Source organism: Theropithecus gelada, chromosome 7b, assembly GCF_003255815.1.
Source record: "Theropithecus gelada isolate Dixy chromosome 7b, Tgel_1.0, whole genome shotgun sequence".
In the NCBI taxonomy this organism is placed as follows: domain Eukaryota; kingdom Metazoa; phylum Chordata; class Mammalia; order Primates; family Cercopithecidae; genus Theropithecus; species Theropithecus gelada.
This window is the reverse complement of record NC_037675.1, coordinates 34,925,884-34,997,972: the sequence shown is the minus strand read 5'-3', so window position 1 is coordinate 34,997,972 and position 72,089 is coordinate 34,925,884. Positions and strand designations below refer to the sequence as shown.

The 72,089-nt window shown below is 41.5% G+C and overlaps 1 protein-coding gene across 2 annotated transcripts; it reads left to right on the top strand.

The window, feature by feature from the left end:
• Window positions 1-25,969: 25,969 nt before the first annotated feature.
• EGLN3 (egl-9 family hypoxia inducible factor 3) lies at window positions 25,970-53,157 on the top strand. Of its 2 annotated transcripts, none has more exons than XM_025392938.1 (5): window positions 25,970-26,657; window positions 45,811-45,930; window positions 47,855-47,991; window positions 50,281-50,354; window positions 51,474-53,157. In XM_025392938.1, the coding sequence occupies exons 1-5, from the start codon at window positions 26,301-26,303 to the stop codon at window positions 51,503-51,505; spliced, it is 720 nt and encodes a 239-aa protein (XP_025248723.1). In that variant the 5' UTR covers window positions 25,970-26,300; the 3' UTR covers window positions 51,506-53,157. The 2 variants fall into 2 exon arrangements, with proteins under 2 accessions (XP_025248723.1, XP_025248724.1); XM_025392939.1 differs by having other exon boundaries at window positions 26,233-26,375.
• Window positions 53,158-72,089: the final 18,932 nt, after the last annotated feature.

The following is a 72,089-nucleotide window of genomic DNA, read 5'->3' as shown; positions in this document are numbered from 1 at the left end:
TTTAAAAGTTAACAGCAAATACCACAAACATCACAAAATCTAGAAAATCACATTAATTTAAAAAACTATCCTTAAAGTACTTTTTCCCCTAAATTTTTGACTTCATAGTCGTTAATCACTTCTTCATATGACAATGATTTTATAATATTTTTCATAGAATAAACAAAAGGGTGATTTAGTATTTTCTCCCATATGGTTATTTAAACTTAAAAATGGATAATTAAGAAGTTTCTTTCAGCATCACAATTATTGGTAGTGCCATGAAATTTGTTTAAGATTGTTGTCAAATCTGGGGAAGCAATTGTTGTCAAAGCTGGGAAAGCTATGAGGTTTCTTTCTACATGAGTTGTAAAATTCTGAAGAGTTTTCCATAAACTAGCTTTTGGCTTCATACATTTCAAATCTCTTTCTCCTCCACTAAAGACATGTATTCAGTGCCGAGTTCTATAGGATCTATTCATACTGCAATACAGCCTCTGGCTGTGCACTTTTGTGTCAGGACATCTAATGCAGGAGATGGGCAGGGAGTGGGTGGTCCTGAACAGGCCAGTAACTAGAGTGGGAGAGGGACAGATGAAGATATGTCTTCAGGTAGGTAAAGTTGTAGAGGAGATGGCAGGAAGATGAGGAAGTTCCAGGTAATGACTTCAAATTTTACTACAAGATAAAGTTAGTTAGGAGAGGAAGAGAGATTAGAGGTAGAGTTGCCAGATATAGCAAATATAAATACAGGACATGGTCAATATTGCATAGGACATACTTACACTAAAGATTATTTATTACTTATCTGAAATTCACATTTAACTGGGTGTCCCATATTTTGTTTCACAATTGTAGATGGGACCTTGAAGAGAAAACAGAAGCTCTGGCATAGTCATTGAGAGAATAAAAGAGCTAATCAAAGATTAGTATCATGAAGGCCTACGTAAGAGTAGAAATCAGAAAACTCAGGGCAGGTGGGAGTGTTTCTCCAATGAAGCTTAGATGTTCAGGTGGCTTGACATTAACATAGCCTGTGATTACAGAAACAAGATTTAAAATATATGATCAGGCTGGGCGTAGTAGCTTACACTTGTAATTCCAACACTTTGGAAAGCTGAGGCGGGAGGATTGCTTGAGTCCAGGAGTTTGAGACCAGCCTGGACAATATAGTGAGAATCTATCTCTACAAAAATTTTCAAAAATAGCCAAGTGTGGTAGTGTGTGCCTGTAGTCCCGAGGTGGGAGGATCGCTTGAGCCTGGGAGGTGGAGGTTGTAGTGAGCTGAGGTCGAGCCACTGCGTTCCAGCCTGCCCTGTTTTAAAACAACAACAACAACCACAGCAATATAAATAAATAAGAAAACAAATAAAATAAATGATTGAAGATATGATTCAACTACGTTTCTCTTCTTTTTATTCTTACCATTTATTCTTACAATTTGACTTTCAAGAAAACCAAGGCAGAAATTTTAAAAAGAAAGATGTACTGATTATGGATTGGAATCCAAATCACAGAATATGTTAACATAAGAATATTTTATTCTACACTATTCAAATATGCCATAATATATTCACCCAAAGCAATAAATCCCATGCTGCACAAGCAAATTATAAACAAATGATAGAAGCTGAAGTTTTCTCTCAAAAGAGGCTAAAGAACAGATAATTTAGAAAGAACAGATTTTATTGGAACGTCAATAGTTTTCATGACACAGATACTTAAACTACTCATTTCAACATACCCATATGAAGAAAATTATGAAAAGGTTTTTTTTTTTTAAGAAAAGATAATTTGACAGATGGAGTCTTTTTATGGGATCAGTAGAAGTGATAAAATTGAATAAATTACCAAGATTTTATCTCCATTTCTGTAATTCTCCCTAAAGATTTAGAGATGGCAGATTGAATCAACTGGAAAATAAATTTGCAAGTTTATAACATTTCTAAAACAGGAATTAGACACAAACTTCTGACTTTTTTCATGAGTGGTTTGCCTTGAGGAAACCTGCTCTTACGGGATTCCACATTTCCTAACTAAGTATCAAGGTTCATCAAATGGGCATGCACCACATAAGTTACACAAATATAGGTTCTGTGAATGGTTTACTGTTTATTATTACCATTAGTGTCAAAGAACACATAAAAATAATTGTGAGCTAAAAAACATTTGGAGCAACTCAAAATCTACTTGCTCCAAATGATTCGTTTATGATCAGGCTAGATTAGATTGCAAATAAAATCAAGCCATGGCCTTTTGGTTCACAACATAAATGACTTTTACGCTTCTTAAGTTGTGTGATCTTATCACAGAGATAGCAGTTGTGCCTACTTCTAGGAGAAGGTGCAGAAAGACATCGCTTGGGTACTGCTGGGATGTTTTATGGACAGAACATATGTATATTACTTTAGGAGAAGCACCAGCAGACCAGATGTATCTCCTTCTACAGAATCTTAGCATTGCTTGAAAATTCAGCAGCTCTTTCCTAAGCCATAAAATGAATGGAAAAAGGCAGTGGAAAGTAAAGTTTTCATAGAACCATAGGAGACAGGGTCTGGGAGAATCCGTCAAGTCCTGTGTCCCTCAATAGGAGAAGATCCTGAGACCCAGAGAGGGGAAGTGATTTGCTCCAAGTCTCGCATACTCACCAACTGAGAGTCAGAACTGGGGTCATGTTGGCAAATAGTGAATAAAAGAAGTCTTAAATTCAAAGCCTTAGAAAGTAGAAACTTTTGGCCGGGTATGGTGGCTCATGCCTGTAATCCCAGCACTTTTGGAGGCTGAGGCGGGTGGATCACCTAAGGTCAGGAGTTCGAGACCAGCCTGACCAACATGGAGAAACCCTGTCTCTACCAAAAATACAAAAAAAAAAAAAAAAAAAAAAAAATTAGCCGGGTGTGGTGGTGCATCCCTGTAATCCCAGCTACTTGGGAGGCTGAGGCAGGAGAATCACTTGAACCCGGGAGGCAGAGGCTGCAGTGAGCCGAGATCATGCCATTGCACTCGAGCCTGGGCAACAAGAGCAAAAGTCTGTCTCAAAAAGAAAAAAAAAGAAAGTAGAAACTTTTTCAAGGCCCTAGCGTAGGTCAGATCTCGACTGGGTTTTGGTACTCTAAATTCAGGATTTTCATAGGAAATATTCATTATGTTCTGTATTTTTTTCTTTTTGTTTGACCTTGTTCTGTAATAACAATTTTGTACTTGTTTTTTAATGTACCCATTAATAAGAAGAATAGATGGTAAGCAAGGAGTAAAATGAATTAACTGTCATGTGGAACGAATTTTCAGATTTTTTTTAAAAGCAGAAAATCAACTCCTGTTTGTTGATATTTTGGGCTGCTTACCCCTCCTCCCCATTTGCTAATGTTTTCCTTTGCTCGTGTATGCAAAAAATTGTAAAACATAAACAGTGAGCAAATCATAAAACGTAGGATTCCTTATGCTTGTGTATCTAATTGTACTAAATGTGTCATAGGCAGGACAACTCCCATCTCCCACAAAATCCAGGGTGGATTATTTATTTATTTATTTATTTATTTATTTATTTATTTATTTATTTATTTTTTGAGACAGAGTCTCGCTCAGTCGCCCAGGCTGGAGTGAGTGGCTCAATCTCGGCTCACTGCAAGCTCCGTGTCCCGGGTTCCCGCCATTCTCCTACCTCAGCCTCCCAAGCAGCTGGGACTACAGGCACTGCCACCGCGCTCGGGTAATTTTTGTGTTTTTAGCAGAGACGGGGTTTCACCGTGTTAGCCAGGATGGTCTCGATCTCCTGACCTCGTGATCCGCCCGCCTCAGCCTCCCAAAGTGCTGGGATTACAGGCGTGAGCCACCGCGCCCGGCCTGGGGTGGATGTTTAAAAAGCATTTTAGGACTTGTTTTCTTATTGGGCATCTCCCAGTTTTTAAGGTGTTCCTGTGCTAGAGATCTCGTGGATGTTTTCTTTATTTTTATGCCTCCTTGTACCCACTCTATTGCATCCTGCCTTAGTGATTCCATCCATAATTGTGACTTTAACTTATCTGTAGGGAAGGCTTCCAAATCAGTTTCCTATCCTGATTCCTTAGGGCATTCTTTACCCTCACCGTACCTAGATCTCAACTGTTAAGAGGAAACCATACTGTCTGTAATTAGCAATTTTGCAAAAACAGCCTGTAAATGCATATTAGCATCACCTGATTATTGAGCGCCTAGTGGATCCATATCTCTGCACCTGGATACAACACAGGAGGGAAATGATGTGGTTCCTGTCCTCAGAAACTCCTGGTCAAAGAAGGTTCCTGTGTCAGATATGTGCAAGATGTGAAAGCCATAGATATAAACAGGTGTCACTGAAAATAGAAAGATATTTCCATGTAAACAGTATACAAACTTGGCCTTCAGTGGTATCGGTGGAGCCAAGAATAAACCATTGGCAGTACTATCACATGGGGGAGGATAATGGAAAGAAAGAAAGTATATTTAAGAAGAGAAAATGAGGGAAACCACAAGGAAAGACGAATGCAGGGGCATACACATCACAGAAAATCTCGGAATCTTGGTAAGCTTAGACTGGAAATAGATGTCAACTAGTCAAACCCCCAAGTAATGCTTGAGTTCCTCTACAGTGTTTCCACACAGGTGTGTTTTACACTGCTGCCTGACAAGTTTCAGGGACAGGAAATAAGCTGACAAATACACCTGGAGCCCACTCCACACTGGACTGTGATAATTATTGGAATGTTCATCTAAAAGTTACATAGAACCTAAAATTGCCTTAACGTCATTTTTTCCCCCCCATTGATTTTGGTTTCTCTCTGGGGTCCAAAAGCTAGCTCATGTCTGTCCCTGGCTTTCAAACCTCCCAGCTTGGGCCTGGTGTGACTCGCTGCTTCATTGTGTATTGTGCTCTCCAGGGCTCCTTCAGTTCCCCAAACACACCCAGCACATTCTTGCCCCAGAGCCTCCTGACTAGAGCACTTGTCTCCTGCCTGTGGCGTGAAATTTAGGTTTTCACTCAAATGCTACCTTTTCAGAGGAGCCTTCATTGACCACCAAAGCTAAAATAAGCCCACTCCTGGAATGCTAAATTTAATGACATTAAAAAAAATATATGTATGGCAAACGCCCTATAAGCCAACTCAAAAGACCAGTGAAAGTCTAGGGAAAATACTTCAAACTCACATAATAGGCAAAGGACTAAATTCCCTAAAATATAAAGGATTTCTGCAAATCAGTAAGAAAAAAATTAAATAACCCAATAGAGAAAAACCCGGCAAAGGGTATGAATGGATCATCAAAACAAGAACATCAAGAAGAACCTTACATATGCGGCTCAGACATAAGGAAAAGTGCTCAGACTCACTGATGGTGAAAAACAAAGGGGAGAGAAATAATTTTTTTAACCTGTCGAAGTGACAAAGATAAAACAACATTGATAATAACGTTGTATCAACAAGGGTGTGGGAAACAGCTTCCCTCATATTATGCTGATGGGACTATAAACTGGAACAATTTCTTTTCTTTTTTTCGAGACGGAGTCTCACTCTGTCTCCCAGGCTGGAGTGCAGTGGGGCGATCTGGGCTCACTGCAAGCTCTGCCTCCCGAGTTCACGCCAGTCTCCTGCCTCAGCCTCCCGAGTAGCTGGGACTACAGGCGCCCGCCACCACAACTGGCTAATTTTTTTTTGTATTTTTAGTAGAGACGGGGTTTTACCGTGTTAGTCAGGATGGTGTCAATCTCCTGACCTCGTGATCCACCGGCCTTGACCTCCCAAAGTGCTTGGGATTACAGGCGTGAGCCACCGCGCCCGGCCTTAAACTGGAACAATTTCTATAGAGAGTGATTTAGTAATATTTACCAAAATTAGAAATACACAAACCCTTTAACGCAGTGATTTCACTTCTAAAATTTGCCTTTCAGATATGCTTCTAAGTATGGGAATTGATGTATGTACCAAAGTACTCATGGCAGCCTTGGATGTACAGTAATAGCAAGAAACTGGAAACAATATACAGATCTATCAGTGGGGGTGGGCAAGTAAATTATAGTGTATTTACATGATTAAACATCATGCCATTACTAAAACGAATGATGCAGATCTGTATGTGGCCCTGAAGTGCTCTGAATGAGTTTTATGTCGACTATAGGCATTTATTGTATTTATCTTCTTTTTAATTTTTAATTAAGTTTTTTTTTTTTTTTTTTAACTTTTGTGGGTAAATAGTACACAGTGGAGTACTATTCAGCCATAAACAAGAATGAGATCCTGTCATTTGCAACACCATGGATGGAACTGGACGTCATTAAGTATGTAGGTGTATATATTTACAGGGTACATAAGATATTTTGATGTAGTCATACAATGTATAATAATAAACATAACATAAGGGTAAATGGGGTATCCATCACCCCAAGCATTTATACTTTCTTTGTGTTACAAACAATTATAGTCTTTTAGCTATTTTAAAATCTACAATAAGCTATTGTTGACTGCAGTCACCCTGTTGTGCTATGAAATTACTAGCTCTTGTTCGTTCTTCTAACTATATTTTTGTACTCACTAACCATTCTGACTCTCCCTACCCCACTCTACTCTCTATCTCCATGAGTTCAATTGTTTTTTAATTTTTTTTGTTTAGTTCCCACGAATAAGTGAGAACATAAAAAGTTTGTTATTCTGTGCCTGGCTTATTTCACTTAACATAAGGAGTTCCAGTTCCATACATGTTGTCGAAAATGATGGGCTCTCATTCTTTATGACTGAATAGTACTCCATTATGTACCACATTTACTTTATCCATTCAACCGTAGGCAACACTTAGGTTGCTTCCAAACCCGGCTATTGTGAATAGTGCTTCAATAAATTTGGGGGTGTAGATATCCCTTAATATACTGATTTCCTTTCTTTTGGGTATATACCTAACAATGAGATTGCTGGATCCTATAGTAGTTCTATTTTTAGTTTTCTGAGGAAAATTAAACTGTTTAACTAAAACTAAAAAGAAAACTGAACTGTTTCAAACTGTTCTCCATAGTGGTTATTCTAATTTACATTCCCACCAACAGTGTACAAGGTTTCCTTTTACTCCACATCTTCACCAGCATTCATCATTGTCTACCTTTTGCATGAAAGCCATTCTAACTGGGGTGAGATGATATCTCATTGTAGTTTGGATTTGCATTTCTCTGATGGTCAGTGATGTTGAGCACCTTTTCATATACCTGTTTGGCATTTGTAAATCTTCTTTTGACAAATGTCTATTCAGATATTTTCCCCATTTTTAAATCTGATTTTTGGTTTTTCCCTATAGAGTTATTTGAGAGCCTTATATATTCCAGTTATTAATCCCTTGTCAAATGGATACTTTGCAAATGTTTTCTCCCATTCTGTGGGTTGTCTCTTTGCTTTGTTGATTGTTTCCTTTGCTGTGCAGAAGTTTTTTAACTTGGTGTAATCCCATTTGTCCAGTTTTGCTTTGTTTGCCTGTGCTTGTGGGGTATTACTTAAGAAATCTTCACTCAGTCCAATGTCTTGGAGAGTTTCCCCAATGTTGTTTTGAATAGTTTCATAGTTTAAAGTCTTAGATTTAATTATTTAATCCATTTTGATTTGATTTTGGATATGGCAAAAGATGGGGGCTAGCTTTATTCTTCAGCATATGGATATCCAGTTTTTCAGCACTGCTGATTGAGAGACTGTCTTTTCCCTGATGTATGTTCTTGGCACCTTTGTTGAAAATGAGTTCACGGTAGATGTGTGAATTTGTTTCTGTGTTCTATATTGTGTTCCATTGGTCAGTGTCTGTTTTTATGCCAGTACCATGCTGTTTTGGTTACTATAGTTCTGTACTATAATTTGAAATCAGATAACGTGATTCCTCCAGTTTTGTTCTTTTTGCTTAGGATAGTTTTGGCTATTTTGGATCTTTTGTGGTTCCATATCAAGTTCAGGATTTTTTTTTTTCTATTTCTGTGAAGAATGTCATTTGCATTTAGATAGGGATTGTAATGTCTAGATTGCTTTGGTAGTATGAACATTTTAATAATATTGATTCTTCCAATCCATGAACATGAAATTTCTTCATTTCTGTGTGTCCTCTTTAATTTCTCACATCAATGTTTTATAATTTTTATAGAAATTGTATTTATTTTCTTAAAGTGGCTCCCTAAAATTGTATCAGTTTCAGGACCCACAAAGCTTGGATACACTCCTAACCTTAACACAACTGGGAGATAGATAATCTCCTATGAGTAACAGAGGCTCCATTGCACAGTGATAGGAGGGGGATATGGTAGTACTATTTTTAGTTTTCTAAGGAAAATTGATCTGTTTAACTAAAAAAGAGAACATGGGCAGTGGGGTGCAATAGAGAACAGGAATGGAACAAAACTGAGAGTTTGAAAAACGTACCACAGGTGATTATGATATGCTCCACCACTTTGAAATCCACTACTACTCTGTTCAATGCATGAGTCCCCAATCCTGCATAGCCCTCCACCCCATTCTCCTTAAGGCTTCAAAACCACTCTCACTTTCACATGAAGACTAAACGCTGCAGGTAAAGTTCAGGTGTCCTTCATCCATTTAATCACAACTCCCTGCCTTTATCAGCCTAGTTCTTCCAGCCCTTGAAGTGCCCCTAAGGAGCTCAGACTAGTGGATCCTAATTCCAGAGTCGTTTCCTCTCCCTGGGTTTTCTGATCTCTAATTTGAAATGCAGCTACTCTTCTTCATCTCATGTTTATCAAGAAGATAGCAATACGCTGAAGACATTCCCAGATCATTCTCTAAGCTCCTCAGTCTTCTTGGAGGCAAGCAGCCTCTAAACAGTTCTTATCTTTTAAAAATGGCGTGAGTATTCACTTTTTATGTGTTTCCTTTTTGCCAGTTGTCTGACAAAACTGATGCTGCTGCTGGGAAGGTTTGGAGAAATTTTGAGGAGGCCAAATGAGTAGTAAGCAGGCTAGCAGGAAGCGTCACAGTCACGTAAATCAAGAAGTGAAGTTATGCGGGGTTTTTTCAACCACAATTTTTTTAAAAAGCAAGGGAGGTGAGGCATGGAACATTTGAAAAATGGAGAGGCAGGCTTAAGAGTAGTGCCACTGTGTTTAGTAAGACATGATTCCATTTACTTTTCTAATTTTCCTTCTTTCCTTCTTTCCTTCCTTCTGATGAAACAAAAACTTCAACTCAGCTTGCCCAGGTGTGGTGGCTTACTCCTGTAATCCCAGCACTTTGGGGGGCCAAGGCGGTGGATCACCTGAAGCCAGGAGTTCCAGACCAGCCTGGCCTACATGGTGAAACCCCATCTCTACTAAAAATACAAAAATCAGCTGGGTGTGGTGGCACGTGCCTGTAATTCCAGCTACTTGGGAGGCTGAGGCAAGATAATTGCTTGAACCCGGGAGGTGGAGGTTGTGGTGAGCCAAGATCATGCCACTGCACTCCGGCCTGGGCAACAGAGCAAGACTCCGTCTCAAAACAAAACAAGACAAAACAAACTTCAGCCAAATGCAATTTAAAGACGTTTAATTGAGCAATGAACGATTTGCAAATCGGGAAGCCTTCCAAGCCAGAATAGACTCAGAGACTCCAGCACAGCCACGTGGTGGAAGAAGATTTGTGGACAAAAAAAGGAAAGTGACATACAGAAAATGGAAGTGAGGTACAGAAACAGCTGAATTGGTTACAGCTCAGTGTTTGCCTTCTTTGAACACAGTCAGAGCAGTTGGCTACATTTGATTGGCCAAAACTCAGTGATTGGCACAAGTGTAGGCTACAGTCTGTTTACACCTCTTCTTGTTAGATTATGATATACAGAAAAACCTTTAGGCCGAACTTAAATATGTAAGGAGACAGCTTTAGGCTAAATTTGTTTTAGTCCTTCCTTCCTTCCTCCCCGGCTCCCTTCCTTCTTTCCTTCCTTCCTGCCTGCTTGCTTTCCTTCCTTCCTTCCCCTTCCTGACTTACCTTTAATGAATAAAAATACCTAAAAATATTTTATACAAGTTTCTTTTGTTATTAATATGATTTTGTGGTGTTTCTGAGGCTCTGCCTTCATCTGATTTGCCTTCAGACTTATAAAATGAAGGCACCTTCAGGGGGTGCCCACACTAAAGATTCCAATTCAAATCCACAATGATTTGGGAGAAAGTGGTTTATTCCTTTAAAATTGAATTCCACCTTGAATATAGTTATATTGAGCGTGAACAAAAGAAATATGGCAGAAACCAGCCACTCCTGATCAGTCAAAGAATTTTGTCAGACCCGTCAACCTCCATCACCCTCTGCAGCCCCCTCCACTTTTTTTCCCAATCGTCTTCCCTCTTCATCTGTGGGGTGTTGGTTCCAGGACCCCTGCAGATACCAAACTCTGAGGATGCTCAGGTCCCTGTGATATGGTTTGGCTGTGTCCCCACTCAAATTTCATCTTGAATTGTAATCCCCATTATCTTCACATAATGTGGGAGGGACACAGTGGAAGGTAAGTGATTCATGGGGGCAGTTTTCCCCATGCTGGTCTTGTGATAGTGAGTGATTTCTCATGAGATCCGATGGTTTTAGAAAGGTCTGGCATTTCCCCTGCTGGCACTCATTTTGTCTCCTGCTGCCCTGTGAAGGGGTGTCTTCTGCCATGATTTTAAATGTCTTGATCCCTCCCCAGGCGTGTGGAACTGTGAGTCAATTAAACCTCTTTTCTTTTTCTTTCTTTCTTTTTTTTTTTTGAGATGGAGTCTCAGTCTATCGCCCAGGCCAGAGTGCAGGGGCACGATTTCAACTCACTGCAACCTCCGCCTGCCCTGTTCAAGCAATTCTCGTGCCTCAGCCTCCCTAGTAGCTGGGACTACAGGCACATGCTACCATACCTGGCTAATTTTTGTATTTTTAGTAGAGACGAGGTTTCACTATGTTGGCCGGGCTCTTGAACTCCTGACCTCAGGTGATATGCCGTCCTCGGCCTCCCAAAGTGCTGGGATTACAGGTGTGAGCCATCACGCCTGGCTAAACTTCTTTTCTTTACAAATTATGCAGACTCGGGTATTTATTCATAGCAGCATGAGAATAGACTAATACACCCTGTTATAAAATCATGTAGGATTTGCATATAATTGTGAAAGGAAAATATATCTCAGGACTCCAAAATCACTAAGCCAAATGAAGTCAGGCAAACCTGCCTCTCATTTTATTCCTAAATAAGATAGCTACAAAGATAAAAAAGCTACACACCTCCCTCACAATTTCTTCACAAGGAAATTCCTTGTGGGCGTCAAGTTCTTTTCCCTAAAATGGTTCTGTTGAATTTTACCCTGGCAATATAAATTGATAATTTATCTTAACAGGCACAGACAAAGGATAGAACTAAAAAGTCATTTCTCTGCTCACCCAATATCTGCATATCTGATTGATTCCTCCTCCCTATTGTTTATGTAAAAATGCAGATTCACTGAGCCAGACTAAGGCATAAGTGACTATTCTGCCACCCCCCTCTCAAATGTAAATTGCATATTCAGTGCAAGGCTGACCAAAGACTCAAAAGACTGCAACCATTTGTCCCTTATCTACCTATGACCTAGAAGCCCTCACTTTGAGATGTCCCGTCTTTTTAGACCGGACCAATATACATCTCACACATGCTGATTGATGGCTCATGTCTTCCTAAAATGTATACAACCAAGCTGTGTCCCCACCACCTTGGGCACATGTCCTCAGGACCTCCTGAGGCTGTCACGGGCATGTCTTTAACCTTGGCAGAGTAAATTTTCTAAATTGATTGAGACCTGTCTCAGATACTTTTGGGTTCACATAACCTACGCACATCCTGCTGTACACTTTAAGTCACCTCTAGCTTACTTATAACACCTAATATAAAGTGAATGCTATGTATATAGTTGTTGTGTTGTTTTGGGAATGATGACAAGAAAAAAGCCTGCATATGTTCAGGACAGTAGCAACCATCGCAGGTGTAACTACATTTTTGACCTGTGATCAGTCGAATCTGAGGATGTGGAACCCACAGGTATGGAGGGCCAACTGTACTGGCAGAAAAAAGTAGAGGCAGAATGGGGTGCCAGCTACCAGAAAGGCGGTCGACTCAAGTTAGAGAAAAGAGGCTGCGTTGCTGGGGATCACACTAAAGGGGCACGGGCCTGCCTCCCATCAGGACTCAGTGCTCGAGCAGGGAAGCCCACACAGGTAGGTGCATCCGCCAAGCCCAGAAGGCTGTGCGCTCTGCCATGAGGACCTTGGAACAGGGGCATAGTGTGGGTTGGGGTGGGGTTGGGGTGGCAAGGAGTAGTCTCAGCACCAGCCCCCAGGGTTTTCACGAGCTTGTCACCATGAGGAGCTGAAGAACGAGTACCAGCAGCCACGGTGTGTTCCTTGTGGCTCTGAGGGCTTACAGAGGCTCTAGGGGGCTTTTCAAGACATCTGGTACCTGAATGGGATACCAAAGTTTCAGAGGCTTTTCCTAAGGCCTAAAGTCAGCAGAAACACTGTCAAAGGCCTCTAAAATAAGAGGGCTAATCAATGGGAAGACTCAAAAGGTATTTGTGGCATAATAAGAAATAAATTCTTATAGAACGCCAAAAAAAAGTTGCTTAGTTATATCAAGTAAAAAGAAAAAATATGTATATTTGATCCTTGTCCTCAGTACCTATCATAGGCTCCTAAAACCCTTGGAATTTCCTGATAAGAGCATCTTTTGTTATTCATAAGAAGCCCCTTTGATCATACCTGAGATGAGATAAGTCAGGGTGGGGCCAGTCACCAGAAAGACCAAGTGTGGAGAGGATTAGAGAGTAGGATATTTCAGCCCCACCCTCCAGCTTCCTGGAAGGGGAGAGGGGCGATGGAGATTAAGCTCTGTAGAAACGCTTGAACAATCCTCAATGAGCTTCCGGGTCACTGAACATGCATAGGTGCTGGGAGGGTGGTGTTCCTGGAGAGCACTTGGGAACTCGGTAGCACCTCCCCCATACCCTGCCCCCTCCACCTCTTCCTCTGGCTATTCACAAAGTGTGCTTCATTGAGTTCTGTGAGCCATCCTAGCAAATTAGTCAAACCGGAGGAGTGGCTGGTGGGAACCCCGATTTATAGCCAGTTGATCAGAAGTATAGGTGACAACCAATTGCTTGCAAAGTGGGAGCAGTCCTGTGGGACTGCGCCCTATACTGAGAAGGGCTGGACACTGTGTGAAGGACTCTGAGAGCTCTTTCAAGAGAAAAATGAGCCCATGTTGTAGCTACATGAGGGTTGATCCCTTCAGGAGATTTGATGCTTATAGCTCTCACCCAACTCCAAGCCCCAGCAGCTAGCACCAAACCTTCATCCTGTTCTCTTTGCCTCTGTGGTGCCTGCCCCCAAATCCATTCTCTACACCGCGACCAATGCCACTTTTTAAACAATAAAAATGAAGTCCTGCATCCTCCACAACTGAAAAGTCTCCAACAGCTCCTAATCTCACTTCAGAAATAAATAAATAAGCAAGCCCAGGGCTCAGCAAATATTTTCTGTAATGGACCACATATTTTAGGTTTAGCCCGATACCGTGTCTACTGTACTGTTGTGCTGCAGCGATTGACTACACGAGAGTGAGGCCATAAAAGAAACAAAGTTTGAGGCAATCACTCTCAGGGTCATGCAAGTGAGAAAGTAGCCACAGACAACATGTGAAAGAACAGGCAAGGCTATTTCAAGGAAACTTTATTTGGCCCATGGCTGTATGCACCAAGCTCTCACGTCCATCTTTGCATTTGCTCTTCCCTCTTCCTGGATGCCCTTCTACAGATTTTTGCATGGATGACTCCAAGTGCTAGGTAACTCAGTAAACAGATTAGACATATATTTGGAGAATCAGCAGGGTCCTAAAACAAGAAAATAATTTTAAAAGAGTTTTTAGATATTACCATAGAAGTATTCAAGTAGTTGCCATTGGGAAGAAAGCAGAACTGTGTTGACCTTGTTTGCAACTTTTTTTTTTTTGAAATAGGGTCTCACTCTGTCACCCAGACTAGAGTGCAGTGGCGCGATTTTGGCTCACCACAACCTCTGCCTCCCAGACTCAAGTGATTCTCCTGCCTCAGCCTCCTGAGTAATTGGGATTACAGGGGCACGCCGCTATGCCTGGCTAATTTTTGTATTTTTGGTAGAGATGGGGTTTCTCTACCATGTTGGCCAGGCTGGTCTTAAACTCCTGAACTCAAATGATCCACCAGCCTTGGCCTCCCGAAGTTCTGGGATTACAGGTATGAGCCACCACGCACGGCTGTTTGCATTTATTTTAAGGCTTGGTTGATTATTTTTATTTTGAATTACTTGGGGTAGAAGAGAGAGAAGACCCTATAATATCATCATGTTTAAGACATCGAAAGTCTCTCTTTAAAAATAATTGTTTTAAACTTTTATTTTAGGTTTAGAGGTACATGTGAAAGTTTTTTTTACTTAGGTAAACACATGTCACAGGAATTTGTTGTACGTATTATGTCCTCACCCAGGTATTAAGCCCAGTACCCAGTAGTTGTCTTTTCTCCTCCTCTCCCTTCTCCCACACTCCCCCATCAAGTAGACCCCAGTGTCTGTTGTTTCCTTCTTGTGTTCATAAGTTCTTATCATTTAGCTCTCACATACAAGTGAGAACATGTGGTATTTGGTTTGCTGTTGCTGCATTAGTTTGCTAGGGATAATAGCCTTCAGCTCCAACCATGTTCCCACAAAAGACATTATCATGGTATATATGTATTCCATGGTATATACGTACCACACTTTCTTTATCCAATCTGTCATTGACGGGCAATTAGGTTGATTCCATGTCCTTGCTATTGTGAATAGTGTTGCAATGAACATTTGTGTGCATGTAAGACCTCTAAAGTCTCAATGTGGCCCTGCTGGCTCCTTCTGGTAACTCTGGCCTCACGGTAAGTGTTGCCTTCTCAGGCAAAGTTTTTCCCACTACAGACTTGGTGGTATCCCTCCACACCTATTGCATTTAGCTGTTTCACTTTCTCACAGCATTCAATCAAACTTGAAATTGTTGTGTTCATTCATGTACTTTCTTGTTTATTTATTTGTTTATTTGAGACGGAGTTTTGGTCTTGTTGCCCAGGCTGGAGTGCAATGTCACGATCTTGGCTTACTGCAACCTCCGCCTCCCAGGTTCAAGTGATTCTCCTGCCTTAGTCTCCCGAGTAGCTGGGATGACAGGCATGTGCCACCACGCCCGGCTAATTTTGTATTTTTAGTAGAGATGGGGTTTCTCCATGTTGGTAATTCTGGTCTCAAACTCCTGACCTCAGATAATCTGCCAGCCTTGGCCTCCCGAAGTGCTGGGATTATAGGCGTGAGCCACCATGCCCGGCCCCTTCCTTGTTTATTGTCTTTCTTTTGCATGTGGTTCTCAGAAGCACAGGGATCTTGTCTGTCTTCTTTGTGTGTGCATCTGGCACTGAGTACGGTGCCTGGCACATGGAAAGAATGAAAGAAAACATTTGTTGACTGAATGAATGGGACAGATGCCTAACTGAAGAACGCAACAGCTAAAACTGCTTCTAGAACTTGATCTGATTATAAGTGAAAATCTCTGGTTGTCCTTCACAGAGCCTTAAAAGTGACTTAGAAACTAGTTTAGAGAACTGCATCAACTTTACCTAATAGAGTTAAATCAATTTAGGTCAAAGCAAATTTGTCAACCGAAGAATTTGGATTTAGGCCAAATTACACTTGGTAGAAAATTTTGCTATGACATCTTCAGAAAATGCTTTCAGCTCTTTATTTATCTTTTATCCACTTGGTCTATTTTCCAAAAATGTTTATTTTCTAAATTCCTGCTTTTTAAGATTTTAATTAACTTGTGGCTTATTCTCTAGAGAAACAGCAATCGAAGCATCTAACAAATACAGAATGTACTGAAATTAAATCACATTTTCTTCATTTCCAGGCATGAATATGTAAAGAAATATGCAGAGCATTCATTCAGCATATAGTGAACAGCTGATTTGTGTCAGGCACTGTGTTGGGCACTGGAAATACTGTGGTGAACAGGTCCCTGCCCTCATACTCCTGTGGGAGAGAAACATAAAAAGATCCATTTAACCAAACAGACAAACAAAAATGTCATGTTTTAGTAGGGACTACATAGGAAATAAACAAGGAGCTGAGATGGACAATGCTGACATCCTATTAGGTTGGTGCAAAAGTAGTTGCTGTTTTAGCCATTACTTTCTTTTTTCTTTCCTTTTTTTTTTTTTTTTTTTTTTTTTTGAGACGGAGTCTTGCTCTGTCACCCAGGCTGGAGTGCTTGGCTCACTGCAACCTCTGCCTCCCGGGTGCACGCCATTCTCCTGTCTCAGCCTCCCAAGTACCTGGGACTACGGGCGCCTGCCATCAAGCCTGGCTAATTTTTTTGTATTTTTAGTAGAGACGGGGTTTCACCGTGTTAGCCAGGATGGTCTCAATCTCCTGACCTCGTGATCCACCTGCCTGGGCCTCCCAAAGTGCTGGGATTACAGGCGGGAGCCACCAAGCCCAGCTTCATTCTAGTATTTTTAAATAGAAGGAATTTAACATAAGAAATCAGTCTTAGAAGTGTTGGGAAGTTTGGAGGAACCAAAAGGGGAAGATGTGTTAACCTACAGATAAGTATCTGCAGAAAATCACTGCCACTTGAAAGGCAGGAGGAATACCAGGGAGGGGGTGATGTTATCAGAGCCCAGGAGTGTCTGGCATCTGACAGTGCAGGAAGCTACCGATGCTGCTGGAGCTGGCCACTGCCTGACACCTATGCGGCTGCTGGAACTGCTAAAGGCTACTGGAGCCCCTGCAGCTGCCAGTCACCGTGGCACCCCTTTCCAGAAGAGCCTAAAAACAAACAACAACAACAAGAAAAATGGGTCTCTCATTTCATGCATCTTCTCACCAGTGCTTCCCATTGGAGCATCTAACTGGGCCGGCTGGCAAGGGAATCTGGGAAATGTAGTTCACAGGATTTCAGCCACCTCCAGCAAAGCAGTGCACAGGATGCTGGGAATGGTACTTAGCTCAAATAAGCCAATGACCCATGGAGGAATGAAAGATTTGTTTTTAAGTAGCAAAACAATCCCATATCCTTAAAAAAGTTCTTTTTCTTTCTTTCTACAAAAGCAATATGTGCCCATTAGAAAAATATTAGAAAACATAAACAACAGAACATAAGAAGGTCCATATTCCCACTTACTCAGAAACAATCATTAATAACATCTTGGCACCTCTCTCTGTCTCACACACACGGACTCTTACCTTATATTCCATCTTATAACCCATTATACTAGATACATTCAATAAAACATTGGCTTTGTTTCATCTAGCTTCCAGTGTTATTTATGTTCTACCAACATTTTCCTATTATAAATTATAAATATTTTCCTATTAAAAATATATTTTATAAATATAAAAATTTCCTATCTAAATATATATATTAAGAAAGGAATTGTCGGGAAACAAATTTGCTATTTAAGGAAGCCATTTGTGAATGATACAATTGTAACCTCCAATTTGACTATTATGTGATTGTTTGCTTAGGTAAAAGACAAAAAACTATTTATTTTAACTATAAGGTAAAACGTCAGGTCTTATCCTGTTCATTTCCTTTTTGAGGAAGAAAAAACGCCATTAGCAGAATTTCTGAGCTGGAAATGAGCAGGCTAGAGGTGGAGAGGAGCTGCAGCTACAGTCTGCACTAGAACCACCCCGTTGCCCCATCTGGTTTCCATGGAGTCAGACTTCTGATGGGGAAGCTGGTCCTCTGGAATGTGCAGAATGCAAGACACCCGGGCAAAGTGTCTTTAAGGGCAGGGACTGTTTATTATGGCTATGGGGTGACCACAGATTTCTTTGGTGTTATCTGTTAGAATGCTTTTGAGTGCTAGTAGCTGAAAGCCACAACTTAATTTGGCTTTACAAATAAGGAAATGTATTATCTCACATAACTGGAAGTCCAGAGGTAGGAGAGGCTCCAGGGACAGTAAGATAGGCAGCTCAGTGATGTCACCTAGGTCCCAATTTCTTTCAGTACTCTGCTCTGCCTTCCTCCATGTTGGCTGCATCCTGAGACTGACTCCCTTCACGGGGATGTGATGGCTGCCAGAGGCCACTGGGCTGTCTGTTTCCCTTCTTCATGTGCAGCAAGAAAGAGAAAGAAAGGGAGAGACCTCTCCCTTTGTATCAATTCTCTTCAGTTCAAGCAGGCCAGTAGTTCTCAGCACTGTTGCACATTGAAGTCACCAAAGTGCTAAAGCTGTATTCATTACAGTCATGCTCTGCAAAATAACATTTTGGTCAACGACAAACCACATGTAGGATGGTGGTCCCATAAGATTATAATATAGTACTGTATTGTTACTCTACCTTTTCTCTGTTTAGATATATTTAGATACACAAGTACTATTGTGTTACAGTTGCCTACAGTATTCAGTACAGTAACATGCTGTACAGGTTGGTAGCCTAGGAGCATTAGGCCATACCACAGAGCCTGGGATATAGTGCGCTATGCCATCTAGGTTTGTGTAAGTGCACTCTATGATGTTCTCAACAACGAAATTGCTTAGTGATGCATTTCTCCAAACGTATCTCCTTTGTTAAGTAATGCATGACTGCACTTGTTTATTGCTATTATTTTATTTTTATTTTGTTTATTTAATAACGTAGTATGTAGCATTATTTATTTATTTGTTCTTTTCAAACTGCAGATACCTAAAGCTTTATCTTCAAAAACATTAATTTATTAATCTGGGGTGGGGTCCAGCTGAGAGTCATTTTTCAGAAGCTCCCAAGTGATTCTAGGGTACAACCAGGGTTTTCAATCACTGGATTTGGCTGGTGCAGGTCACCTGCCCACCTCTAGACCACTAACAGTTACCAGGGTAATGACATAAACTGATTGGCTTGGAATGGTGGGTCTCAAAATATGGTCTCAGGCCAGCGGAAGTAGCTCCTGGAAACTTGTCAGAAATGCAAATTATCAGGCCCCATCCCAGATCTACTGAATCAGACACTAGGGGTAAGGCATAGCACTTTGTGGTTTAACAAGCTGGCCAGGTGATTCTAACGGCCACTAGAGTTTGAGACCCACTGCCTTAGAGCAATCAGGCTCTTTCTCTGGAGGGAGGGAGAAGGTAAATATATGGCCAAAAGCAGAGAGGTCTGTCGGAACTGGGAAGTCCAGGGCCAGTGGAGCTTAGCACTGCCTACTCCCACTTCCAGGCCAGGAGCAGGAAAGGGCGGGATCAGCTACCTGAACCCCAGAGACCCCTGGCTGTAGAAAGAGGGCCCCACAGCAATGGTGCTACTGACCTTCAGCCACTGATATGAACTGTTAGGAAAGGAAGGAGGCACATTCTGTAGGTAACCACTCATTTTGACCCTGGGGATTTTGGGAACCGTTTCTGTAGGGCTAAAGGGCTACAAAGAATTTAGTATCACTTCCCTAAAAACCCTATAAACTTATTTCTACCTCTGCAAACTTCAACAGGATCTGGGAAAAGAAAAAGGCCACTACGTAAAAAACAAAGAAATCTGAACAAAATCAGGACTTTGGTTAACGATGTATCAGTATGGGTTCATAAAATATGACACATGTACTATACTAATGTCAGATGGTAACAACAGGGGAAGTGGGGTAGACAGGCACTCTGTGTATCAACCTTCCTGACTTGACTGTAAGTCTAAAAGTGTTCTAAAATAAAAAGTTTACTCCAAAAAAGATACAATGAACACTGTACAAAGACACAATTTGACAGTATTTTAATGATCTATGCAAAGACTTTTTAGACACTTTCAGCTTAAATGAGAGCTGAGTTGGAAAACATTAATGAACATTTCTGATACTGTCACACTTCCCAGAATCTGCACACGGCCAGAATGATCAAAGAGCAGATGAGAGAGGCTGAAACTTGTCTATGTGCTGAGAAACAAGAACTGATAGAGAAAGTAACTTTCTTTGCCATCCTCTTAGACCTGGGAAAGGGTAGGATAGCTCAACTCCTCAGAGAGAAAGGGACATAATCAGATCCTTCCTTCTCTAAACCCACTTTATACCAGTGAGCTCCAGACCATAAATTTACTACAGGCACTTTCTTCTTATTTCATCAGCTCCACTAAAATAAATTCACTCCTGCGTCCTGAGGGGTGGACCACACACTCCACCACACTGAGGGGCAGCTCATTACCAACTGTTCTCCACAGACCTGCGCATCACTAAATCTATGTTGATTCCTGGAAATCCTGGGCCATAATTGGAATGGAGCAGGGAGCAAAACCTAATTTGTAGTTTGGAAAATGACTCTTAACGTAGTGTACTATATAATTTACGGGAAGTTTTGCTTATCTCCCTTCTGCACCAAATATCAGTAAAGAAACCAATAATTAAACTAGTCATACAGGTGAAAGTGTTCTTTTTTTTTTTTTTTTTTTTTTTTTTGAGACGGAGTCTCGCTCTGTAGCCCAGGCTGGAGTGCAGTGGCCGGATCTCAGCTCACTGCAAGCTCCGCCTCCTGGGTTCAAGCCATTCTCCGGCCTCAGCCTCCCGAGTAGCTGGGACTATAGGCGCCCGCCACCTCGCCCGGCTAGTTTTTTGTATTTCTTAGTAGAGACGGGGTTTCACCGTGTTAGCCAGGATGGTCTCGATCTCCTGACCTCGTGATCCGCCCGTCTCGGCCTCCCAAAGTGCTGGGATTACAGGCTTGAGCCACCGCGCCCGGCCAAGTGTTCTAACTGGAGTTACAACAAGAAAGAGAGTACTTAAGGGCAGAAACATTTTTATGCCAGACAGGTGGCTCAAGATGATTCTCCCTCCGCACCCCCATGTTACTACCTTGGAATCTCTCAAATTTTGTCCTACATTGTTATACTCTTGCAGTGTGACCTTGGGCAAGTTCCTTAGCCTCTTTATTTCCCATTTTTGTCATCTTCACAATGGGGAAGAATAATAGTACCGATTTCTTGGTGGTGCTATAAGAATTAATTGAAGTAATGTTTGTAAACTTTTAGCACAGTACCAAGTGTTGCAAAAATGTTTAATGGATCAATAAATAAGATTGCCTTTGCTCACAATGAAGTCATGCAAAATAATGATAAACCTTCTGATGATATAGGATGGCAAAAACACACACAAAAAATATTCAGGTACCAGCTAGGAGGAAGAGAACCTCAGGTATGGCAGTACTTTGATGGAAAAGAAGATACGTAGACAGTTTTCATTAGAAATAAAAAACGACATGATGGAACCTTCCCATATTTCCGTTGGAAATGTAAAATGGTACACCTATTGTGAAAAACAGTTTGGTGGTTCCTAAAAAGTTAAACATTGGCCGGGTGCAGTAGCTCATGCCTGTAATCCCAGCACTTTGAGAGCCCAAGGTGGGTGGATCACTTGAGGTCAGGAGTTTGAGACCAGCCTAGCCAACAAGGTGAAAGTTCGTCTCTACTAAAAATACAAAAATTAGGTGGGCATGGTGGCAGGCACCTACCACCCAGCTACTTGGGAGGCTGAGGCAGGAGAATTGCTTGAACTCAGGAGGTGGAGGTTGCAGTAAACTGAGATGGCACCATTGCACTCGAGCCTGGGCAACAGGAGTGAAACTCTGTCTCAAAACAAACAACAAACAAACAAACAAACAAACAAACAATTGGCTGGGTGTGGTGGTAGGTGCCTGTAATCCCAGCTACTTGGGAGGCTGAGGCAGGAGAATCGCTTGAATCCAGGAGGTGGAGGTTGCAGTGAGCCGAGATTGCACCATTGCACTGTAGCCTGGGCGACAAGAGCAAACCTCCATTTCAAAAAAAAACAAAAAACAAAAAACAAAAAAAAGTTATAAAATTACCGTATGCCCCCAAAACTGTATGCCTAGTTATATTCCCCAAAGAATTGAAAACAGGTACTCAAAATACTTATGCATGCCTGTTAATAACAGCACTATTATAATAGCCAAAAAGTGGCAACAACCCAAATACTCATCAGTGGATGAGTGGATAAACAAATTGTGTTCTATCTACACAACGGAATTATCACTCAGCCATAAAAAGAAAGAAAGTCCTGGTAAATGGTACAAAACATCATGCTAAGTGAAAGAAGCCAGTCACAAAAGGTTGCAGATTATATGATTCCATAATTAGGAAATATCTAGAATGGGCAAATCCATAGAGAAAGCAGATTGGTGGTTGCTAGGGGCTTGGGAGAGGAGGCAATGGGGGAATAACTGCTTAATAGGTACAGTTTTCTTTTGGGGTGGTGAAAATGTTTTGGAATTAGAGAGAGGTGGTGGTTGCATAACATTGTGAATGTACTAAATGCTAATGAATTGTTCATTAAAACATCATAAATTTTATGCTTTGTGAATTTTACCTCATTAAAGTAAGAATACATACATACATACATAGGACAGTGTTATAGTTGAGAAGGCAGAAGCGTCCTATGCTTCCTCTTCCACTCAACTGAGACTCTTTGGTTTCCTCATCTGTAGGAAAATGAAGTCGAATTAGGTGACCACTAATATCCCTTCCAGTTCAAATTCAAAGGTAAGGAAACTCAACATTTTTCTTTCTCCTCTACTCCTCCACATGCTTGAAAATGACTGCATCTGTACTGCAGATGCACACTGGAAGACAATGTTGCTATAATTAAATTACAGGGAAATTAATTTGTTTTAGTTATTATGGAAAGGTATTTTAATATTCATTATTATGACACAAATTAGTGGACAAATAACTAAAGCAAATGCACTTTAACAATTAGCTTGGGTTTTCCCTCTCTGATGCTCAGATCCAGAGCCTGTGCCTGGCTCCAGCCTGTCTGTGTTCCTCCGTGCAATCACACACTATGATTTTTGCCAGTCACAGTATCTCTGATTCCTCTGCCAAATGCAGTGCTGGCAGCCCTGAGCTGATCGGGAGGTCCTTGATTGATTAATGAGTGCCCTTGCCAAGCAGGGATGGTGCCAAGGGACTGAATTCCTCTCTAAACTGCCCATGCTTTACAACCAATGTAATCTAGAACGGTTGTCACTAGAACTCGCTTAGACTATTGCTCTAGTTATAACTAGTTACAATTTTACTTTGAAGTCTTGGGTCAACATGTTCATTCTGGAAGGTGGGTGTATAATTTTCTGTATTTTATTGACCACCACCCCTCTACCAGTGATTGTAAGCTTCCATTCCTTTGTAAATTCCCTCCTTCTCATTCCTAGGAATATAAGATGTATCTACAAAAAACCTTCAGCTAGAAACATTTTAGCCAGTTACTAAGGATTATCTGTCACCTTCCCCCTTTTTGATTCTGTCCCTCTTCAGGGATATCTACTTCTGAGATTTACACAGTCCCCAAAGCTGCAAAACGCACAACCCAATGCCAACCAGGGTCTACATTCAGGCTGCCTTAGACCAGGTTTCTCCTGGTCACCCTGTTATCCAGAGTGCCCCTGGAGGAGATCACTGCAGGAGGCCAATCTGTTCCTTCTGTGCAGGGTTCAAGCAGAAGTGGAGACGAGGGCTTGCCTCCTTTTTGGTACTGCACTCCATTTCACTCCTTGCTGCAATTTTTTTTTTTTTTTTTTTTTTGAGGCCAATTTCACTTTTGTTGCCCAGGCTGGAGTGCAGTGCCATAATCTCAGCTCACTGCAAGCTCCACCTCCCGCGTTCAAGTGATTCTCCTGCCTCAGCCTCCTGAGTAGCTGGGAGTACAGATGCCTGCCACCACGCGTGGCTAATTTTTGTATTTTTAGTAGAGGCGGGGTTTCACCACGCTGGCTAGGCTGGTCTCCGACTCCTGACCTCAGGCGATCTGCCCGCCTCGGCCTCCCAAAGTGCTGGGATTACAGGCGTGAGCCACTGCGCCTGGCCTCTTGCTGCAATTTAACAGTCCTCCAGCTTTCACTTTACGTCTCTGGCTCCCACCACTCAAATGTCCACCGCTCAGACAGACAAAGCCGAGAGACAAATGCCCTGTAGAACTCCTAACTGCTCCCTCCACTGGCCTCTGTTTTGTGCTGGGTCAGGCTAATTTGCCTGACTCTTTTCCAGTGACTTCTCTTTGGGGAGGCTCCCAGCCCCTTTTGCAAATAGATCCTTCCAGATAAGCCCAGACATACTGAATCCCAAGTGGAGGCTGCTATGGCTCAGGGTTAGACATTGAGTTCCCAGTAACTATTTATTAGCCATGCACTATGTGCTAAACACTGGGGTTCCAAGGATGATGGTCTCCTCTCATCATGGAGCTGCCTTGGGAATTTAGACAAGAGCTCTTTGAGCAGTGATGGCCTATTCAAGCCTTTACCCCAAGGAGGGGTACCTCCTGCTCAAAGGTAATACCAAAGGTGCCAACTAATCACTGACTTGGCAGAGAACCTCTCTCAATATAACTAGACGTTTCATCAAAGTTTCTCAAGCACTCCACCATTGACTGCTCCCCCTCAACATCCCCCAGGTTATTACTCAACCACGTGCCTCTGTCTCCTTCTTTCCAACTTGTAGCAGTACCTTTCCTCTTCTACTCTTTGTTCTTGTCCTGGATGTCATTCCCTTTCTCCCCTCAGAGGCAGAGAGGAGAGGGCTGCTGGAGGAAGAAGAAAAGTGAAAAAGCTGTAGAAATTTGTTTCCACAATAAACAATATCTGAAAAGCCTGTACATTCTTTTCTTCAACTTAAATAAAGAACCTGAGTGTACACTAATATGAAGTAAAAAAGGTGCAAATAGGCCGGGCACAGTGGCTCACGCCTGTAATCCCAGCACTTTGGGAGGCCAAGTGGGCGGATCACCTGAAGTCAGGAGTTCCAGACCACCCTGACCAATATGGAGAAACCTCATCTCTACTAAAAATACAAAATTAGCCGGGCATGGTGGCGCATGCCTGTAATCCCAGCTACTTGGGAGGCTGAGGCAGGAGAATCGCTTGAACCTGGGAGGCGGAGGTTGTGGTGAGCAGAGATCACACCACTGCACTCCAGCCTGGGCAACAAGAGCAAAACTCTGTCTCAGAATAAATAAATAAATTAATTAAAGGTCCTTTTTTTTTTTTCTTTTTTTCTTTTCTTTTTTTTTAAAAGGTGCAAATAGCTTTGCATGCAATTTATGAATTTTTCTTTTCTTTTTTTTCCTGATTCTGATCGCTGGTGTTCAGTAGGAAAGGGAATCAAAACTCCATAAAGCAAATTGACTTATCTGTAGATAACCAAAGTCTTTTCAGTGGTGTCTGTCCCTCTTGTGAAAGTACAGCTGCTTGTGGGAAAAGTAAGAGACCTAGAATACAGTGTACCTTTTGGGGGACATACTTCTGTTACAGAAGCATGTGATTAATTTTGAAGGTAGAATTTCGGAACATCATATTTTAATAGGAAGCTTGAAAGATAAGTAGAGGAAAACATCAAGCAAAGCAAAATACACCATTTGCAGAGTTCAATCAGATATGACTCAGCATTTCTTCATTGTGCTCATCCCCAGCTCCTCAAGCACATAGTGCCTTGCACACAGTAGGGGCTGAGGGAAATATTTGTTAGTGCATTAATTGTAGTTAAAACTAGATACCTCCTAATCTCTCAGTGGCTTGAACTGGGTCAAACAGCAGAGGAATGGGGTAAATAAGGAAAGACACCAGGTAAAGGTAGAACAAGACCACTGCTTAATAAATACATTTGTTTTTGGGGTTATTATTTTGCTCAAAAGTCTATGAGATGACCAGCCCAGAATGTGGCAGTTAATTCCATTTACATTTTCAGTGTGGGATCCAGGTTTTCAAGTTTATTATGTGATTTTATGCAAAACAATATGCAAATCCAGCGCATTCTAAAAATTCAGTCTGTTCTCCAGCCGCTCCCCTGGTCACAAACAACTAAGGTTGGCGCCGGTCTCTTTGGGATCCTTCGCGGAGGGGCAGAGCAGGCGGGGGTGACGGGCCGGGGGGCGGGGGAAGGGGCGGTCTGGGAGGCGGTCCCGGGGCGGGGCCCGTGACGCGCGGACTCGGCCGGCTTAAGGGCCGGACCTCAGCGTCTCCCGGAGTCTGGCCGCAGTCGCGGCAGTGGTGGCTTCCTATCTCCAAAAGGCGCCCTCCGACTCCTGGCGCCGCGCTGCTCGCCGGGCCAGTCCGGAAACAGGTCGTGGAGCCCTGCACCACTCCCGCTGGTTCCCGAACGCGGATCCCTTCTTCTGAGAGTTGCGAGCAACTTTCCCTTGTCCCTGGCGCTGCAGCGGCTCGGGGACCGTGGCAGCCGCAGGTTTCTGAACCCTGGGCCACTCTCCCCGTGCCTCGGCTTCGCGCTCGTGTAGATCGTTCCCTGTCTGGTTGCACGCTGGGGATCCCGGACCTCGATTCTGCGGGCGAGATGCCCCTGGGACACATCATGAGGCTGGACCTGGAGAAAATTGCCCTGGAGTACATCGTGCCCTGTCTGCACGAGGTGGGCTTCTGCTACCTGGACAACTTCCTGGGCGAGGTGGTGGGCGACTGCGTCCTGGAGCGCGTCAAGCAGCTGCACTGCACCGGGGCCCTGCGGGACGGCCAGCTGGCGGGGCCGCGCGCCGGCGTCTCCAAGCGACACCTGCGGGGAGACCAGATCACGTGGATCGGGGGCAACGAGGAGGGCTGCGAGGCCATCAGCTTCCTCTTGTCCCTCATCGACAGGCTGGTCCTTTACTGCGGGAGCCGGCTGGGCAACTACTACGTCAAGGAGAGGTCTAAGGTAGGACGCGCTCGGCGCCCTGCCGCAGCTGCCCCCGCGGGGACGGGAGGCACTCGGAGTCCGTTGTCTGTCGCCTTCCCAGGGCTGCAAGCGAACTTTGTTTTTTAACCAAGAAGTCAGCCTGGTTTGTCTCTACTTGCTGCTTCACCCCACCCCTCGCCCCAGCTCCTCTGAGCGAAAGTCCACGTTAAGGGGCTCAGGTGAATCATGATGATGACCTTCTGTTGACTTTGAAATATTGGCTCTTGTGGGTGACAAAAGCCAGACAAGCTGTGGCTTTGGTCCGCTTTTAAGACAAGAGGTTCTCAAAGATCCAAAGGAGGGAAAGGGTATTAGAAACACTGTGTATCATCTGAGACACAGGTGTCCTTATGATCTTAAATACCTACTTTAAGGCCACCTAATACTGCCCTTCATTGTGGTCAGAAGAGATTTCTACAAAAGCACTCAGAATTCTGGAGGCAGTTGTGATTTCGCCATGTGGCAGTTGGTTTGTGGAGTTGGGCAGGTGTGAAAGGGTAAAACGCTACTTCTGAATGCTGCTTCTGCCCTCTGGGACCCAGCACATTGTTAGACCATCTTCTTGACCGAAAATTCTCTCCTGGTGCTTAGCCCTACACCACCACCTTCCTTTTCCTAACTATCAATTGACAACAAAGTCCACTCAAAACAACCAGTTAAGTGCTCACGAGAGAGTAGTCAAGCACCTCCGGAAAGAAACAGTGTTTTTGTTCACATAGCAGGAAGTGACTCCCTGGGTGGTAATTTATCTTGGAAACACAGGTAGATTGGCAGGAAAACGGGAACATGTAGGTACCGCGATGTTGGTGCATGTACATTACTTTGGGATAGGCTTTCTCAGTCTTTCCTCAAATGATAGTTGAGCCAGTTTTCCAGTGGCAATTCTGAGTGACTTGCGCTTGTCTTATGGTGTGGTCAAGGGACATTCAGAACTATGGAAAACTTTTACTGAAACAGCGAAGCAGAGTATACCATGGCATGAGAGGTACCACTCTCTGACACCTATGTACCACTCTTTGACAATAAATATAGTATTTCTCAAATCAGTCTCAAGACTGATCCTGTCTCAAAACAGACCATTGTTCTCTCCTCTCTCTAGTACACGGAGAGGAACACTCTGAATAAAGGCTAAGTGGTGAGAATTGGAAACGTGTGGGAGTGAAGGGGTGGAGATGGATGAGTGCAGTGGGGAGTCATAGTTTGTTGTACAACTTCCAAGCCAAGAGGCCATGAATAGAGTATCTGAAAGCATCGTTATTAGTGCACCCAAGTAAAGTAAATCTTAGAAGATTCTGCTTTCTAAATTTTACTTTGGGGAAAAAAATTATGTTAGCGGAACTCTGTAGAAGATTGATGTTAAAGTGTTTCTTCACTCTTCTTCCATTGTGTTGGTGGTGGACTAGTCATTTGTCTTTGACTAGTTTGGTTTTTGCATTAAATGACCTTGCTGTCTTCTGTGGTGGGGGTGGGGCGGGGGAGGGGAAGGGTCAGCTTCAGTGTTGCTGAGGTGCTGGTAGTTTTACCTGAAGAGCAGACGGCTTCTTATCGGGTTTTTGAATGTCTCTTGTAAACTCAGGTATTAGGAATTTTTCTTCGCCATCCTAGGAGCTGAATTTGCTCTGAGGGACGTCAGAATTAATTGGTATAGAAAGAGGCCACTGACATTGAAAGTTAAATATTTTTATTTAGCTTTGACTTAATGGATAGGGATAGGATTTCAGACTAGAATTTAACTCAAGTGGAATGAAAAACACTGTGTAAGGGTAAGGGAAAGATCTTGTAGATATGATTCATCAATTTTAGGTTATCTTTTGGGTGGAATGAAAAACTTTTCAGGTGACCCTGTCAGAAGGTGATCATGAGTTGAAAAGAAAATTTATCCTGTCCCACCCCCAGATTTCCAGGTTTACTTTGGCTGGTTTGTCACAAAGCTCCCTGCCCTTTAGATAAATCACCTTTCGATTGGAATATTCCCTGGCCAATTAGAACCAAATGCAAACCAGGCTTGAGCAAACAATTAGTGTAGCTAAATGTTTTTTAAGTGTGCTTTGCTTGTATACAGAAGTCTCCTTAGTGATGTCTTGTGGTCTTGGGTTTCTTGTTTGAAGTTCATTATTAAAGTCATCATATAAACACTTTCCGTTTCTACATGATTTATTTTGGTTTCACCTTAATTTATTCCTTCTTTTTCTTCACTCACTTTTTATCCCTCAACTGAGCTCCTTATTTTGTGCTGCTTTCCAGAGCAGTGACAGAGACCCAGTTTGCTGGTGCATCCTTCACACGTTTTCAAGAAAAACTAAAGTTTTAAATTTATTTATTATTATTATTTTTTGAGACAGAGTCTTGCTCTATCCCAAGGATGTTGTGCAGTGGCGTGATCTTGGCTCACCGCAACCTCCGCCTCCTGGGTTCAAGCGATTCTCCTGCCTCAGACTCCCGCATAGCTGCAACTACAGGAAGGCCACCACACCCAGCTAGTTTTTGTATTTTTAGTAGAGATGGGGTTTCACCATGTTGGCCAGGCTAGTCTCGATCTCTTGACCTCATGATCTGCCCGCCTCAGCCTCCCAAAGTTCTGGGATTACAGGTGTGAGCCACTGTGCTTGATCTTTAACTTTATTTTTAAGTTTTAATTAAGGTTATTTTCAAACACACATAAATATAAGAGGCTAATAAGCCCCCATCACCCAATTTCAACAATTGCCAATATGTACATTTATTTTAGAACAATTGTTTTTTAGCTACTTAAAATTATTTGAGGTTTTGCTTATTCATACACTTACCTAAATTTGGGTTTTTTTTTTTGGTTCTTTGCTGGACTTCGAAAGGTCATTGGATAATATAATATTGTCCTTTATCTCAATGAAGCAATAGCAAAGGCATTGGGAGTAAAACAGAAAGACGCACTGTACCTAAAATTGAAATTGTGGAAGAATATAGAAAGAAATATTAGATGGTTCCGCTTCCTGCCAAGAAAGTGGTTAATGGTCAGAATTTATGTACCTCGTCTTTGCTGGAGAAAATTCCAAGGGTGTTGAAGACCCCTTGGGAAGTGGTTGCTGTAATGTACAGCAGTATGGTGCCCCCTAACTTCACGCGTGATCATTGCTTTCAGGCTAGCAATGGATTTATCTGCTACTCCCTTTTGGAGGTTTTAGACCATATCCAAGATAAATATTGGTCATATTTTGCTCCTTTTTCTTGGCTGCCTAGATCTTGAAAAATGGCTGTTTTCCAGAGAATGTATAATTTTTAGAACCAAAAGTCCTTCTGCTTCAAACAGTTCACTGTAGACTCACTAGTTAGTGACACTAATAATAAGAACTACCTTTTATTGAGCAGTTTGTATTGTCTGGCACTGTGCTAAGCACTTTACAGATGCTATCTTGCTTAATCTTCAGAAACACAGTCTTAAACACATTGAGTGATTAAATACTTTGCCCAAAGTTTCAAAGTCAGTGGTAAGAAACAGTTTAAGTGGGGGCTACCAGCTTAGGCTCAGTGTTACTAACCTTGTGGCTTTAGGCAAGTTGCTTGGTTTACACCAGGTGTAAAATGAGGGGAAATAATGCCTTAAAGCTGCTGGGGGAAGAAGCATTCAATAAGATGATGTATATGAAATTTTTAGCAGCATTCTGAGCCTTCATCAGTGTTTTAAGTCTCCAGAGGGGAAATTTGGGATCCTAACCTAGATTTGTCTAAATCCAGAGGCTGTGTTCTTTCCTTTTATTCTCTCCTACTTCTGACTTTTCATTTATTCAGCAAATGTTTATGGAGTGTTCACCCTGTGTGAACTGTGCAGGGTGATAGTGCAATGATGAACGAATTTATACTTTCGTATACTTCGAATTGTAGGATCATCTCATTCACACTTGACTAATTCTCAGGCTTAAGAAAACCCTCAAACACTGAAGTGGGTCAGTTGAGTACATCTGAAGAGAAAATGGAGTACTGTGCTGATGTTTTCCTACTGTTATTTTTATTTATTTTTTGAGACAGAGTTTTGCTCCTGTTGCACATGTTGGAGTCCAATGGTGCAATCTTGGCCCACCGTAACCTCCGCCTCCCAGGTTCAAGCGATTCTCCTGCCTCAGCCTCCTGAGTAGCTGGGATTACAGGCGTGTACCACTACGCCCGGCTAATTTTGTATTTTTAGTAGAGATGGGGTTTCACCATGTTGGTCAGGCTGTTCTCTAACTCCCGACCTCAGGTGATCCGCCCGCCTTGGTGCCTCCCATCATGCTGGGATTACAGGTGTGAGCCACCGCGCCCTGCCCCTACTGTTATTTTTAGGAAAACATTTATTGATAGGGTTTGTTTGTAGGATTCCTGACCAGACTAGCTCTGGAAGATGACATTGTAAGGACTGCATTGTGAACAGACAGATTGGTCCTCCCCTGGAAACAATAAAGAGGAATGATGAAACAGCAAAACATTTATGAATAAAAGAAGATGTGTTGCAAGGTGGTGTGTTTATTCCTTGCTGTTGAGCAATAACAGTTTTGGCCCACCCTTCTCATGTGAGGTCAGGAATATACATTATTTAATGGAGCTTATCATGGTTGCAAGCTACTTTAAGGGAAAAATGAGATACTGTACTATGAAGTGATCTCTCAGGACCCAAGTGCAAGAAATGCAGCCAGGGTTCTCACAAGCTTAGAGGTATGAACTAGGAACCAGAAAGTCCTTAACATCCAGGACAGCTGGTGTGTTCTTTTCTCAGAAGCCTCATGACCTCCATCTTTGCTTCCCTGCTTTTGCTCTTCATTTCCCCCTCGTTTCAATCCAGCTTTTGCTGCCCTCCCATGCACATGGGCTCAAGATGGCTGCCCCACAATGGCCACCTCAGCCTTTAGTTCCAGATGAGCAGAGACTTGAGTAACATTCCCGAATCCCTATTTTCATTGCCTGGGAGCAAGTCTGATTGTCTCACCTTGGCTCAAGGGACCTATCAGCCATAGTCAGGCACGGTGGGAGGCATGTGGAAACCATGTGTCACAAAGATGGTTGCCAGGGCCCATGAGAGTTAGAGTTTTTAGAGCACAGAGTTGGAGAGCTGGATACCATAAATGGTATCTCTGCAATTAGAATCTTAAAAATCTATCTGTGAATAAGGTATTTTGGGGAGAAGGAGTGTTGAGTTTGAAGCTCTGGATCATCTTTCTGTAAGGATGTAAGGGATTCCTATAAAAGCTTTTGTATTAAAAATAACTTAGCTCCTGGAGGAAGGAAATTACTCCACAGTAATTTACAGAATACAGCCCCACTGACAGTGAAACAAGTCTCTCCAATGGGCAAGTTTTCATGGGGTTTTTTGTCTACTTTGTGAATGACAATTGGAAACAAAGAAGGCAGGGGGGTGTGTGTGTTTAATTTGTAATTTCTTTTGCTCAATTTTGGGCCACTGGCCACTTCACTATAACCTTATCTGCTTCAGTGAAGTGGATAATCAGGGATATCGATTTAATTCATTCCCAGATGACTCAGTGCTGTGCACTGCGGGAGACCTGTCCGTGGATGGGGGAAGGGAGGTGCCGAGTGATTATAAAACCACCTGAAGAACTAAGCTGAGAGTTGAGTGTAGGGTGCAGTGGTTGTCACCAACTCTTTCTCTTTTTCTGGTTAGAAAGTGCACGTTTACACTCATTAGTCATTGTTTTTCTTTGGGTTTTCTCCAATTTCTCTGTTAACTTAAAATGAAGCAACCAGAACAAGTGATCAAAACTATACAGGACGTTAATAATATGGGTTTTTAGGGCTAGAGAGATATTAGAAATCACATCTATCCAATGTCTCAGTCATTCAGCCGTTGTTTTCATATTTGGAGAGATGATATCTCGAGCAGGTCCTTGGGAAGGGATGGGTAAAAGGTACTTTAATAGAGAAGGGGTGGCCCGGTGTGGTGGCTTATGTCTGTAATCCCAGCACTTTGGGAGGTCAAGGCGGGCAGATCACGAGGTCAGGAGTTCCAGACCAGCCTGACCAATGTGGTGAAACCCCATTTCTACTAAAAATACAAAAACTAGCCAGGCATGGTGGTTTGTGCCTGTAATCTCAGCTACTCAGGAGACTGAGGCAGGAGGAGTGCTTGAACCCGGGAGGTGGAGCTTGCAGTGAGCCAAGATTGCACCATTGCACTCCAGCCTCTGTGACAGAGCGAGACTCTGTCTCAAAAAAAAAAAAATAAAAAATAATAATAATAATAATTAAAAAAAAAATAGAGAAGGGGCTACACTGGCTGGGGTTGGTCCATGAGTCAGATAGACTGGGCCCAGGGTCAGTAGGTTAATTCAGTGGCATCACCATTTTATTTGGGAATTTTAAATATAATTCTGACTGCAAATCGATAAACACCCTTAGGTGGAGTTTATGCAAGCCTGTCTCTGCATTAGGCTTTGGAGTATCATGAATTATTTCCCTTTCTAACCTTTCTGTTTCAGCTCAAGCAAAACTGGTAAAATTTTTCCTGATTCCTGAATCTGGCTGGAAAAACTTGTAACTTCATAAGTAACAAACAGCCCTCCATTTTATGACCCTATCCCAAGAACACACCATGTGTGAAAGACTTCTCTGAGGAAGCTTAAAGGTCAGGGTGCAGTTCTACCCAACCTCTGATGAGCAGAGTTTAAGCACCCCCAGCATATTGTGTATTTCAGGATAAAGCTGGGAAGGTTGCTCACCTGCGGGCCACGTTTGGTTTGGCAAGGCCTCTGCTTTTGACCCAACTTTGCAGTCGTAGGTAAATTAAATTACATTTTGATCTGTGCCCACTGAAGACCAAGGAGTAGCTTGCAGGTTACCATTATGGAGAAGGTTATTAATTTTTTGTTAATTATTACGGCAACAGACTCGACAATTCCTTGGTAGCAGCACTTTGTAGCTGTTAACTAATATTGCTCTAAGAAACGGGTGTCGCTTTTCTCTAGTGTTTGTCAAATGCACATGTTCTGACAGTAATGATAGTTCAGATGTATTTTGCTGGGCATCTGCCAGGGGTGCCCAGCGGGTAGCTGAATCCAGAGGCACTGGAATTGTAAATACAACAGACAAATCATTTTATGATGCCAGACTAAGGAGTTCAGCTTTGGCAGCTTGCCAGGAGCCGTTGATTTGGCCCAGATTCCGTGCTATGTGTCTGTTTGCCAAGCAAGATTAGTTGTCTTGGTTAATTATACATAGAATTTGTACCCCCTTTCTCTCGATTATTTCCATCTTAAACCAGTATGACACTTGCTTTAATTTTGCATCTTGTTTCGATATTGATTTGTGAGTGAGTTTCTGTCCCTGTTTTTGGTGAGTCTGTAGTGACTACATGTTTTCCTGCCCTGGTCCCAACACAATCCCAGCCTTACAGACCCTGGGTTTGCTGGTGTATAATGCAGGCTTTCAGATCTTGTATTGGATTCATTTGGTACCTTGTTACTTAGTGTTCTCCGTGTTCAGTACAGTGTCAATACCGCCTTATTAGATCAAGCTAATTTTTGATTCTTTAGAAGGTACAATGATTCTCAAGTTCTGGAGTACATGTGCCTATCTCATATTAAACATTATTTTTTCTTTCCAAAATGAGGCCAAAATACTTACTGTTGCTATACAAAAATAATTCCAGAATATAAAGAATCAAATAATATGATAGTAACCTCAATTCTTTGTCAGTGGGAAGAAGACAAAATGAAAAACTCAATTCCAGGTGTCAGTAACATCTCTTTTTTATTCTAATATGAGAACCTGAAGTTGTTTTGAAGTTGTCAGGATAATTGCATTTGAGCATTGCTTGGAAGCTGTAAGGATATACTGTTTGGGACAGTTTGTACATCTTAAGGAGCTTGCTGTGTGTTCTCCGGACACTGAGAACAAAGATTCAGCCCATGCCCTCCCTCTAGCTTCCCTCTCATTTCTACTCATCTATCTGGTCATACCTGAGGGACCATCATTCAGAAATCTCAATGCCACCCACATGACTGATGAGTCCTTTTTTTGGGAAGGGAAATGACTTCTTTAATGTTCATATTGTTTTGCAGGTTAAACTGAATGACTGGAGTGGAATAAATAAAACCCCTTTTACTTATTTTTATAGAGATGGGGTTTTGCCATGTTGCCCAGGCCTCCCAAAGTGCTGAAACTACAGGTGTGAGCCACCAGGCCAGGCCAACAAAACCCCTTTTAAACACAAAATATTGAAGACTCAGGCAAGAACATGCAGTATTGCTCGTGAAGGGCCTATTGTGCTTGTTTTGTTTAGTTTTGCTTTTTAGGTTCACTACAGAACCTCAAGTTGTCTTTTTTTTTAAACTAAATTTTCATCCCTTTCTTAGTAGAAAAATCCTTGAGTGGGGAATTTTTTTAAAAGTAACTTGCTGTAACCATAAATCACTTGCCGTTGGTTCTTGTTCTCCCTGTAATCCATTTTATGTACTTTAGCTAGAGTGTAGTAGTCCCAAACCCAATTCTAATCATGTCGTCTCCGTGCTTAAAACAAAATAATCCAAAAATCCAATCATGTTCTTTCTTCATTATCTACTGTACAACACTGTAAAGACTGTAAACTTAGCCAGCGTTGACAGCCCTCTATATCTGACCACATCTGACCTTTCTACACTTACTTTCCCACCACTGCCTTCCTTTCCTCCCAGTCCCTGAAATGCCAGAAACTAACTTGCCAGGCATAATGAGCTTCCCCATTGTCTCCCACTCATCAAAAATCCATCTCTACCGCCTTCTAGTACCTGTTCCCTGAAGTCTTCCCTTCTGCTCCCCAGAACTCTGCTGGCTCAATCCAGGCTGCGCAGTTCCTGGGTTTGTTGGGCTGTTTATGCTGCCCACCGTGTGCTCAGAAATTCCCTGAATGCAGAGACTGTTACGCTTTGTATCTACTTTTAGTGCCTAGAACAGTCCCTTATACTTCATAGGTGCTTGTTGGCTTAATTTCATCTTCAGAAGGAACTTTGATTTTGATGGATATTTGAGTGTTAAAAAAAAAGCTAGAATTTTTTTTGGGGGGGTGGGGGGAAATGATGGGGGAAGATGGGTGGCTGCAGCTCGGTCTCTAATTTGATGCCTAAGTATTTAAATATTTTATTAGAGTGACATGTTATGTGAGACCATCTCAAAGGAGGAGCTTAGCTTTGTTAAGTTTTTTTTCCCTCAGTTTCGAAATCCTAGGCTTCACCCTAGAAATACCTGAGTCACACCTGGATCCTGGCAGCTCATACCTACAGGTCTGGCTCAGAGATGCCAGGGTCATGAGGCTTAGGACCCCAGGTTCTGGTCCTAGCTCAGCCCCTGGCAAGTTTCATGGTCTTCCATTTCTACTTCTTTATGGTTGAGTTAGATATTTGTTTTCATTTTTGAACTTAAATTTGGTCAGCACCTACCACTTGACACTAGGATGGACACTTCAGATTTTATTTCGTCTTCCTATGGTCTTGGGCAAGTCAGTTCTCTGAGCCCACTTTCATCATCTGTGACATAGGCACAATAATACTGTATGTCTACCTCTAGGATTATAAGGCATTAAAATTGAGATGACATTTCCATTTGAGAAGGAAAATAGTTGCTTTCAGTGCCTCTTATTTGATTCCTGGAGAGAGTAGACTCGCACCAACATTCAACCCCAGCGCTGATATGACAGTAATCCTCAGAGGCAGAGGCCCACACAAAACAGCAATGCTAGAAAGTTACAATTGGAAAGTTTCCTGCCAGCTTCAGGAATGACACTGCAAAGCTGGTGCCAGAAACTGCCAGAGTCATTCTCCTCATTACTGCTCTACCCACCCACTTTCAGCTCCCCAAATTAATTAGTGCAGTTGACTAATTCCTCTTTACCTTTATCATTTAGGGTGAGGCACTGCACAAAAACTCTTGACTTTGCCATATACGGCCGTTGTTCTCTGTGGTCCCTGGATAAGAAGCATCACCATTATCTGGAAACATGCAGCAAAGTCAAATGCTTCAGCTTCTCCCCAAACCTCCTGAGTTGGAAATTCACACGTTCTCCAGCTGATCTCATACATGCTAAAGTTTGAGAACCATTGAGTAAAGTTAATGCATTAAGAAGAGATTAGATAGGGACGGTGGCGTATCTTCCTACAGTTTCCTTGTTAACAAGAAAGTCAGACGTCAGTTGATCAGACTTTAGATTATTTATTGCTAAAACTAAAAACCAAAAAACAGATTTTTAGTTCACTTGGGAAATCTTTGAGAAAAATCTACGTGTTGAAACACACACATTTATAGCCTATTATTTGTACCAATATATTTAATTTTCCAGAACCAGAATTGAAGCAAATTTTGGAACCAATTCCCTCCTGTTATGGTGAACGGAGGTGAATGTCTGGCCTTTGGCAAGACAACTGCATTTGAGACCCATGTGGGCCCTGCAGGGGCTACAGAGAGTTTTTGGTGGGCTTGAGGTTGACCTGCACTGGGAATAACCAAAGCAAAGACAAGACAACTTGTACAAGTGTCAATTTTCTTGGCCTCTTGCCTTTGTTAAAATTCCCCCTTTGGACCTTTGAGTTTACAGACTGAATACCAAGCATACTCTTTTAAAAAATATTCTTGCAATTTTTTGTATTTTGTGATTTTTCTGTCACTCCGGAAGGGTGATAGGCAAGGATGAGGTAGATGGGGTCAAATATTTCAAGTAGAACCAAAGATCTTAGTTCCCTCAAAAATGAGGTGGGGGTGAATTTGCCAATGTTAGACATTAGATAAACTGAGTTGGTAAAGCATGACTTAAGACCTCGCACTCTTCAGCCAGACCGACTGGGTTCAAAAAGGCAACTTACCCAAGCTGTCTGTGCCTCCATTTCCTCATCTGTAAAATGGAGATAATGTTCCTACCTCATGCGGTTGTTAGGAAGTGTGAAGGAGGGTCCGATTTGTGAAGCACACAGAACAGTGTCGGGCACATAGTAAACTCTATACAAATGTTTGTTTAGTAAATAAATATAGCCACTGAATTTCATGAGTTCTAATCTACGCCGACTTGCTGTGTGTCCTTTTTTTCATTCAGCAGATCTGTTTTTCCAAGTGCCGAAATGCATATGTAGGTTTCTCCTGTTTTAAGATGATTGTTTCAAGGCATTTTTCATGATGTTTTGATTGGTAACTTCATTTTTTGGTATATTATCCATTAATAAAGTCTTGTCTTACCAATTATTTTGAGTTATGGATTCTTTAAGTATTTTAGGATTAAGTTCAGATGAAAATTTCAAATACTCCATTCTCCGATGGGCCTGCAGTCACAAGTATTCCTTGTCTCTGTTATGCTCAAAGCCTTTAGAGAGCCATAGGTGATGTTTTATTGTTCTGATAAGGCTGTTTTCTCATATCAAGTTGAATATTATGTTTCTCTAAAGAAATAACCTGTGATAACTTCTAGGTCCATAGGGTAACTTCTAGGGTTAATGACTTCAACCAAGGACTTGTGAGCAGTGTGACTCAGGGCACACACTGCTGCTCACCTTCCCAGTAACCAGGAAATTAAACAAGGTATGTGCAAAATGCCACCAGGCTACATGAATTCTCAGGAAACAGCAGCTGTTAATATTTGGGGAAAGGCAGCAGAAAGGAAATGGTTAAATGCGTCTCGATGTCCTTATCCCTGGGCTGGACTGACCTTTGCTGATTTTATAATTGTGAGGAAGCCTGGTTGAAAACATTTCTCTGGTGACTGGGGTAGCGATGGGGGAGGGGGATGGTTCCCAATGTCCGTTCCCAGCTTAGGCTGCCTGGCGGTGTGCTCGGGTGTGGGCTGGCTGCCACCCTCACGCAGCGCACGTAGCCCTGTCACTCAGCCATCACCCTGCTGGCTTAGAGCCAGTCCTCCACGGGAAGGGCGGCCTGCCCAAACCCAAACACCCTGTATTAATATGGCGATGTCGCCGGGCCTGTTTACTGTGCCTAATTGCATGGGCTCTGGCTGAATCCCCTCCAAGGAGAAGAATTAACCACAATGCAGAAAGGAATGACAATAGTCTCTTAGCCTGGTCTCTGAGCCTTTCAGTGGCTTCTTGGGGGAGGGTGATTCACTCAGAAGGTCGTGCATGAAGTGCGGGATCTCCTGGAATAGAATCTCATCCAGCACAGTTCAACTTTAGAGGCCTTAGAACCCCCTGGACTTTTGTGCAGACTTCTATGTGTGCATGCATATTTCTTACATCCTTTTAGTGTAAGAATCTCAAAGGGCTATTGTGCCTGGTAGAACGATCATCACTGACCCAGGAGAACTAGATGGATGCTTCCAGTCTCTGGGTAGTTAATGATCCTGAAGCTAGGACCAAGTTCATCTGAGGACAGGTTTTAAAGTGAAGATGGTAAATTGTCTGCTATTCAGGCACGGTGCTCTCGCCTGACCAGGAGGGCGTGGGCAGACCCACTTCACTAAAGCAACCAAGAGTTGGTTATTACTTCTTATTTTTTATTTTCAGAAGTTCTGAAGTTTCTACAGTATTAGAAAATTCAGGTGTAGGTGTATGATGACTGTTATTCTACCTTGGGAGGGAGGTCATGTGTAGTGTTCTGGGTAAGTAGGTTCTGCGAGAGGAATTATTTTTAGTGTGGATTTAGGACAAATGAGGAAGGCAGAAGTAGTCTGCATTGTGGAAATAGAGTAGTAAAAAATATTTTCATGAATAATTTGGGGTGTATTGAAAGGATTACCTACCTGACAGAGATTTGTCTGGTATTCTGAATCTTCCAAATGGTCTGGTGAGATGGTGAAGCTTTGGGAAGGTGAACATGGTGGCTGGACATGGCTTGTGTTATGGCCCACCAAAAGTGTATTTTCTCTTTCCCCCTCATTTCGTTAAATCAGTCTGTAACTAGAGGCACTGGAAATCAGGAAATAGAATAGCTAGGCTTGCTCTTAACCAACAACAAAGATAACCAGCAAGATGCCAAGATAACTGATGACAGTTTACACAAAATTTCCTACCTTTCTAAGAGCTCACGTTAGCTACAACTATTTTCTTCATGCCTGTCTAGGTGAAGTTTGAATGCATAAAAATTCTAAAGCACTTTTAATACTTACTAGTTAGCACTGCTTCATCATCACATTGAGACCTTTTTTGTCCAATTCTGTATAAAGGATAAATCCAACTGGCAGCAAATGTGAACTTTGTGTCAGTGACATTTTCTTAAAACTTGGAGAAAGCTTTGCATAGTTGCCATCGTCTTGTAAAGAGGCCCTGCGAACATTGTTCTGTAGGAATTTAATTTATTTGACAAGAGTAGATCCCACAAAATGTCCTTGAAGATCACATATCCCTGGACAAGGGAGATGATAGAAGGCTAAAGTAGTAATTCCAGTTTGCTCTTCATGTCCTCCAGATTTAAGTGGCAAATAATTTTTTGAGTTCTTTTCTCTTACTGCTTGTCAGAGCCAAGTGGAAAATAATGGAATTGGACATTTTGGCTTAATTTGTCTTTAGATTTTTTTTTTTTTTAATAAAACTTGTAAAGAGCATGTCTCTTTCAGGTTTTTTTTTCTCACTCCAGCCTTTCCTCCAGTATGCCTGCATATAGCAGTTTGAATACCTAAAGGGTTTTTCGGTTTTTCTTTCTTTTTAAATAGGAGAATTTCAGTTTTAGAGCTGTCACTAGCACATATAGTGCCTTTGTTCCAGTTACTAATCCCCTTTCTTCTCCCTCAGATGAATTACCAAATGGGGCCCCTACTGCAGCAGGGTGCCTTGATGAAGGCAGGACCTAAAGTATGTGATCATGGGGATGCCCTGCTCACTGGCTGCAGTGAAGGTGTGTGTTAAAATATGTGCTGAACATAAACCCCCCAGAAAAATAGCCCTGGAAGTGCAGCCTTTAGCTCCTCTACCCACAGCTGACTAAAAACATTGGCAAGTTTGTCACCTAGGCTGTTGTCACCCGAATATAAATGAGACCCATTTCTGGCCAGAAACCTCAGCTATCGCATTCTACATTGTGATGAGTTGCTTGGCTGTTTTACCAAGCAAAAGAAGGTGCATGGTCTCATGTATTTCTTCCCAACTCTTATTTATTTATTTACTTATTTATATTTTTTGAGACAGAGTCTCGCTCTGTCACCCAGGTAGGAGTGCAGTGGTGCGATCTCGGCTCACTGCAACCTCCGCCTCCCAGGTTCAAGTGATTCTCCTGCCTCAGCCTCCTGAGTAGCTGGGATTACAGGTGCGCCCCACCATGCCCGGCTAATTTTTGTATTTTTAGTAGAGACAGGGTTTCACCATGTTGGTCAGGCTGGTCTTGAACTCCTGACATTGTGATCCACACACCTTGGCCTCCCAAAGTGCAGGGATTACTGCGCCCAGCCCCCAACTCTTTACACATCTAGTTGTCTGTGTCGTCGTACCTTATGGTGAAGAAGGGAAGGATCCTGGGTCTCTGTTGCTCTGTACTGGGTGGACATGGGGGAAGGACTTGATGGAGCGAGGTATGAGGATGCAATTGGAATGTGGATGGCATTAAGGATGAGGCATTGTCTTTGGACAGGATGTGTTTGAGTCTGGTGGAGACAGATGGGGAAGGTGCCCACTCAGCAGCTGTCTCAAAGTAGCTTCACTTCTTGGAAGGCCTCACACAGTGATCTCAAAATATAGCCTGATATATATGTATATGTATATGTATTTATATATGTGTATATATTTTATATATATGTATTTATAGCCCTGATTAAAAAGTTGGGATCAACAATATTCAGGAGAGTTTACATAAAAATCTGATCACCTGCTACTCTCATAAAATCGGAAGATTTGCGCTCTTTGAAAGTAACAGCAAGTCCCCTCAGTGTAGGTGGCATAACACACACTCCAGAGTTCTGACTCATGTAGACCTGATTGGCTTCAATCATTTGTTACTGGCAAACATCAAAAGCTATTTTAGTTTGCCAGTCCTGGATTCAAAACTACAAAACACTTAAGTAGAATTGGATCTCTGAAGAAGAGACATTCTACAGCTTCAGTTGAGGGGAAGACAAACATAACACATCATCTTTAAAAATAGCTAACATTTATTAAGCACTTTGTGTGCCAGGCCATGCACTAAGCATTTTGCGTGGATTATCTCCTTGAGTCTTCATAAACCCATTTCACAGATGAATAAACCAAGGTGTAAATAAGTTAAATGCAGATTTTCCCGTACTTAGGTTGCATTTTATTTAAAGTACGCTTTGCTCGAGACCCTGCTTACTTCGAAATGAATCCTCACAGAGGTTGGCTGGTATTTCTGCTTGGCAGCTAGAGGGGATCTAGCATTTGTCGGCAGATCAGAATACTAGTTTAAAGCTCCTTCAACCACATAGTTTGTTTTTTTTTTTTAACCACATAGTTTTGAAATCATGCTATGCTCAACAAATCTTAAACAATGGATTTTCATTTATTGCAAATTTTGCAAATAAAATGAGATGTAATTAATACTTTAATTTGGTAGGTTAAATTTTGTATAAAATGCCACTTTATTATAACTTGTTCAAGATTGAGTCATACTAGCGAATCTGTCTCACATCATGAGCAATTTAAAATACATTTCTATGAAAATACATGTTGTAACTGTTAGTAGAGAAGTGGTAAGTCTAACCGCAGGGTGGGTGTACCCCCTTCTTACCTGTGGGTCTGAAAAAATGATCGGCATTGCTGAGTGGATGGTGGAGGTCACTGATGCTGTTTTTGAAGTGGCTTTTATATGCGGTCAAGCTGCGGTTGATGGCATTCAGGAGCATTCTGTTTAGGCATTGGAATGGAAATCCTGGACTTTTATTTTTCAACTTTACCTTTGGACTTGATGAGATAGGTGTTTTTTGTTTGTTTGTTTTGTTTTGTTTTTAATGAAGTCAGCTTACTGGTAACTCTTACCAGAACCACTGTTTTCTTTTCCACCTGTGGCATTTGGGGACCACATTTTTATACTGGGTTTTGACTGTTATGGTTCTATATATCTGTGTATATATTCAAAGAATACATACACATTTCTTGTCTGGACATGGCTGCATACGTGTCTAGAGCACATATTCTGGTCTAGAGCCAGCCTGGGCCTGCCTGATTCACCTCTCCACTCATTTCTTATTGCTACAGAGCTAAGGAGAGGCCTCTGGGAATGGGGATGGTGGGAGGTGGGGTGGGTACACTGTATAATGTCAGTGGACGGAACGGTAAATGTGTAGGGGGACACGTGGATTTAGCAGCATATCCAAGAATAGAACTATAGGACTATACTGTATTGGCTGCTGGAGATGACACTAAAGTGTTAAACTTCTGTAAATTTCAAATATTAATCTAGTCAGGAAGTTTTAGAAAATAAAAAAGCCTGTACTAAAGTAGGCATCCTCTTGACATGTGTCAGTTTATTGCTTGGCATGTTTGTTATATGATCATTAAATTGTTCTGGCCCGTTCTTTTAACAATACAGCATTGAAGACTTCTCTTCTGTTAAACACTAAATCCCTTCCCCGGCTTGATGAGGTTTAGATAGCAACTCAGTTGGACGGATCTGCTTCCGGAGTTTGTTACTGCCCCGTGCACAAATTGGCACAGAAGTGAATGGCTAGTTATTGAAGTCAGGCTTGCTTCTTGGTGCATCCTTAGCCTCATGGTTTTAGACCCTGTCAAAGACGAGCAAATAGTTGGGAATGTGCCCAAGCAAAGACCCATCTCCTATGGCACTCATCCAGAAAACACACTGATAAAATTGGCCGAATGTAGCCTCAACTGGCCCACTGATGCTTGAAATGATTTCCTTCCATTGTTTCCAACTTGATGCATGTGGTTTCTGGAACCAGGAGAGAGGGTGAATATTCACTCTGGCCAGAAAAATTATCTCTGTTCCTCTCCCTTAAGCAGATACTTTGCTGACATGTAGGGGTTTTGTCCTAATAGTAAGTCCTCTGGAATTGGCTCTTTGTCTCTGTGTGTTTTATAGATGCAGCATTTAGTAGAGGGTGTACTTTTGTGAGTTTGTATCCATCTTTTTTTTTTTTTTTTTTCCAATATTTTAATCTGAGCTGAGTTCTGAGGCAGAGAAACACTCCTTAATGACCTGAAGAACGATGTTGCTTTTTCAAGGGTTGATGCTTAGATCAAGTCTTAGATCTTCTTGGGCCTTTGACAGATGTGTAACCCAATCCCCTCTTTATAGGAAAGAGACAGCCTGGGATCACAGTTAGTTGCAGAGTGAACTATGGTAGGCATCCAGACCACTGACCTTTTCCTTAGAGAAGAGCTGTTTCAGCATATAAGATTATAGCATTGATGTCGTACTTTTTCTTTTCAGACACACTCAGTGGGGGGAGCGTGAGATAATAGTGAATCCAGCCTGTAATTGTTTGTGGCTTAAGCGACTTTCATTATTGGCTCTGTGGTGGCTCTTATAATCCTAATAGCTGCTTCCAGGGGTGGGTAATTCTTTAGTCATTATAGGTGACTTTATTTATCTCTTCTTCTCTTGCTAGGCCCTTCAATTCTGTTTGCTACCAATCACCCTTCCTCAAGCCATGCTTTGCTTAGTGGTACCTTCATTTGTTAAACCTTTATTGCTGATGTTGCCTCACAGTTTCACCTTCTGAAAGATGCTCAAGCTAACAGCCTAACTTGAGCTCTAAGGATGACATTGCATTGACATTTTCATGTTCAAAGGCAGGATATGGGGATTGTTTGCTGCATGAGGATATGAAGTTTGAGAGAGATGGTGATTTAAGATTTAAAATTGTTGTGAAGTCAAGTTACTATTCAGCCTTATTGTCGATCTGGTATGCACGATCTAGTATGCAAGGTGTGTGATGCCTAGTTCCATGTCATAGGAGCAGTAGTTTCATGCTACTATTGAGAGTGACTCGGCAGCCACGTTCAAGTTGATTCATTGAACCACTAGCCCATTAGCTTGGGGCTGTACTCAAATGGTCATTTTACCGATGAAGCAATGCTGCCATTTATCAGGAAATCTATGGACTGGATCCTTACATGTATGTTTGAAGATAGGTCTTTTAAAATGACAGAAATAGCTATTGATCTTGGTAAAACGTGAATTTACTCTTTAGAGAAAGAGCCATTCACTAGTTCATTGATTTATTTATCACATTTTAGATGGATACCTTCTATATGTCAGGCACTGTCCTAGGTGCTAAGAATACATCAGTGAGTAGAATAGGAAAAAAATTCCCTGTTCTAATCTTATGTTGTTGGTTCCAATATTTTCCTTGCACCTACTGCATCCCTATAAAAAATATTGTTAAAACATGGCAGTATCCTGTGAAGAAAAGAACTGGCTTTCTATACTTTGCCTTCTTCCCTCTCCCCACTCTCTGTTACAGTTTTTCCCATGGAACAATTAGAGGTTTGTTTTCTCTAATAGTAATTTTCAGTAGGATTTTTGGTATGGCTTTCTACTTTATTCCTCCACCTGATTGATACAGGTAGCAGTTAGACAAAGAGAGCTTCAGATTATCACCTGATTTGATAATTATTAGGAAGAAGACATGCATTAAGAAACACATATTAAGATACATGCATGGCTTTTTTCCTGAAAGGAATCTCCCTGTATTGTCTTTGTTAACAAGTTAGGGCGTGGCTTCCTATTGATCTTCCTCTGTTCCTTCTATCCTAAGCATTTTATTGAGTAAGCCTGACCTTTTCCTCCTTTGGTGATTGGTTCTGTCACTTTGTGTATGCAAGTACCTTTAGCCATTGTTCTGAAACAGTGTGAGTGATTCAGGGGCACTTGCTAAACAGTCATAATCCTTAAGCTCCACACCTAGTGACTCTGATTTTGTAGGTCTAGTATGGGAAACTAGAAACTGCTTTTCCAAAAAGGAGTATTGAAGAAAGGCAGGGCATCCAAATAGGTTATGCAAATAGGGCATGTAGTTAGGTTACTTTAAGAAAGACTGTATAAAATGTTCTAGAACTTTGGGAATATTGTTGAACTACTTTCTACTGGACAGAGCCATAGTATGACCTGGCCATTACTCTTATGCACAGAAGGGTCCAAATTTATGTACCATACATGAAATTAAGAAGCCAGCAACTACCTGTAAATGTCACATAGCACCCAAGGAGACTGTGTTACTTATCTGCTCACCAGTGGGAGGAGAAGATTGTCTGTCTCAGCTTTGTTAACCAGCTTTCTTGGGATTTCTCCATAGGCAATGGTGGCTTGCTATCCGGGAAATGGAACAGGTTATGTTCGCCATGTGGACAACCCCAACGGTGATGGTCGCTGCATCACCTGCATCTACTATCTGAACAAGAATTGGGATGCCAAGGTACTCTTGAATAATGGGAGTAGAGTGTGGGGTTAAAAACTATAGGAAAATGATTCAGATAACTTAGAGGAGAGTTTATATTGGGTTCATAGTTGCCCTATCTCCCACTGATGAAACATTTCTATTTCCACTTCATAACCTCCTGCGACAGTGGAATTAGTACTAAAGTTGTTAAGAAGAAAATAATGAAGTTAATTTGGAGGGGGATAGGTAGGGTGATTATTAACCCTACCTCAGAGAAGGGTGGTTGATGAAGAGAAGGTAATTTGATATTAGAATTAATGATTAATTTTTTTCAGTTTAAATCAGAGTTGCTCTGACTCTCAATGCGGAATAAGATGTACACTTTTCCCTCCCAGAAGCAGCATTGGGAAAGTTCCACAAAAATAGAACTGTAGGATATAAAACCATCCCCAAGAGAGATTTCCCACACAGTCCTCTCCCTCAGGGTGATATGTCTCGTTGATGGCTGCTTGCCATGGCTTACTATGGTTTGTGAATGCCAAAGGCTTTGTGGCTTATTTTTGTGTTATAGAACTTATAGATAGATGGAGATATGAAGCCTGGTTCCATGCTTACAGACATTTGTGTGGACTCTGTATGCTTTCCGAAAGTTAAGAATGATTTAGGAGTCTGGCAAGTCAGATAACTTTTCAAGCTTATTTGGCTTTTGAACCTTCTGCATCTCCATTTCCTGTTCATTAGGCAAATACTGGCTGTCATAAAGCAATAATATTTTATCCAGAGTCAGAAAAACGAAACTTGGGAAACCAGTGAAAAGGCCTATCTCTTCTCCCTGTTTGGTAACATCTCTGGAATACATTGGTAACATGACTGGAATACATCCATTAGGTCTTCTTTAAAATCTTGAGAGGTGCTAATAGAGACAAGAGAATAAAGTTATCAGATTGGTAATGACAAATTGGAAGGTCTGCAATCATTCAACAAATATTTGAGTTCCTGCTAGTGTCAGTCATTGTATTATGAAGAAACATTGATGTGTGAGGCCTGAACTCTACACTGAATAATGTTATTCTAGTAGGATGAAATAGGTTGACATGTAAAAGAAAAAGTAATTCAAGGAAAAGAGTGATATATGTCATAAAAGGTGCAGATTAGGTGGTCTGAGAGTTCAGAATAAAGAGCATGTAACTTCCAACTAACGAGGTCAGATAGGAGTTAAGGGAATTCAGAAGAGCTGTAAATTCTAATTGAAGGGGAAATTACCTGTGATGATTTTCTTAGAAAGTTGTTAATGGTTAGATGGAACCATGTGAAATTGCTGGGTATTTTTTTAAAGTCAAAAACACTCAAATTTTAGCAAATCTGTATGATTCAATCTAAGAGTACTCTGTTTTACGTCCATGGGCTTTATGACTGTGGGGGGCGGTGGGAATGCTTTTTTTGGTTTAAGGTGAATAAGGAGATATCTCTAGCCAAGTTTGGTATAAAATTTGGTACAAAGTGGCCAGGTGTGGTGGCTCATGCCCATAATCCCAGCACTTTAGGAGGCCCAGGTGGGTGGATGACCTGAGGTCGGGGGTTCGAGACCAGCCTGACCAACATGGGGGAAACCCCATCTCTACTAAAAATACAAAATTAGCTGGGCATAGTGGCACATGCCTGTAATCCCAGCTACTCAGGAGGCTGAGGCAAGAGAATTGCTTGAACCAGGGAGGTGGAGTTGCAGTGAAACGAGATCATGCCATTGCACTTCAGCCTGGGCAACAAGAGTGAAACTCCATCTCAAAAAAAAAAAAAAAAAAAAAATTTGTACAAAGTATGAGGTTGAAGTAAAAATCTGGGGTACCATGCATTTGGAGTGGTAGTTAGCAGATGGCATGTTTCTAAATGGGGCTGAAATATGGTTGTCGATAAACTACATGAGAGGTAAGAAGTAATCCCCCTTCTTTGTGTCTTTAAGCTACATGGTGGGATCCTGCGGATATTTCCAGAGGGGAAATCATTCATAGCAGATGTGGAGCCCATTTTTGACAGACTCCTGTTCTTCTGGTCAGATCGCAGGAACCCACACGAAGTGCAGCCTTCTTACGCAACCAGGTAATAGCCGGAGCCATGATTCCTCTTCCGGAGTTCGTTGTATAAACCCTAGTTCCAGAGAACTCTCTAAATGTGTCCTGTGCATGTAGGGGATTGATCACACCCCATAGCTGATAGCAAACTTGTTTGGAGTCTACAAAAATTAAAGGGGAGGCTTTGCATTCTTTAGCATACCAAAGCTAACCTCAGTTTGAAAGTACTATTAACAAGTTGTTTTCTATTAGGTGAGCATATTGGATTCCAATTTCTCAAGAGTATTTTTCTCTTCTCTCCGTTCCTCCTTTCTCTTACCTCTCTTTCCCTTTTTAAAAAAAACCTATGCCTAGAGAATGTTGGCTGTCACATATCAGGAATTCTGTCTGGTTACTTTGGATGAGTTTACAAGCCACTAGTTGCAAGCAGAGAAAGAACCTGGAGAAAAGAAAGAGTAATTTGTTTTGACTTTCTCTTTTTGTCTATTCCTTGGTTTGAAATTGGCTTGGGCTTGCTGTATCCATGGTCCAACAGTTGAATGTTTTATTAATCTTTATGTGCACATGAAGATTCTCAGAGTAGCTGAGCACCTTAGTATTGTTTAGGACCAATTTAGACAATCTTGATAAAAATCTTCATTCTCAATTGTGCTTCTTACTTACCTTTGTCTGTGTCTAAAGCAATAAACCAGGCAGCATTGGAGGGCTACGGAGTGCAGCTTATACTGAGACTAGCATTCAGGGGCGGGAGGAGAGAGTTTTGATAGGATGATAATTAAACCCTGACAAGCCTAATTAAATTAAGATCACATGTGTCCTCCCGAAATCACACAGCTTAGCCCTAAACCCAGTTACATATTAACTGCCACATTGGAATGTCTTCTAGATGAGCAGGGAACGAATTCTACCACTGAAGTCAGCTTTTGTGTTTTATGGGGTATGTAACTAAACCCTGTTGTTTGTGGCAGAAGCCTTTGGTTATTCCCCAGTATCATGATGACTGGCCTTACAGGGAAGACATTAGCAAATGTTGATGAGAAGTCCTTGAAAAAAACTCAAGTGCTGTAGAAATTTCAGTAGCTAACAATCATTACAAAATGAAACTTTAAAAAAAACCAAGTATGAAATGGCTCCCATTACAGTCTATCCAATGAATGGGATAAAGCAAATTAGTGGGGGATGCAGTAGAAAGCTCTGGGGCATTATTATTATTCAATTGCAATTTTGCCTCAATGTCCAAAACTAAAGAAAGCAAGCCAAGAGTTTTAAACATACTGTGATTTACATAAGTCGTTTTTCAAAGCTTCACTCAAATGTCATCTCTCCTCTATATTCTCGCTACCAACTTGGGTCTCCCAGTCTTTAGCAGAATGACTCCCTTCTAGTCCTTTCTGTAGAGACCATGTTTACCTGTTACATTATTGCAAAATCACCTGTCTCCCCTACTTTGAGCCTGAGATCACAGAGGAAGATCTGATCACAGGGTCATTTGAATTCCTAATGCCCAAGAAAATTTCTGGCACATACCTGGAATTCCTTATGCATTTTATTACACTGAAATAGAATTAAAACCAGAGAAGTTAATTTTAAATTAAAATCAGGGTAGACAGGCCGGGCACAGTGGATCACACATGTAATTCCATGTGTGAATTGGCAGGCCGAGGCGGGCAGGCCAAGAGATCGAGACCATCCTGGTCAACATGGTGAAACCCCATCTCTACTAAAAATACAAAAATTAGCTCGATGTGGTAGCGTGCACCTGTGGTCCCAGCTACTTGGGAGGCAGAGGCAGGGGAATCGCTTGAACCTGGGAGATCGTGCTTCTGCCTGGCAACAGAGTAAGACTCCATCTCAAAAAAAATAAAAAAATAAAAAAATAAAAAAAATTGGCTGGACGCAACGGCTCACGCCCGTAATCCCAGCACTTTGGGAGGCCAAGGCAGGCGGATCACAAGGTCAGGAGATCAAGACCATCCTGGCTAACATGGTGAAACCCCGTCTCTACTAAAAATATAAAAAATTAGCCGGGCGTGGTGGTGGCCGCCTGTAGTCCCAGCTACTCGGGAGGCTGAGGCAGGAGAACCTGGGAGGCAGAGCTTGGAGTGAGCCAAGATTGCGCCACTGCACTCCAGCATTGGCGACAGAGCGAGGCTCCATCTCAAAAAAAAGAAATAAATAAAATAAAAAATAAAAAAAATTAGAGTAGACTTACAATAATATGGAAAACTTTAAAAGTTTTAATGTGAGATTTATAGGACATTTGTGTTTTTAGTAGTAGTATTAAACCTCTTTCCTTATATCTGCTTATCTTTCACAGATATGCTATGACTGTCTGGTACTTTGATGCTGAAGAAAGGGCAGAAGCCAAAAAGAAATTCAGGAATTTAACTAGTATGTATTTGATAATTTTCTGTGACTTTTGATCAAGTTAATCCTTGACTTTTATTCAATTTTATATATTTTTAAACATGCTCTGTTCAATCTGTTACAGCCTAACTTTATATATAATGACATCTTGATGGGTTTGATCCTGAAACCTTGGCCTCAGGGCTCTTAGAAAAATCAGAAACAATGCAAGGGGCTTCCCCTGAGAATGCCCACTGAATGTATGATGGTTTATGATAGATGGGAAATAGTTAACTTTTTCTTATTAGTGTTAACCAGTCAAATGTAACATTAAATTTTGCCCATGATTTTTGGCATATTGCAAAGGAAATGTAATGGAACCCAGTTATGATGGCAAAATTTATTATATTGGGTGAGACTGTGACTCTCAGTATAACAGCAGGGCTCATGTAATATAAACTGAATATAACATATTCCTATCCCATATAGCTCATATAACTATTCCTAATATAACATATTCCTATCCCATATAACTCATATAACTATATAAACTCATATAACTATTTCTATCCCATCCAACCAGTATTAGAAGGCAGCATTTCCCAAAATATGTTGCATTAAAACACAAATCCTGCCAAGTTGGTAAATTCCTGGTCCCAGAAATGTGGGAAATGTTGCATACTGTATGCCTGTCTTAAAGAGTCACAGTGCTCACTAGCATATTAAATTAAGGCTCTAAGAGATCCTGCGGTAAGGACACATATATAATATTGCCTAGCCCATAGCCCATTTGGACTGTATACCTCTCAAATACCAAAGTGGTCTCCAAATTGCACCCAGGATATCTGTTTGTTTTCTCTTCCAGATGGCCTCCACTGCTTAACTCTGATATGTGAGTGAGGCCACATTTCATACAACTTATGCTCAACACATTAGCCCAAGAGGCCAATGCTGGATGTAAACCCAAAGTTCCTTCACAATCTGTGAGGCATATGGGAAAGATCCCATTGCAAAGTCAAGAGAGGATCCTTTTGCAGAGCTCTATTAGGAGGCTTATATAAGATGGGAAGTGTTTACTGGAGGCTTTTTGGTGACATCTGTGACATAAAACTCATCAGAGCTGACTCCATACCCTCTTTATTCTCCTTTCTATCCCCAACCCAGGGAAAACTGAATCTGCCCTCACTGAAGACTGACCGTGCTCTGAAATCCGCTGGCCTTGTTCATTTTAGTAATGGTTCCTGAATTCTCTTAAATTCTTTGAGATCCAAAGATGGCCTCTTCAGTGACAACAATCTCCCTGCTACTTCTTGCATCCTTCACATCCCTGTCTTGTGTGTGGTACTTCATGTTTTCTTGCCAAGACTGTTGATCTTCAGATATTCTTTGCCAGATGAACTCATTTGCTAACTCCAGAAATTCCTGCAGACTTCCTACTCGGCCAGCGGTTGAACTGATAGATTCGGTAATACTGACTGTCAAGAGAAGAGCCTAGGAGCATAGCGAGGGAATGAACCTTACTTGCACTTTATGTATACTTCCTGATTTGAAAGGAGGAGGTTTGTAAAGAAAAAAATGGAGGGGGTAGATGCCACAGAGAGGCATCATGGAAGTCTTAACAGCAGGAAACAGAGAAATCTGTGTCATCTGAACAATTTCCAGATGTTCTTAATCCAGGGCTGTTGGGCTTTCTGGAGAATTATCACAACCTAATGACATTAATACCTCTAGAAAGGGCTGCTGTCAGAGTGAACAATTTATAAGTGTCCCATGGGGCAGACACTCCTTTTTTCCCAGTCGTGCAACCTGGATTTTCTGCCTCAGCCCCATTTTGCTGAAAATAATGACTTTCTGAATAAAGATGGCAACACAATTTTTTCTCCATTTTCAGTTCTTAGAAAAACTAAAAAACTAGATATTAGTTGTTTTGGTTGCTTTGTTGGAATGGAATTTGAATTTAAATCAAAGGAAAAATATCTCCCTGGTAGTTTTGTGTTAACCTCTGATAACTATGGAAAGAGCTAGGTCTACTGATATACAATAAACATGTGTGCATCTTGAACAATTTGAGAGGGGAGGTGGAGTTGGAAATGTGGGTGTTCCTGTTTTTTTTTTTTTTTTTTCAGTTTTCCTTTTTAATGAGCTCACCCTTTAACACAATAAAAAACAGGGTGCTGTATTTTAAAAAAGGAAATGGAAATAAAAAAAATCTCAAAGCTATTTGAGTTCTTGTCTGTCCCTAGCAGCCTTTCTTCGCCCACTTGGCTCTCCAGATCCGCTGTGGTTGGCAGTATGGCCAGAATCATGGAATTTGCTAGAACTGTGGAAGCTTCTACTCCTGCAGTAAGCACAGATCGCATTGCCTCAATAACTCGGTATTGAGCACGTATTTTACAAAAGCTACTTTTCTTAGTTTTCAGTACTACTTTCATGTTTTAAAAATCCCTTTAATTTCTTGCTTGAAAATCCCATGAACATTAAAGAGCCAGAAATATTTTCCTTTGTTATGTACGGATATATATATATAGTCTTCCAAGATAGAAGTTTACTTTTTCCTCTTCTGGTTTTGGAAAATTTCCAGATAAGATATGTCACCATTCATTCTCATGACTGCTGTATTTTGTTGTATGGTAATAGTTACCACCTTCTAAATCACTACGTAATTTACTTATTTATTATGTTTATTGTCTTGTATCCTTTCTCTAGAGTGTAAGCACAATAAAGACAGGAATTTTGTGTATTTTTAACCAATGCAATATACTCTCAGCACCTAAAATAGTGCCTGGAACATAGTAAGGGCTCAGTAAATACTTGTTGAATAAACTCAATCTCCTACATTAGCATTCTATGGTTTGATTAATCTATTCTATCTTTGGCAGGAAGGGCTTGCTAGAATTTTTACACACATCTTTGTAACATTGTTGACTTATACATTTACGCTAAGAGTTTTAGAAAGCTTTGGTCATAGTGTCACTTCATATTTGTTTACCCATGAATAGGTTATTCACTGACCACTATGAATCTGAAAATTGAACAAATTATATTTTGCCCTTCCATGTCCTGGAAACAACATTAGTAAAATAACATTAGTTTCAGATAGGACAGAGTAAATTCCCTTTTTCAAACAATTTTGAAAAATTTCAATAGGAAAGAAAGGAGGAAGTTTATTAAGAATTTTATATTCTGTAAAATTGTAACTATGTATTTTTCATGATTCCTAATGTCATAAGAATGATAGTGACAGTATTCTGAAGGAGGATCATATAGTTCCAAAAGCATGTCTTGTATCTTTCACTTTAGTCAATATGCCAAAAGAGCTGACCTCCAAGGGTTTGCTTGTTCCTTCCGGACAAAGGTCCTACAAGCTAACAAACCAATTTTTTTATATGTACTGATTTTTTTTTTTTTTTTAATGGCTCAATTTGAATCCTGGAAAATTAAGCTGGAAAATACAACTTTAATGCTCAGAGTCTGTTTTTTGCTCCTCTCTTTGACAGCCCACTTAGGGGAGGAGTTAGCCCTGCTAAAGAAACATTATTTGGCAAATAATCTGATCAATTTTATTTATATTCCCGGCAATGAAATATTAAGAGCCTACCTCACCATTATGTCACTTATAGAGTCCAGAGTTCTTGGTAGGAGATTAAATTTTGAACCAAAGATCCAATTTCATGGAAATAAAAAGTCTTACCTAAGTGCATTAGATAGATCCTTAGTAGAGTGCTTAATACCATTAAATGCTGGACTGTCAGAATCATGAATTATCCATTCAGACATGATTTTGTTTTTCTTTAACTCAGGTTTTTTAGAGGCTGGCTTGTCCTAATTTCTTTTGCCCATTCAGTATTGAAATTTCCTGTGTTTTAAAAAGCAATGATGGGAAACACCACGCTGGGTCAGCAGTTTGCATAAGATAGGAGTTTGGACATGTCAGGTACTTATATATTTGATTGACTATGAGGACAAGCAGAAGGGATATTCTTAGTAAAGTTATTTTAAAAATGATACAACATTGACTTAGCTTCAGTCTTGAATCTTTTGAATGGCATGAAGAGTTGGTTAGTAAGGTGGTTAGAGACTATTGTTAGAAGAGAATAGAAATAAACTCTTTTTTTTTGAGACAGAGTCTTGCTCTGTCACCCAGGCTGGAGTGCAGTGGCGTGATCTCGGCTCACTGCAACCTCTGATTCCCGAGTTCAAGCAGTTCTCTGCCTCAGCCTACTGAGTAGCTGTGATTACAGACGCCCGCCACGACGCCTGGCTAATTCTTGTATTTTTAGTAGAGACGGGGTTTCACCATCTTGGCCAGGCTGGTCTCAAACTCCTGACCTCGTGATCCACCCGCTTCGGCCTCCCAAAGTGTTGGGATTACAGGCATGAGCCACCGTGCCCAGAGGAAATAAACTTTTCAAATGAAGCTGTCTATAGTTGAACTCTGTTGGATAATATATGCTGGTTTATATTAAAGACCCAGTCTACTTTCAGACTCAATCTACTCTCATCCCAGTATGGGTTTTAGTACGCTGTTTTCTTGTTGTGTTGCTAGGTCAGGATTTACCATGGTTCACCACCTTTACATTTTCAAGGCCATGGCTAGAGAGGTTAAAGAGTTGTGATGTAAAGAAGCTGGGAACAATGGGTAAGATGACTCGCAATATTCAGGGAATACCTATATGCCAGGCCCTGTGCTACGTGCTCCCACATATTTATTCTTTGCAACCACTGTGAGTCAGCTCTTCCTCTTTCACAGCTGAGGAAACGTACTCAGAACGGTTAGGTGGCTTGTCCAAGGTTATGCAGTGATGGAGTAGCACACCAGGATTTGACAGAAGACTTCCAGCTCCTCAGTATTTGTTGTCTTTGGAATCTCCTTCCTGCCAAAAGAGCAGGAATGAGTGGAGTTGGGAGAGGGGGAGTTTTAAATGCTTGCTGCTTGATATTTTTATATAATGTTATGGTTATGAGCAAGGGTGTCATGCCATCCTAAAAGAGTGTCAGTCATTCAATAAAAACCACACAAGCAGAAAACATCAGCTGGATTCTCTCCTGACTTTGCAATGGGATCTTTCCCATATGCCTCCCAGATTGTGGAGGAACTTTGGGTTTACATCCAGCATTGGCCTCTTGGGCGAATGCTGAGCATGGGTTGTATGAAGCGTGCCCTCACTCACGTATCAGAGTTAAGCGGTGTAGGCCATCTGGAAGAGAAAGCAAGCTGAGATTTCTTGGGTGCAATTTGGAGGCCTTCCATCAGGCCACAGCACACTGGGACAGTTAGACAATGTGCAAGCTGCTGCCCTCGTGTCCTTGTGTCAGATGCACTTAGAGGGAGGAAAGGAAACAGATTTCCTTTCTTTTTGATACACATAACTTTCCAGCTTGCACTTAAGGTAGAGCTGAGATGTCAGTGGAGTTCTGTTACAATTCTCCATCAAATAAGTTAAATGGCCTACTTTTGTCACCTCTGAGGGACATTAAGTAGAGATGGACAAACATTTTTAATTCTTAAAACCATTTGAGCCATGTCTACCTATTTTTTTATGGTAGCCTGTGGAAAGATGCTATTTTAATTTCTTTAAAACACAGCTCTTTGCCTTACTTAAACACCATGAAAAACTATGAATATTGAAAAATCACATTTTTTCCTTGGATCTTGCTTGTTTGATCTTTTAAAAACAGTACATAGAAAAGTCAACTTTTCTGGAAGTACTTGCTGCTTATGCTCCTGAGGGCTGAAATTTTTCAGAAAATAAAGGTCATTTTGTGATTCTTTTTTAAAAGTCAGAGAAACAGACAATGGCTGTTATATTTTATTGTCACAATTTTGCAAGAAGATTTAAGAGCAGTTGAGTGAAATTCATTATTTTAGGAGTGGCTAAACACTGGGTCATTACAAATTAATTTAACAGGTACATACCTCAGAGGTATTGCAGGTTTGGTTCCAGACAACCACAGTAAAGCGAAAATTACTAAAGTGAGTCACACAATTGTTTGGTTTCCCAGTACATGTAAAAGTTATGTTTATACTATACTGTGTCTATTCGGCGTGCAATGGGATCTATATGCAATAGCATTATGCCTGAAAAAACAACGTACATACCTTAATAAAAAACACCTTATTGCTAAAAAATGCTAATGATCATCTGAACCTTCAGCAAGTCATAATCTTTTTGCTGGTAGAGGGTCTTTCCTCCATGTGGATAGCTGCTGACTGATCAGGGTGGTGGTTGCTGAAGATTGTGGTGGCTGTGGCAATTTAAAAAAGAAGACAACAGTGAAATTTGCCATATTAATTAACTCGTCCTTTCATGAAAGACTTTGCAGCATGCAATGCTATTTGATAGCTTTTTTTTTTTTTTTTTTTTTGAGACAGAGTCTTGCTCTGTTGGCCAGGCTGGAGTGCAGTGGCACAATCTCAGCTCATTGCAACCACCGTCTCTCGGGCTCAAGCAATTCTCCTGCCTCAGCCTCCTGAGTAGCTGGGGTTACAGGCGTGTGCCATTATGCCCAGCTAATTTTTGTAGTTTTAGTAGAGATGGTGTTTCACCATGTTGGCCAAACTGGTCGCGAACTCCTGACCTCAGGTAATCTGTCTGCCTTGGCCTCCCAAAGTGCTGGGATTACAGGCGTGAGCCACCGTGCCTGGCCTTGATAACCTTTTACTTATGGTAGAAGGAGTCAGTCCTCTCAAATCTGCTGCTGCTTTATCAACTAAATTACATAATAGACTGGGTGCAGTGGTTCACATCTGTAATCCCAGCACTTTGGGAAGCCGAAGCAGAGGGATCACTTGAGCCCAGGTGTTCAAGATTAGCCTAGGCAAGATGATGAGGCCTCGTCTCTATAAGAAATAAAATAAAATTACATAATATTCTGAGTTTTTGTCATTTCAACAGAGTCTTTTCCAGAAGCAGATTCTATCTCAAGAAACCACATTCTTCACTCATCCATGAAAAGCAACTTATCTGTTCAAGTTTTATCATGAGATTGCGCAATTCAGTCCCAACTTCAGTCTCCTCTTCTGATTCGAGTTCTCTTGCTGTTTCCACTACATCTGCTCTTCCTTCCTCCACTGGAGTCTTGAACCTCTCAAAGTCGTCCATGAGTGTTGCAATCAACTTCTTCCAAACTCCTGTTAATGTTGATATTTTGACCTCCTTCCACAAATCAGTGTTTTTAATGGCATCTTGAATAGTGAATTCTTTCCAGAAGGTTTTCAATTTACTTGGCTCACATTCATCAGAAGAATCACTATGGCAGCTATGGCCTTATTAGATGTATTTCTTAAATATGACTTGAAAGTCAAAATTATTCCTTGGTCCATGGACTGTAGAATGGAAGTTGTGTTAGCAGGCATGAAGACAACATTAATCTCTGTGCACCTCCATCAGAGAGCTCTTAGGTGACCAGGTGCATTGTCAGTGAGGAGTAATATTTTGAAAGAAATCTTTTTTTTCGGAGAAATAGGTTTCAACTGTAGGCTTAACATATTTGGTAAACCATGGTGTAAACAGATGTGCTGTCATCCAGGCTTTGTTCCATTTATAGAACACAGGCAGAGTAGATTTAGCATCATTCTTAAAGGCATTAGGATTTTCAGAATGGCAAATGAGCATTGGCTTCAACTTAAAGTTAGCAGCTGCATTCGCTCCTAACAAGAGAGCCTGTCCTTTGAAGCTTTGAAATCGAGCATGGACTACTTTTCTCTAGCTGTGAAAGTCCTACGTGGCATCTTCTTCCAATAGAAGGCTGTTTGATCTACACTGTTGTTTAGTGTAGTCACCTTTATCAATGATCTTAGATAGATCTTCTGGAGAACTTGCTGCAGCTTCAACATCAGCACTTGCTGCTCCATTTTGCACTTTTATGTTACAGAGATGGCTTCTTAACCTTAAACATCATGAGCCAACCTCTATTAGCTTCCAACTTTTCTTCTGTAGCTTCCTCTCCTCTCTCTGCCTTTATAGAATTGAAAAGAGCCTTGCTCTGGATTAGGCTTTGGCTAAAGGGAATGTTGTAGCTGGCTTGATCTTCTATCCAGTCCACTCAAACTTTCTCCATATCAGCCATAGGCTGTTTCACTTGCTTATTTGTTCACAGGAGTAGCACTTTTAGTTTTCTTCCAGGACTTTTTCCTTTGCATTCACGAGTTGGTTAACTGGTGCAAGAGGCCTAACTTTTGGCCTATCTTGGCTTTCGACACACCTTCCTCACCAACTAACTTGTGACCTAAAGTTGGAGATGTGTGACTCTTCCTTTCACTTGAACTCTTAGAGGTCATTGTAGGGTTATTAATTGGCCTAATTGCAAGATTATTGTGTCTCAGGGAATAGGGAGGCCAAGAGAGGGCAACAGCCAGTTGGTGGAGCAGTTGGAACACGAATGCAAAATTTATCAATGAAGTTCATCATCTTATATGGGTACAGTTTTTGGGACCCCGAGATCATTACAATAGTAACATCAAAGGTCAGCGGTCACAGATCACCATAACAGATAATATAGTCATGAAAAAGTTTGAAATACTGCAAGAATTACCAAAAATGTGACAGAGAGACATGAAGTGAGCATGTGCTGTGGAAAAATGGTTCCAATAGTCTTCTTAATGCAGGGTTGCTAGAAACCTCAATTTGTAAAAAGTAACTACGAAGCAGAAGAAAGTGGAGTGCAGTGAAATGAGGTATGCTTGTAGTCTTCGTTTTGTGCCTTTTGAGGGAAACTGCATATCCCTTATGACTGGGTGCATGTTTTGAAGTGAGCTTAGGGAGGATATCAAGTTCACAGATCTCTGAAAAGCTACAGGGATGGAGCATGAGGGGTCCAGGCAAGCCTCTTCAGGGCTGCAGCCAGGACTGGGTGTGGACAAGGGGAGCAGTAGGGAGCAGCTGGGGCAGGATTTAAGTGTTCACCAACTATCTGGAGTTTCCAGATTCTCTATTCTCTACCATAAAATGCTGGGAGTAGGAATATTCCAAGAACGGCTTCCATAAACATTCACTTTTTTTTTTTTAAAGGTAATATATGCACATGGGGGAAAAATGGAAATAGTTCAAAAAGGTATAGAGGAAAAAAAGTCTGTCTTCCCGGGAAACAGTTCCTTGGCCAGGATTTTTGGCCTTGACTCACTCTCTGGGGGGAGTAGGTGAGGGAAGGAGAGCAATCCTGGAAAGTCAGCATTTCTAGGATGAGAGGCGTCCTCTGGCTGTTTGGCACGTTTGCTCGATCATTTCCTCCTATTTTTATGCTTATTCATCCTGTGGCCTGTGTTCTCCTTGACATGCCTATTTTTTTTTCCACCCTCCTGTGGGGAGAGATAACATTCTCAGGACCTAATTCTCATCTGATAAGTTTTATTTTTAACCAACTTCTACACCCTTTCCTTTTTGCTTCTTATTTTCATGGGCGCATATACTTCTCAGCCTTCTCTGGCTTTCTCAGGAGGCGTGTGCAAAACGTCTGGCATGGTATCTTGTGCCAGGGGTTTTCCAAATGGGAGCAGCTGGTCAGGGTACTGGGAACCTGGCTCAGCTTCCAAGGGCAGGGAAACTTTCTCCTCTGCACATGTTCCTGTTTTTAACCAGGCAATTCACTCCTACCTCCTGCTTCCCCTCTGGGCTGTCTGTAAATTTCATTTTATCATAAATTCATATTATCTTGATGAAGGAAACCCACTTAAAAAACAACAAGACATTGTGACTTGCAGTGATGAGTGTGGACTAGTCTCCCATCAGCAGCAGTTTTGTAGCTACGTAAGGCTTCCACGGTGTGACAACTAAGCCATGAGTTTACATGATGATTCTTGGTTTGAGATTTAATCATACTAACAAGTTTTCCACCCAAATGAAGAGAAAGGGTGTTTTGTTTTGTTGTCACGTGATCTCCAATGGCGGCTTTCCCAGACAAGTATGTTAGGAGTAAACTGTTAGCTACTTAAGTATATATACATTCTTGGTTTTTTTTAGCCTTTGACCCACCACTCCCCTCTCCCCAAATATAACTAAATATGGTTATGGCTGAAACTTTTCAAACTAACATCAGGGTGAAGAGGAACTTTTTAACCTGGAGAGGGGAATGGGGTTTGCAGGGACTGGCTGCATTCCCCAGAGAGGGGTGTGCATGGGAATGCTGCTCTCAACTTGAACTTCATGGCCTCCAAATACATTTTGTTCTCAATGGACCAGTTGTCTCTCAAGTACACTTAGCTCTGTTGTGCATGGTGTATGCAGTCACAAGCATTTCCTATAACACTGCATTAGGCACTTGGAAACAAGAGTTTAAAAAAATCCATGTTGTAGCTTCACAGGATGAAAGATTATTACCAAATGACTTAAGAATACTACTAACAAAATTACACACCTCATCATGGTGTACCAACAGATCCTAGGAGACACATACAAATTAGGCTAATTGGAAGACAGTTAAATAAAGGCACATTTTACCACAGTAGGGAGGGTACAGGAAAATCACAAGGTGGGGAGGGTCTAGGAAAACCCTAGTACTAGACTGCAGGAAAGGGTGTGGGGTATGGGAAGAAATCAGTAACCAGAAAAGAGAGAGGCCCACAAGAAGAGAAGGAAGGGAACAAACACCCTGCCCTTTCCCTCTTCCCTCTTCAGACCTGCAGGAGCACACCCCGGGCTACACACATCTAGAAGTCAGCAGTCAACAGAGTCTGTTGACCTAGCCCATGCAGGTTGAGCTCCTGTGGCTCAGAGTGGGCATAAGGATACAGAATGTGGAGAGGCAAAGGGAAAACAGTCGACACAGATGGCCTCCAGATTTCACATGATCCAGCCCTGCCTGCTCCTCACAGCCTTTCTCCTACTAGGCTATCCCCTATTTGCTATGTTTCTGACACACTGCCATTTTCCTCTTCTTCAAACAAGTCAAGGTTGTTTCTGCCTCAGGGCCTTTGCACTTCTTCCCTCTGCCTAGTGTTCCTCCCTTTTCTACTTTGCATGGATGATGATGGGCCATTTAGATCTCAGCTCCTTAAAAAGAATTTCCATCCTAATGTTCCTTCTGTTTCACCCGCCCATGGTCTGTCTCACTATCCAGGTTTTACATTTAAGAGAGTAATGAAACAGTTTCATTTTAAAATGTTGATGTTTACTATATACTGGAAGTCGTATTCTTTGTAGCTATTCAAGCTTAAGGTGAAAAATCTACATGTCAACCTTAACATGATGCAGTGGGTACCTGTTTGTATGAACCTCACTGGGAATGTGCAAACTAAGACATGTGGACATCACTGGCAGGGCATAACCACTCAACAGGGCCTGCTGGAAGGAGTGAGGCATAAAAGGGAATGTCTGTGCTTTTCACCATGGTGATCTGCACTGCATTTCCTTATCTACAAAGACCTATAAAGTCTCCTCCAAGGCTTCAGAGAGCTCCCACCTCCCTCTGATGGCCACACCCTGGCCCATTCTAACTCAGGTGGATATAAAGGAACTACAATTTGAAGTGACTACTTTGGTTCCACCTAAGGATTTGGTTTGTGTGGCAGACCAGGGCCATTTCCTTGTCTTTCAGAAGGCGCTGTCCCATTCCTTTCAGGCATCATCCACCAGGAGTGAGGTTTGAGGAGCCAAGCCTGGGTGGGAGCAATTTGAAGATTGTATCGCACTTGATAATTTATGGTGAACTTTTGCAGCATTGTCCCATTCAGAGATGGACATGAAGCTGTTCTCAATGGCCTTCCTCCAAGTGCCATGATGTTCCTGACTTGAGCAGGCAGCCAGGATGCACCTGCACTTTCACTAGCGGCCTGTGGCAGGGCAGACCTCCATTCTGACCAGTGGGGCCTGTGCCACCTAGTTGTAAGTGTCTTCATGATCACACCTGCTTTTGAGGACAGACACATCTGTTTTGGTTTGGAGGTCAAAGTTTTATTCCACATTCTGCTGTTACTTGGTGGGCCACCATGCTTGTCCTCCGGTGGTGCTCTCCTAGTGTCTGGATTCAAGAGGAAATGTCATGGACATCTAAGAACAGGGACCAAAGCCACACTGGACTAGAACTGGAAGCTAAGAGAACAGTCAGGACTGAGGAACCTCTCAGGGTAGCCATCTGCCTCTCTCTGCTGCCCCACTCTTCTCAGCTGCTCAGTTTCTTTTGGACCCTGGGGCCCCACGTGACTTTCTAGCTATTCCAGCTGCTTTCAGTTTTCCAATTCTCAAGAAAAAAAATATGATTTACAAAGTTCATTTTTTTGTTTTTTTGAGACAGTGTCTTGCTCTGTAGCCCAGGCTGGAGTGCAGTGGCGTGATCTTGGCTCACTGCTACCTCTGCCTCCCGGGTCCCAGTTCAAGCAATTCTCCTGCCTCAGCCTCCTGAGTAGCTGGAATTACAGGCATGCGCCACAATGCCCAGCTAATTTTTTTTTTTTTTTTTGTAATTTTAGTGGAGACGGGGTTTCACCATGTTGGCCAGGCTGCTCTTGAACTCCTGACCTCATGATCCACCTGCCTCGGCTTCCCAAAGTGCTGGGATTACAGGTGTGAGCTACCGCGTCTGGCCATACAAAGTTCATCTTTTTGAGCCAGACCAGAAGTCTGGATGGACTGCCTGCCCTCTGGCCACATGTTCACAAGTGCTGTAGATGGAGGGGATGGGATACAATCCTATGGTATCCTATCCTATAGGGCTGTTTAGAGCTGTTTCTCTCAGAAGGGGATGTGGGCAGAGTAGGTGATAGCAGGTATTTCTTTTCTAGGAATATAAGCAGTAGAGCCGATGTGCTTTGCCTGGCATAGTATAAGAAGTTTCAAGAATCCTATCTGCCCCTAAAATATCCTGCAGGCCCTGAAGGAAGTACCTGACTTGAATTTCTGTTATTATTCACTGAAGGTCTAGTATATTTATTCACCGACTCTAGAGTCATTTAGCACCAGGGTTAGATTCAGGTATAAGAACCTATTCCATCCCCTCCAGATCACAAAGGAGCACTTTCCCTCTTTTGGTCTGCCAAAAACAGAAATGAGGCCAGGTATGGTGGCTCATGCCTGTAATCCCAGCACTGTGGGAGGCCAAGGCAGGTGGATCACGAGGTCAGGAGTTTGAGACCAGCCTGGCTAAAATGGCGAAACCCCGTTTCTACTAAAAATACAAAAATTAGCCATGCATGGTGGCGGATGCCTGTAATTCCACGCAGTTGGGAGGCTGAGGCAGGAGAATCGCTTGAACCCAGGAGGCGGAGGTTGCAGTGAGCCGAGATCGTGCCACTGCACTCCAGCCTGGGTGACAGAGCGAGACTCCATCTCAAAACAAAACAAAACAAAACAACAGAAATGAATACTGGGTGTTTATCCAAAGGAAAGTAAATCAGGGTATGAAAGAGATACCTGCACCCCCATGTTTATTGCAGCTCTATTCACAATAGCAGAAATATGGAGGCAACCTATGTCCATCAGTGGAAGAATTGATAAAGAAAATGTGGTATATACAGAAAAAATGGAATACTACTCAGTCTCAAAAAAGAATGAAATCCTGTCATTCGTGGCAACATGAATGAGCCTGGAGGACCTTATTTTAAGTGAAATTAGTCAGGCACAGAAAAATACCAAATGTTCCCATTCATATGTAGCGCTAAGAAAACCATTGAGCTCATAGAGGTAAAGTGTAGAACTGTGGTTATTAGAGACTAGGAAGGCTGGTAGGGAGGGGAGGGGAAGAGAGACTGGTTGACAGATACAAAGTGACAGCTGATGGGAGAACAAGTTCCAGCATTTTGTAGCACTGTGGGTGCATATAGCTAGCAACAATTTAGTGTATATTTTCAGAAAGCTAGAAGACAGGATTTTGAATGTTCATAGCACACAAAAAAATGATAAATGTTCCAGGTGATGAATGTACTAACTACCCTGATTTCATTATTATACATTGTATACATGTATGGAAAATCACTCTGTATCCCATAAATAGGCACAATTATTACATGCCGACTAAAAATAAAAGGAAAATAAAATCAGACCCATATTTCACACGACAGGCAAGAAAAATCTCCAAATGAACTCGAAATTTAAATGTAAACAGTGATAGCATGTAAGCAATGGGTGATTTCCTCACTAACTTTGATGTACATAAAGCCTTTCTAAATATAACTGAAAATTCAGAGACATAATTAATAAATTTGACTATATTAAAAAAACCAGAAGTGAAGCAATTCAAATTACTTGTCACTTAAGAGGTGAACAGTTATGATTTGCTAAAAGTACACTTTTTCATCCTTCCAGGAGTGTTAAACATTTTGGTGAAGACAGGTCTGTTACATCAGCTTGTGGAGGTCTCAGCTGAGGGTCAGTGTCCCTGAATTTCCCTCCGTTCTTATCACTGGGCTCTGCTGCCCCCACAGCTGCCTGGACTGTGGCTGCAGAACACACAGAGGAAAGGAGCCGGGGACTGGGGCTCTGACTGAGGGACCAGGGCAGATGCATTCTCCCTGACCCTACAGATCTTACCAGTCTCATCCCATGGACTGTATTTGCCAGTCCCCAGCAGGGACAGGTTTCTGTTTGTGTTAAATTGGAAAGGTAACAGTCTTAGGTATTGTCAGTTCCACATTGGTTATTACTGGCAAGCAAGGAGAGATGGTGACATGGCATACTGGCTGACTTCAGATGACAGGGGAAGTTTGAGATTGCTGTTACTGCTTGTTTGGAACAAACAGAACAGAAAGGCCTAAGACAGGCTTAGCTTCTAAGGAAATGATACATCCTTATTTGGGTTCTGCCCAAACATCTCTTTCATATCTCTTGAGACTGCAATAGGGACCTCTCCTCTAATTTTAAGCGGAGAGTAGGCTTGCTGTTCCGAGGATTTAGAATGGTAAAAGCCAAACTTGTATTTGTGGGTATGTTGTGTCGAAACCCCACTAACCTTAATAAGAGAAGGCACCAGGTTTAAGAGGCGAAAGAAGAACCCCAGCACCAACAAATGAGACATGGGGTTTTATTAGGTGCTTATGTACGGGGGAGAGAGTCCAGTGGCAGTGGACTGGCCAGGAGAACTGCTACCACCTGCAAACCTGCTGTTTATGTAGCATTTTCACTTAACACCCTCTCCTCAACAACCTCTACCTAGCCACCTTCTTTTAACCCAAAACTAAGGGCCTCAATGCCCTGTACAGCCCATGTTCCATGGGATGGACCCAGGGCTCAGATATTTACCATAGGCAAATAACAAATCTCTGGGTTGGGCGTGCCTGGATTCCCTAGCTCAAAATACGAATTCAGGTGGCATCTGCCATACAGGGTCATTCTAAGGGTATGCTTAAATTATTACTATCAGGTGCATTAACCCTATAGCATATAGGTGAAAGTATTGAACCTTTGAAACTGGCCTTAAGCTTACTAGCTGTGTAACCTTAGGTGAGTTCCTTACCCTCTCTGTGCCTCAGCTTCCTTGTCTATAAAATGGGGCTCATAATAGAACATATTTCCTGTTGACTTTTATGAGGCTTAATGAGTGAATATTTGTGGAGTGGTTACAACAGTGCCTGCCACATGATGACCAGCATATTCTATTCATGCTTGTTTAATAAATACAAACACTGTGAAACTACTGCCCTGGTAGAAGAAGTTAGTGTCTTATCTCCAAAGATTTAAATAATGGGAAGCTACCTATTTGCCTCCTTGTATGTGCAGTGATTGTGAAACAGATTCGCCATTTGACACCTGGACTCCGAGAGCATGAGGAGCAGGAAATAGGGGTTTCAGACAGTCCCAAGCAGAGCCGAATAAGACCTTGGCTTAGGAAGCTTGGATGGAGGGGTGGAGGAATGGGAGGCACCTTGTCATGGGGCAGCAGCTGAAGGCACTTCTTCTCATTTCGCATTTCCCAAGGTGCGTTCTGCCTCTATACTGCACTTGACTCATTGGGAAAATGGGATGAGTATATGAGTAATACTTGACCCTGTGTGAGCACTTATAGCTACACAAATTCAATCATGTCTCTGAAAACCACGTAGGAGCCTGGTCTTGGCGATGACCTGTACAAATGAAAGTAATGTTATTATGAAGTTTCGTCTTCAAGGAGAATAATTACATCATGGCCATTTCTTTCCCTATTAAATTATGGCCAGCTGCCTCTTAATAAAAAATAAAAAGAAGGACTCTGTATTTACCGTAGTTAAACGTTAATGGTCTTACCATAGGCAAGGAACAAATCTCCGGGTTGGGCGCCTGGATTCCCTAGCTCGAAACACACATTCAGGTGCATCTGCCATACAGGGTCATTCTAAGGGTATACTTAAATTATTGCTATCAGGTGCACAGTTAATGTTTTCCCCAAACCCCAGCCATGTGTTTCCATGGGGGTAGAGATCACTGTAAAAGAGAGATATCCCAAGATTGTGAAGAAGGGGCATTGATGACCTTTAACCCTCTATAAGGGCTGAGCTCCTCCACAGCTGCTGCTGCTTTACTGAACAAACTGCTATGCCTGAAACTGGAGGGGTCTTTAGAGGTCAGCTCGTTCCTCCATCAGATGCCTGATTGCCCCTTCTCATTACCAGCTGTGCCTTCCTTCTGCCTAACCACACTTAAGCCAGACTAGTGCAGGGTCCACTGCCCACATGGTTGGAAGTGTGTGGTCGGACAACTGCCAACATTCTGGACTTGTGAACTAGTCCTTGCTACAGTATTTTCAAGCTTGGAAAAGTCTTAGCTCTGGGATAAGGTAAGTACACTCGATTTTGACATCCTTGGGTATATGGTGCTGCTTTTTGGATGATAAACACACAAATGGGCAGGGAATGCTGCAGGAAGCTAAGCACAGCCATCAGTGTTGTGTGTGTGACATGTAGGTGGGCCTCTTAGACGTTGAGAGACAGTACCGGATGTTTGGGGTATGAAATTGTGTTAATTAATTACCATTACTTCGTAGTAGCTTGGCAGAGAGTCAGAAAAAACATGTATTGGAAATAACATGGACTTTGGAGTCAAACCTAGTTTTAAACTCCAGTTCAGCTGTTTATAATTGTGCAAGCTGTGTATATCATTTAACCTCTAGATCCCTCAGCTTCCTCCTTTGTCACCTTGCCTCCACTCTTAATGGTTACATAATAACTTACAAAATGTTTCTTGTCCCCATGAATCTGGGCTCTGCTGGCTTAGAGGCTTTAGTGCCCAAAGGACATACACTTCCACCAGGAGGTACAGTGATACTTCTGTTGAATTTGGATATTAAAAGCACCACCTGGCCGTTTATGGCTTCAGGAATTACTACTAGGTAGGTAGGCAAACATGAACAACAAAAACCAGTGTTGGCTGGAGTATTCGATGAAACTACCAAGGGCAAGTAAACGTCACTGTTGCCCAAAAAAGATTCAGAAAAACAGGATGGAAGATATCAAGGCTTACCCTGGGTTCCATCCCTGGACTAATGTGCCCCATAATAAAGGTTAAGAGACAGCTCTAGCAACACTCCTCAGGCAGCACTTCATGGAGTTCAGCCCCATTGAGAACAAGGGTTGGGTTACTCTTCCAGGCACAGAGCCCTGAACAGCTGTGGAGCTGGTTGAAGGGAAAGTGTAATGGTTAAACAATTGTTTAACCACTGAAAAGTGCAACAGTTAAACAGTTACCAGTTGACTCCATATCCACCCTTCATTACCTGGATGATGGAGCTAGGCCCTGGAAAAATTTCTCCCTTGCCATCTCACACAGTGTTAAACTTTGTCAGTAGAGGGTGCTGGAGGGATGTCGCAGGAGGAAGGGACCTCTCTTTCTGTTTTCAGTGTGCACCTATTTCGGCTTGCTCCTTGCTTTGCAGTAGCATACATTGCAGGACACCAGGTGGCACTTACCCTTTAGCAAGTTTTAGCGCTAGTCCTCAGCCCGTGTGCTCGGCCCGTGGCACCTAGTGCAAGGTTTCCTGATCACCAACCAGCCTCAGCCCCCAGAGTTTGGATCAGCTCCAGCCCACCATCCAGTGGGCTGCAGCCCAGCCTTGTGAAGGGTCTGCCCTTCCAAGTTCCTTCCTCCCTCAGCTGCTCCTCTTCAGCCCTGGGACATCTTTTATGTATTAACATATACTCCCTATACATATATCTTCATGTTACAGTGTCTCTGTTCAAATTACTTAGTTTCCATCTCCTGCCTAGACCCTGACTGATACAGAATTGGTATCTGGAGATCCCTCCTGCTCCTCCTGAAAGCGAGCGTGCGCGCACACGTACATACACGGTTTTTGAGGGCTTTGTTTGGGCCTAAGTGCAATGCTCAGCTACTTGCCAATTGGAAATGAGATGTGAATAATCTATTGCATGCTGTGGCATCACAATTAAGCCCTTGTGTCCTTGTGTTTAATTGCGATGAAAATGTCAAAGGAAGCAGATTCCTTGGAATCCCAAGCAATTGCTTGACCTGACTGTTCCAGCAGTAGTGATGACTACATGGGCTGTGATGTGGAGTGGATTTTCCTGACTTTACTAGAGTATTTACACAGAGAAAGTGATGGAATCAGGTCCTCTAACGTCTTTCAGCTCAAGTGACAGTCTGAGAACCAGAGAGCTTCTATCTTAGCCCTAAAAGAATTGCTGTTTCTTATTACCACAGAGCTGCTACTTCTGAAAATAAGACATAAAATTTAATTGCATGGGTTGTGGAATTAGGATAGTTAAATTCACAGTGTTGCAAAATTTCTTGTGTTAAAATTTACGGCATTGACTGGGAAAGAATGGGATTCTGAAACTTGGAATATCTGATTGGATTCAGATAAAACTGACAATCCTGAAACCCCAAGTCATGCTGAGCTTCCTTGGCCAGTGAAAGTCCTTGGCCTTCATTGTCTGAATAGACTAGACTTCTTTAGCTTGAAAACCTTTATAACCTCATTTGGGGCAGATGCCTTGAAAGGGGATGTATGTTCTTCTCAAGACCCACCACGACCATCCCTTGTTCCATTAGCCCTATAACTAAGGTCAATTCTCAGCATGCTCCAAGGACAGATATATACTAGGATTGGGCAGGGAGATAACTCAGACGCTAAGCAAATTGCAGGACTTTGCTAATACACCTATCAGGAGAAACCTGGAGAGTAAGTATGGGAATGGATTCTAAGGGTGTTACCTATTGTGGTTCTGGATTTTCTCCACCTTGTATTTTTACAAGGCTTTTTGCTTTATATTCTTTGAAGTCCTGGAGAAAAAGCACAATTCTTTGTGACTGTTATGATTTTTGTGGATTATAAGTTTTAAAAATTCCCTCTTTTTTCCTTTGGTGATAACAGACAACATAGAGTTCAAGCAACTATTAATATTATTATGCTCATCTTCTAGGTAGAATTTTTTTTTTCCATCAATCTATTTTCAACTTTTAGGTAGTATTTCATTTTAGGGGTATCTCTTATAAATAGTCCATATCTTTACTTCCCCTCACATAAACCATCTGTTATAGGCACTGTGTGTTAGATTGACATGCCGTATTTTACCTTGTTTGTTTTCCTGTTTGTTTTGTTTCTTTTTGTCTTTGATCAGTTTTTTGTTTGCTTTTATTCTTGTTCCTGTTTTTCACTCTAGGGGTTCAGAAACAATATATGGCTTTTTTTCTAGTAGTTAACCTTAAATTTTTGACATCTATTTAACATTTTTCTATCTTCTAATCAGAATGTATAGCTTCTTCTTGCATAAGATGTTTGCATGTTTTCTTCCAGTATTTCATCCACCTCTCAAATTAAGATAATCTCAGATATTAGTTCTGGGTTTTTTTCTGTAATAAAGAATTTTTAGAGAATTTTTACTGCCTTCTAGATTGCCATTGTTTTTATATTCCATGTATTCCTTTTGTATTCATTATTTTTTCTTTAGCAAGAAAACACCCTATAACAGTATTTCAGAAAATATCCATGGATGTTAAACTTAAGGTCCTTGCATGTCTGGATTTTCCTCCTCTCCTCTGAATGCTACTTTGGCTGCTTGGTCTATCATTAACTGAGATTTAGGCTGAAATCTCTCAGTATGAATGTAGGTTTTTCTATTTGTTCATGTAGTTGTGTTCATTTTGCTTTATCGAAAAGCAAACATTTTATTAAACATATATAATTATAGAGCTTTTTACATCTTCTTGGTGATTTGAACTTTTTGAAAAATCATTGAGATGATCCTCTTTCTCTGGTGACGCTTTTTGTTTAAAAATCTCTCATTTGACATTGATAGAGCCACTTCAGCATTCTTTTTAAAAAATCATCTTTAGTGTCAATCTTTGAGCATCCTTAGGCTTAAAAGTGGCTCTTAACTGCACATAGTTGGATTTTTTCAAATAATAAACTTTGTTTTTTAAATGGATAAATGTTTCAGTTTAATTATTTTTCAGTTAAATTTTTTAATAGAAGTTATATTTTGAAAAATTTAAATCTACTGAAAATTTGCAAGTATAGTAAGCACCAATTAGTTTTGCCAGTTATTAACATTTTACCCCATTCTCTCTAAATAAATATGTCTCTACATAAATGCATATTTAGATATACATAAAATTCATAAATATATATACATATATGTAGTTTTATGAACTATATGAGAGTTGACTATCAGGAACATTTTTCTCACAATGATAGAACTATCCACTCTAACATTTTAATATTGACATAATATTATCATCTAATATATAGTCCATATTGAGATTTCTTCCCTAATTGTCCCATTAAGGATTTTTATCAATATCCCTGCTACCCAGGATCCAACCAAAGGTCACGAACTACATTTCATTTACTTTTAGTCTCCTGTAATGTGGGACAGGTCCCCAGCCCCTTTTCATTTGTTATTCTTTTTTTAAAGTTTTTCATGGCATTCTCTGTTTCTCTCTCTCTCTCTCTCTCTCTCTCTCTGTGTGTGTGTGTGTGTGTGTGTTTTAAAATCCATCTCAGTTGTTTTATAGATATCCTTCTATTTGGATTTGTCTGATGCTTTTCCCTTTCATGATTAGCTCTAGGTATATATTTTTGGCAGGAGTACTACACAGATAGGTAATGTTCTGTCCTTATCAGTGTGGTATAATAGGGATGTGTGTGACACAGCTGGCCTTACTGTTAGTAATATTAAGTTTGGTCAATTGGTTACGGTGGGTTTCTGTCAGATTTCTCCACATTTTGCTTCCCAACAGTTGTTTACCCAATATTTTATCATCCATTGGTGATTTCTTTTTTTCTTTTCTGGCTATAAAGGAGTCTGTTGCTATCGTTGCTTCTACACTTGTTAGTTGGCAGCCTACTCTAAGAAAGAGCTTCCCCTTCTTTCTCCTTTGCCTCATCTTTTAAAAAATAAATTTCTAGTATCCGCATGGGTTCATGAATGATTTTGTTTACTCAGTGTTATAATATATTCCTATCATGATTCATTTTAAGATTTAAATGATACTATATTTGGCCGTGAAAGCTCTTTGAAGCTCCTGTGTCAAGGGATCTTGTGTCCTTTTGATAGTACCCACCAGTTTTTGAACACTTCTTTACTCTCTGGTATAAGATCTTCCTTTTTACCTAGCCTGTCTCTGCCCTGTAATCAGTTCATTTCTCTTATGTAGTGGAGAATGGATTCAGAAACTGAAATCTGGATACTAGATGTGTTCCTTGTAGAGATTTGATTGCTTCTAGGTCCTTTCTGTGGCAAGAACTAACTAATGATGCCTCGATTCCATTCTAAAATCATAGCATTTCTTTTCTTTTCTCCACATATTTGACATTTGTACCTCTCTTCTCCCACAATGAAAACCTGGGTTCTCAAGAATACATTTGCTCAGTCCTGCAAGAAATTCAAAATATTTCATAATTGCTTCATCAACAACGAAC

Coding starts and splice junctions, on each gene's coding strand:
- EGLN3 (XM_025392938.1), top strand. CDS start 26,301: ATGCCCCTGGGACACATCATGAGGCTGGACCTGGAGAAAATTGCCCTG. Junction 45,931..47,854: donor ACAAGAATTGGGATGCCAAG/GTACTCTTGAAT, acceptor TGTGTCTTTAAG/CTACATGGTGGGATCCTGCG. Junction 50,355..51,473: donor GAAATTCAGGAATTTAACTA/GTATGTATTTGA, acceptor TCCCCAACCCAG/GGAAAACTGAATCTGCCCTC.